This window comes from Furipterus horrens, unplaced genomic scaffold, assembly GCF_987537825.1.
Source record: "Furipterus horrens unplaced genomic scaffold, mFurHor1.1.pri manual_scaffold_2, whole genome shotgun sequence".
NCBI classification, from domain to species: Eukaryota; Metazoa; Chordata; class Mammalia; order Chiroptera; family Furipteridae; genus Furipterus; species Furipterus horrens.
The window spans coordinates 10,866,052-10,938,140 of record NW_028327172.1 but is presented as its reverse complement, the minus strand read 5'-3'; the positions used below and the strand labels follow the sequence as shown (position 1 = coordinate 10,938,140).

At 37.2% G+C, this 72,089-nt stretch overlaps 7 protein-coding genes and 2 pseudogenes across 7 annotated transcripts; 6 read left to right on the top strand and 3 right to left on the bottom strand.

Moving 5' to 3' along the window:
- Positions 1 to 1,194: 1,194 nt before the first annotated feature.
- Positions 1,195 to 2,169, top strand: LOC150017851 (olfactory receptor 4C15-like). The gene has a single exon (XM_090267258.1). It carries the CDS (start codon positions 1,198 to 1,200, stop codon positions 2,167 to 2,169), a length of 972 nt encoding a protein of 323 aa, XP_090123384.1. The 5' UTR covers positions 1,195 to 1,197.
- A 10,567-nt stretch (positions 2,170 to 12,736) lies between these two features.
- Positions 12,737 to 13,654, top strand: LOC150017850 (olfactory receptor 4C11-like). The gene has a single exon (XM_090267561.1). The coding sequence runs from the start codon at positions 12,740 to 12,742 to the stop codon at positions 13,652 to 13,654; it is 915 nt and encodes a 304-aa protein (XP_090123687.1). The 5' UTR covers positions 12,737 to 12,739.
- An 11,026-nt stretch (positions 13,655 to 24,680) lies between these two features.
- On the top strand, positions 24,681 to 25,612 carry LOC150017849 (olfactory receptor 4C16-like). Its single transcript, XM_090267560.1, is given in 2 exon segments — positions 24,681 to 24,759; positions 24,762 to 25,612. Coding segments are annotated over 2 exon segments (930 nt in total).
- Positions 25,613 to 30,884: 5,272 nt separating this feature from the next.
- On the bottom strand, positions 30,885 to 31,841 carry LOC150017848 (olfactory receptor 4S2). The gene has a single exon (XM_090267257.1). It carries the CDS (start codon positions 31,824 to 31,826, stop codon positions 30,885 to 30,887), a length of 942 nt encoding a protein of 313 aa, XP_090123383.1. The 5' UTR covers positions 31,827 to 31,841.
- Positions 31,842 to 41,715: 9,874 nt separating this feature from the next.
- LOC150017847 (interferon-inducible double-stranded RNA-dependent protein kinase activator A pseudogene) lies at positions 41,716 to 42,582 on the bottom strand (annotated as a pseudogene).
- Positions 42,583 to 45,998: 3,416 nt separating this feature from the next.
- OR4P4 (olfactory receptor family 4 subfamily P member 4) lies at positions 45,999 to 46,937 on the top strand. The gene has a single exon (XM_090267256.1). The coding sequence runs from the start codon at positions 45,999 to 46,001 to the stop codon at positions 46,935 to 46,937; it is 939 nt and encodes a 312-aa protein (XP_090123382.1).
- Positions 46,938 to 51,354: 4,417 nt separating this feature from the next.
- Positions 51,355 to 57,585, bottom strand: LOC150017845 (olfactory receptor 4P4-like; annotated as a pseudogene).
- A 5,879-nt stretch (positions 57,586 to 63,464) lies between these two features.
- LOC150017844 (olfactory receptor 5D3-like) lies at positions 63,465 to 64,508 on the top strand. Its single transcript, XM_090267255.1, has one exon. The coding sequence runs from the start codon at positions 63,465 to 63,467 to the stop codon at positions 64,506 to 64,508; it is 1,044 nt and encodes a 347-aa protein (XP_090123381.1).
- Positions 64,509 to 67,253: 2,745 nt separating this feature from the next.
- On the top strand, positions 67,254 to 68,192 carry OR5D14 (olfactory receptor family 5 subfamily D member 14). Its single transcript, XM_090267559.1, has one exon. It carries the CDS (start codon positions 67,254 to 67,256, stop codon positions 68,190 to 68,192), a length of 939 nt encoding a protein of 312 aa, XP_090123685.1.
- The last annotated feature ends 3,897 nt before the right edge of the window (positions 68,193 to 72,089 follow it).

Sequence of the window (72,089 nt, the reverse complement as noted above, 5' to 3'; positions counted from 1 at the left end):
GACAGGAGAAAGCCAGCTCTGCTCCTTTCTCTGAGCTCATTAGGAATACTTAAGTGTTGGAGCCAGGGATTCTGTGTTTAAATTCCAGATCCAGCATGTTATATGACTTTTTTTCCTTAAGCATGGATTGTCTTCCAGTAAAACAGGAATAATAAGATACAACATGGACTGTTTTTTAGGGCTAGTTCTTAAACAGTTGCTTTGTTTACATTATTTAATGCAGTCATTCTGGCAATACTCCTAAGTAGGCATTATCATTTTCATAAATACCTGTTCTTATTTTTTAAGACAAGTCTTCTTTGTAAAGATTTTATTTATTTATTTTTAGAGAGAGGGGAAGGGAGGGAGAAAGAGAGGGAAAGAACACCTGTGTGTGGTTGCCTCTCATGAGCCCCCAGCTGAGAACCTGATCCATAACCCAGGCATGTGCCCTGACTGGGAATTGAACCAGCAACCCTCTGGTTTGCAGAACAACACTCAATCCACTGAGCCACACCAGCCAAGGCCATCTGTTCTTCTTTTAAATGAATGTAGAAAGAACCCAACTCAGCATGTGTATACTTGTCACCTGCTAATATAGAGCTAGGCACTTTTCCATAGAGCTTTCTTTTTTGTAGGGAATGGATTAATTCATCTTAAAGGCCCAATTCAGTTCAGAGTTAAAAACAATTGGTTAAGTAGCTATGATTTTCAAGAGACTCTTAAACTAGGGATTATTTCTTCTTCTCTTTCTAGATAAGGTAGTCTCCTGATCAGTGGTGACATGTAAGTCACTCCACTCCTATTCCATATTAATGGCAGGAATGACCAATAAATTACAGTTCTCTGTCGTCAGTGCAGATGTGGCTTCCAAATCCTCCTCAACAATTCACTCCGGGAAATCACTACTAAATGATCAGAGCTAGCAGTTGAGATAAAAAACTATGTCTCATCCCTACCATATGTGAATATTTCTCCTATATATGAGGCTCTGGCCATTTAAAGTATTTTATAATTTATCTTCTCCTGAATTCTGCCTGACCTCCCACTACCACCTTCAACAAATTTCTAATTTTGTGCTCTCACTTACGACAGAAGCACAGGATCAGCTTTTCACATGGATGCACCAACTTGTTGATGACTGTGATATGATGGTGTCATAAACTGGTCCAGGTGACTTTTTCTTTTTCTCATAATTGCAGGTTTTATGTGCTCGCTATGGTAGCATTTAGCTTCTCCTTGGAAATCATGCAAAACCAAAGCTTTGTAACCGAGTTCATCCTCTTGGGGCTTTCAGAGAATCCAAACGTTCAGAAAACAGTATTTGTTATATTTTTGTTCAGCTACATTGCAACTGTCGGGGGCAACTTGCTAATTGTGGTGACCATCAGCAGCAGCCCAGCACTCCTGGGCTCCCCCATGTACTTCTTCTTGGCTTTCCTGTCTTTCCTGGATGCCTGCTACTCCACTGTCATCACCCCGAAGGTGATTGCGGACTCTCTCTATGACAGGAAGACCATATCTTTTGAAGGCTGCATGACCCAGCTCTTTGCTGGACACTTCTTTGCTGGGGTGGAGGTGTTTATCCTCACAGTCATGGCCTATGACCGCTATGTGGCTATCTGCAAGCCCTTGCATTATTCTTCTATCATGAACTGGAGGCTCTGCGGCATTCTGATGGGGGTGGCCTGGACGGGGGGCTTCCTGCATTCCACAATACAAATTCTCTTTACTTTCCAGCTGCCCTTCTGTGGCCCCAATGTCATTGATCACTTCATATGTGACTTGAACCCATTACTAGAGCTGGCCTGCACTGACACTCACATCTTTGGCTTTTTGGTGGTGGCCAACAGTGGGTTTATCTGCATCATAATCTTCTGTTTGTTGCTTGTCTCTTATGGTTTCATCTTGTTCTCACTGAGAACCCACAGTACGGAAGGGCAGAGGAAAGCTCTCTCCACTTGCGGATCTCACATCGCTGTTGTGGTGTTGTTCTTTGTCCCGTGCATATTTGTGTATGCCCGACCTCCATCCACCTTCTCCTTTGACAAAATGGTGGCAATATTTTACACCATCCTCACACCATTGCTCAACCCTTTGATTTACACCATCAGGAATAAGGAAGTGAAAAATGCCATGAGGAAAGTGTGGAACAGAATAATGGTGGTTTTTAATGAAAGACGAGACTGATCTGATGGGATCTACACTCAGGATGTGTTCTAAGACACATTGGAGCTGCTGAACGTATTTCCAGCAATGAAGAATTTGAGTGCTCCAGGGTCCCTAAGTCTTCCCTGGCTTCGGCACTCTCAAAAGTACCTCTGCTCACCGAAGGGCCAATAAACTGTACGTGGCATTGAAGCCAGCTTGGCAGAAGTTTCTGTCTTGGAGGAGCCCTCCCTTGAAGAGATTTCAGATGAGCAGAAGATAGGGCTGCTCTTTCTCCACACCTAGATTTTCAAGACCCTTGGGAACCTTTGCTTATGACCCACAACTGCATCCCTTCTCTGGGTTTGGGGCAGTGATATTGCAGTGGGTCATGGAGACAGAAGATGACTTCTGTGATGAAATCTTGGATCAAACTATCCTCCCGAATATTTTTTTTTGCTCTTCCCCCCTCTCTGTCTTTCTGTTTCATAGCCTCTGACTCTTTTTTCCTTGGGTCTGCTCACTCTCACTCTCCTCTCTCCTGCTCTGACTTCAATTATTCTCTACTCTTTCCTCTTCTTCACTATTATTAATTTAGGTATCTTTTTATTGCTTTGATATTTGCCTCACCATGCAATATACAGAACTTGATTTTGGAGTCAGAACAGAAAATTAAGGCATCAATTGGTATCCTTCTTGGAGGGCTCAGGATTTCTCTTTCCTGGGATTCAATCCACATGAAATGGGTTTGCTGTTTTATGTGACATGGATGGTGAATACTAGAGAGAGAGGCTATCTAGTAGCATCCCACTCTAATTTTATCCTAACTGTACTTGGAAAGACTTTCTGTATCACAGGTCAAACTTTGCACATTGAAAGAACAAGACAAATGGCCACACTTACCTTGTAAAATAGTGTACAGGCCAAATGAAATAACGAAAGTAAAAATAATATACAACAAGAATAATACATAATCTAGGATCATGCTATTCAGTTAAATATATAGTTAATAACACACAGTAATATATGCAAATAAGAGAGAGAGGCATTTGCCTATCTGGGAAAAAAGTGGAGACTTTTAGTATCAAATATATTTGAACTGGTTTAAAATTTCAACACGTAAAAGTAAGAATTAAAGAAGGGAAAATTACATTTTCCACTCCTGTGATGTTCTGCAAGATCAGAATGTTAGGAAAGTGCAGGAGTATAAGGAAGTAATGACTGGGTTCCATGGTAAAACCCTGAGGAAGTGTTGTTCTGATCTAATGAGTACATCTTGTCAGTAGCTGCTTCCCTGTCTTATGTCCCCAACTCTTCTCTTTGCTTATTCAGAATAAAACAAAATATGACATGGCTCTCATGGTTGTCCAACATCTGTCCATAATGTTATCTCTTACAACTTTTTGATTTAATGATAGCAGTTTTTATGGAAATCATTTCTATGTTTACCTGAACCAATGCATGTTTCTCCTCTTAGGATATTTTGCTTATTCTCCTCATCTAATGCTGCCTGTCTTCACAGTCAAAAGCTTCCTCCCTTTGGTATTAGTATTTTATTAGGAACTAATATATTAAAATTAAGTAATAATAAATTAATTATTCATTTTATAGTCATCAGAGATTATTGGAACTGCCAACCAGAGTGTATAATTATTATAATATCTCTAATGTATCATGCTGAACTAATATTATTTTCATGGGACTGCAGGCAAACAAAGTTTTAATTAGATGTGTAACTTCATTAGAGGTAAATGACAATTTTATTTACTAATATTTAAATACTTAGGCAAACTCAGTATAAGCTTATTGAGTACTTGAGTTTCAGAGAACCTTGTTGGAAAATTTAACGCACAAAGTGAGAACTACAGTATTCCCTCACTTATTGCGGGTATTACATTCTAGACCCCACCGCGAAGTAGGAACCTTACATTTATTCTACATTCTTAAACCCCCGTAACTTTAACAACACACGTATACAGTACCGCAAAATCCCACGATATAGCGAAAAATCCGCAATAAATAATTAAATATAATGTTTTTAAAAATTCCGTGATAGAGTGATGCCACAATAACTGAACCACGATTCAGAGAGGGACGACTGTATACTTCTTTCTTGTTTTTTGAACTTTCACTGACCAATCAATTCAGTCTCCAGGGATATTTCTACTTTTGGAACCAATATTCACTTGGTATTATTGCATACACTTCTGTGTAGTTCTTATGCAATTAATTATCTTATCTAGAGGTATTTTATTTTACCAACTTGATTGTAAAGAAGTTGAGGATATCTTTGATTTATTTTTTTAAAGGATTTTTAAATAATTTCTTCCATTACATTGACTGCAGATATGTAGGTTCTTAGTACTCATATGATGACTGATTTGAAGGTGTTATTGATTCATTGAAGGATTGATGATCAGTTAGAAAGAAGAAAAGTATCTCAAGACTTATACTAAAGTAAATTTGACAATATTAAAAGGCATAGAAATATTATGAGATAATAAATATGGTAACTCACAAATGAAGTAACAGATTAACTTGGAAAGGGGGAAAATGGATAAATTTGACTGTATGAAATAAAGAAGAGCTAGAGTTAAAAACTTAAAGATATAAAAAGCAAACTGACAAGTGGTATACATAATTTAAATAGATGAAGTAAAAATTACATAAATATTGTACCAAATCAGTAATAGAAAGAAATATATATCATAATTTTATATCTGTTAACCAAATAAATCAGATTATGCTCCAATTTTATTAGAAATCTATGCTATATTGTTGTAATTTTAAAAATGATGTAAAATGATCCAGTTTTTTACATAAAAAAGAATTTTAAACCCTGAAAAACTGGGAATAATTTGCAAACAATTAACAGTTACTTCTGGAGTGTGGCATTGGAAAATTATGAATTTTTGAAGAGTACTTTTTAAAACCTATAATCTATGTAAATTTTTGTGGAGATTTTATTATAAATATATTTGTTCTACAATAAAAATGTTTCTAATAAATATTAAAACAATCAAATTGGAAGGCTCTTTGACAATTGTCAATAATTATGAAAATATTCTTATTTTATGTTGATTAATCTCCTGGTAATTCATTTTGATGAAATTATTAAAAATAAGCAAAAGGGTATAAATGAGAAGAGGTTTATTCAAAAGTAGGTCATTAGGGTAAAAATTTGTAAGCAATTAAAAATAAATGTTCGAATTCATGGTATGAAATTTTGATATGTTAATTTACAACAACCATCTTATCCTTTAATCTATCTCAGCTGCTCACCCCCATGCTCATACTCTAGACCTAGTTATTACCTATGATTCAAACCCTTCTAAAATCTCTCAATTTCGTACCCACTACCTTTCAACTGCACCGCCATCATTTCCAGCTTATTTCTATTCCTGCTCCATTCTCACAATTGTTTGATCCCAATGTGACATACAAATCATGGTCCCTGACAACTTTTTACATGACATTGGGCATGCGCCTGCCTAAGGAGCTTCACACGGGCTGTTTTCTGTGTCTTCATTATATGTATGGCTTATCTCCTCATAGTTTTCAGTTTATTATTAAAATGTGTCTTCTTAATAATGAGTTTTATGACTTACTCATAGAAGTGCGACTCCCACCCACCATCATTCTGTATCTTCTATTCTTCCATCTCTGCTTAATTTTTCTTCTTAGCACGTATCATTCCCTAACAAGTCAAATAATTTGTATTCATTTTTTGTACGTATACTAGAATACAGTTTATATGAGGGTGGGGATTTGTGTTTCCTTTTTTTTTTAAAAAAAAGATCTACCATTAGACCCTCAGTGCCTAGAATAGCATCTGGTCCATCGTACGTGGTCAATATTTATTGAATATGTAAATAATAAAAGTACATAAATGAATTTCTGCTCCTGGGTGAGGTTCAATAACTTGTGGGCAAAAATGCTCTTGTTATGAACAACTAGAAAGCCAAATACAATAGAGAAATAATCTGTTATGAGCTTCTGAAGACAATCTAAATGAAAGGCATAAGGCTCCAGAGAGAAGACCTTAAAAATGTTGAATTCTGTGGCTGCTTTTACCCTGGGAGCGTTAGTTGAATCTGGGCATAGACAGAACATGAGAATCTGGGCTTCACAGGTGGAGATTTGCTAAGTGAGGGCATGCAGTATTTTTTCCCTCAGAACATTTCTCCAATCCTAGGGTTTGCTGTGGGTTGAATTGCATCCCCCCAAAATATGTTGAAGTCCTAACCCCCAGCGGCTGTGAGTGTAACCATCATATTACGGTAAGGTCATTGGGGTGAGCCCTAATCCAATATCAGTGGTGTCTTTATAAAAAGGGGAAATTTGGACACAGAAACACATGCACACATGCCATTGGAAGATGAATATAGAGATCAGGGTGATGCATCTACAAGCCACGGAGCTCCAAAGATTGCCAGCATACCACCGGAAGCTGGGGCGAGGCTTGGAACAGCCTGCTGTCGTGTCCTCTGAAGGAACAGTATAATAAAATCAAATGAAAAGATGAAATACTGTCATTTTGTGACAACATGGATGGACCTTGAGAATAGCATGCTAAATGGAATAAATCAGACAGAAAAAGTCAAGAATCGTACGATTTCACTCATTTGTGGGATATAAAACTGATAGTAACAAATGAACAAACAAGAAAATCAAATACTCATGGACGCAGACCACAGTATGGTGGTTACCAGAGGGAGGGGGTTTGGGAGTGAGTGAAGGGTAAAGAGGGTCAAATATATGATGTAAGAAGACTTGGCTTTGTGTGGTGGACACACAATGCAAAATACAGATGATGTATCATAGAAATGTACTCTTGAAACCAATATAATTTTATTAACTAATGTCACCCCAATAAAGTTAATTAATAGAAAAAAGAAAGATAGCAACTACTAGCATTGTGCTAAATGAAAACATTGTCTAATAAAAAATAAAAATAAAACCAACTAATAAAGAGCAGAACAAAAATATATGAATATGGAGAGAACACAAAAATGTTAAAATCTGGTTCTTTGAATAGAAGAATAAAGTTGATAAACCCCTAACACGTGGTGACAGTTACATGTGTGTGTACATTTGTCAAAACTCCTATATATTTAAAAGTGGCATACTTCCTTTACCTACTGATTTACTGACTTCACATTATTTTAGAAATTATAGAGACTAAGTTTCATTGTAATTATATTATATTTTATCAATATTATTATGATTTGTAATAGTTATTATATCTAATGATAACATTTCCTAGAATAGGAAAATAGGAGAAAAAACTTGCCTAAAGTCACAGAAACAAAATGATGGAGCAAGAATTCAATTACATCCCCTCTGAACCTTCACCTGGGCTCTGACCTTTGTCTGGCATTAGAAAAGATTTGACTTAAAGGACAGAGCCTTTGGTAACTTTTGGAAGTCTGTGCCTCAGTACAACTTAGAAAGCATGTTTTTTTCCTCAGAGCAGGGTGCATGGGTGGAGCACTTGGTAACTGAAACGGGAGGTGTCCCTTAGGGCAGACTAGGAGGGAAGAAGGGCTCTGAGGACAGACTCGGCCCATTGACAACCTTGTCTGGGATAAATTAACCCCATGGTTTGCTGTGATCCTGGATTAGCTGAGTGAGCTAAGTAACTCGCTGAGCAAATTGGTCAGGCTTGGGTGGGAAGGGTGGAGTCCTCGTCCCTCCTTAGGCTGGACTTTGTGAACTTTTATGAAATCTCTATAAATATCTGATGGAGGAAAAAGAGTTATTTAATTCAGATGCTCTGTAGGGGGATGTTTTGGGGTAATAGACTTGGTTTTAGAGATGTTTCTACCACAGAATAGTGGGGATGCTAGTGGGGATACTTCCTTTTTACTTTAGAAAGCTCTCTGAAACTTGCTGCTGGTATTCCAGATCCTTTTGGTGAGTTTTGTTCATATTTTCTAGGACAGCTTGGCCATTGATAGAGTATCTCTCCTCCCATAGATCCTGCAATAGATAGCCAAGTGGACACACTTTAACTTTGGAAGGCCATTAGCAAGAAAATGGTTTGATGGGTAAAACCAGAAAGCCTTTGCCGAGGAGACGGCATTTCAACTAGGTACTCTGTATCCAGGTAGCCATGGAGAGGGAGGTTGTATCTGAGTGTGGAAGGTTATCCAGCCCCTGTGAGACACGGGAAATTCAGGGGCGAGATGCTCTGGGCAGTGTCAGGCTTGGTTGGAACATGCATAAGCAGAGACACGGAGAAGAAATAGTGGAAAGCCAGGTGATGGACAGAGTTAGAGGGCTCTGGAAGCCACAGTGAGTATTTCAGTCATTCCATTTGAAAATCACAGAAACTATTTTATTATATTTGTGATTCATTATATTTTTAAGATTTTTTCTTTTCAAGGGGAGATGAGAGTAAAAGGAGAGAGAGAGAGGACAGGAAGAGTGAGAAGAAGGCATATTTGAAATTGGGTCTTTTCTCTCTGTTTAGAAACATAGAGGATCCACGCGAGGGTTCACTTAAAGGATTCTAGGATTGGCCATTTGTAATACTGTACTGACATTTATGAAATCCCAGTCTGGCTGTCTGATATGTATGAGCTAATAATTCTCAACTTAAACACTCATGTAGACATCTCACTCAGTGTTATTTTCTTCTAAATTGTGCAAGACGTTTATTGACTGAGTATTAGTGTGTGAAAGGAAATACGTTCTATGTGTCGTGAATATAAAATTGACCCTGTTTTAGGGCAGGGAAAATACTCTGTAGGTTTTCATAATGATGCCATGTCATTCCACATTTATCCAGACCTGTCAACTATATCACCATGAGGGAGCCCTAAGGTAAACTATGGATTTTGGATAACTATGATGTGTCATTGTAGGTTCATCAGTTATAGCAGATGCACCACTCTGGTGGCGGATGCTGTTAATGGTGCGTGGGGTGTCATGCATGTGCGGAGGCGGGGACTCTATGGACAATCTCTGGAGCTTCTGCTCAGTTTTGCTGTGAACCTAAAACTGCTCTGGAATAAAAAGTCTTAACAACAGTGACATTGACAACAGATGATCCCCTTGAAGCTGATAGGAGAGTTTAATTTTGCTCTGCCCCATGGAAGCCGATTGAAAGCGAGCACCCTGATCCTTCTTTCAGAAAGGAAGCGATGGGTCAGAGCCACTATCCAATCATATTTGGGATGCCAGCAGGCCAGTCCGTATTTTGTTGGGGCCGCCTGTATGGTTCCCACTGAGTTTCTAAGGGTAAGGACAAGAAAGGCAGATGTCTTCAGAGGAACTCTGACACCTTGAAGGAGGTAGGCACTTCATTACAGATCAGCTCAAAGTCGAGTTGGACTAAGTTTAGAAACAAACGATGACTCACTTTTGTTAAATAAACTGGAGCAGTAGTTTTTCCTTTGGTGCTGGATAAATCTTAATAAAATCTATGCTCATGTTTCGTATGCTTCCAAAATTTTAATATGCAAACCTCATAACCTGGCCTTCTTGGCTTTCGGCGAGGAGGAAAACTTACTTTTCCAGACTTTCCTCCTGCAGCTTGAGAATCTGACGACACTAGTGGTTTTATATCGATCTTTTCTCTATTTGCCGACACAACATTTGCTTTATCACCATTCAAACTTTGATTCATATCTTCCATTCCAAATGCTCACACTTTTCTGATTTTCATATCTCTGCACCACAAACTTCTTCCCAACCAAGGGACTATTTTATTTCTCCTTTCCTCTCCTCAGGGCCCCATGTACTGAAGGCATTGCACACTTTAAATTTATTTTTAAACTTTTATTGAAGGTGTTTGGAATTGTCATTCCTAGCTTCTGAACACCCCAAGAGAACGAGCATGACCCACAGTTCAGCCACTCAGACAAGCAACTCAATGTTCAAAACAGCAGTACAGTTGTATGCTGGGTAAATGAACAATTTGGATTAACAATTTTGAAAAGTGGAAAGTACCTCTTGGAGAGCCAATAGTAATAATCACAATGCAAGTCAGCGCTCCGACTGCTCAGGCTGTGTACATGCACCCCTATATGCTTTCCTCATATTGCATATCTAACCTTCATAGCAGCCCCAAAAAGGTAGGTGATTTTATTATTTGTGTTTACAGGTGAAGAAAAAGTGGCACAGAGGTATCAGCGGACATGTTAACTATCACACCATAATGGTGGTTGCATGGGACGTGAGGCAGGCAGTGTGGCTAGAGACCCTATGCATGGATCACGGTGCAAACTAACCTTCCTCTCAGCTCTGCTTTAGAATATTTGCATCTCAGGGAACCTGGTTTAGATCCTGACTCTCTTCACTTGATGTTACAGTCCATCTCTTAATACAATTCTAAAATTTTAACTGGCCAATCTGTCCTTAGGAATTTATACTCTTCTCTCTGTAGATGGTTTCTACTCATCTAGTACAAACCACATAGAGCCTTACCTCATTAATGATTTTACCTACAATTATCTCAAAACTCATATTAAATTGTTCATAACTCATCCAGAAAATTTTTATTTAATATCTGAAATGAAACATAAGTATGCAATTATTGAAGGAAATAAATACTATATTTTAAAAATATTTTAATATGAAATTAAAATGGGGAAACTGACAGCTCGAACTATACAAAAAGGAAAAATTCACAGAAAAAGAGAAATAATAACAGAGAAAAATCAAAATCACAATAGTGGAAGTAGCAGAGGCTGAGACTTACATGGTTTTTATTCTGAGCAAGATAGTTTTCTTATTTTATCTGCAGAGTAACCATGATTATTTCTAAAGTGATTTTCCCAAGATCACGCAGTACATAGTGGAGCTGGGATTTGAACTGAGGCCATCGGATTTCAGCAACTGTACTCTTAACTGAGAAATAAAATGATTTTGCTAGAATAGCCATCCAAGGTAAAATATCAAGAGGACAAAAAGTAAGATAGCAAAAGATAAGAAATCCTCCAAAAGACAATATTTTTAGGAAAATGTACTAAAATATAAATATGGTTAGTAATAAAAATTTATATCAACATAATAAAGGTGCAATTTTATTCCTATTAACTAACTTAGATACAAGATAATATTTTTTGCTTGTCTACCAGCTTTTCTGCAAGCTCATCAACATTAAAATATTGTCCATACTTGTACATGAAAAAGGATATAGAAATATAGACATATGTAAATAAATATACCTATAAAAATTTTCTGGAAAAACTTACAAGAAACCAAATGTAGTTATTTGTGGAGAGTAGAATTGTAGAGTCAAATAATTTGGAGAGATATTTTAATATTTCCTTCTTAAATTCAGCTTTGAATATTTTATCATGATCATGGATTATTCTAGAATAAAATACAGTTAATAAAAGGGTACAAAATATAAAAAATTAGTTCTTATTAAAGCAATGATAGTCTCTAGCATTTGTGGAAGCAATATCATACTTGGGGAATTATTCTAAAGTTGTTTGTGGAATTGTAATTTATGAGAGTGACAACTGGAAGCAACATAAATATTTCAAAGGACAAAATTTATACATCATCACACAATTAAGTTGATAATTAAACTATGGAAAATATAATAGTACGGAAAGAACTAGTAAAACAACTCAAAGCCAAAACCAAAACACAAAATGATGTTATATGATTATTTCAATCACACAAACTATATATGCAATGAACAAGGACTTAAAATATAAAAATTGGGATTATGGGATTTCTTTTAAATAATGTTTTTAGAAGAAGTATACTGGGGAATTCAAGGTAAAGAGGGACATATATGAGTAAAAATACCACATAGATAAAGTCATATTAGAAATTTTTATCAGGTCAAATTTATAGGCAGAAGCTCAATATTCTAATGGGATAAGTTCAAGAGTAAAGAGTAGTTTCCCTAATTATGTGAACCTCAAAATATTATACAGACATTTGTTATATCAAGACTGCCAATGAAGCTGATATCTTATACACAAGAGGCATTGGTAAAAGACTGTTGAAATAAACCACATTTCATCTAGTATCCTGAAGGGGTCAGGGATAATGGACACAAAAATGATGGACAGAACTGAAAACATTTTCTTCAGGAGGGATTCTCTAACAATACTGGTACTTAATTATATTGGAATAGTGTTGATCAGATTTCAAAGCTCACAGATAAGGTATATAAAACATGAAATATATGTGTGTATGTGTGCATATATGTGGGTATAAAATATTTTTTTAATTCTTAGGAAAACTTAGAGTAAGGTAGGGCAAGTATTTGCCCTCCATTTTTCACAAGAAGGCTAAATATCAATGAGGCGAAGTTACTTGTCTAAGCAAAGTACAAGTTCTGCAGTTTCTCAGTCTTCGTAGGAATCAAACCTTTAAAAGGACATTTATTTTTTTAATTCTCCAAATGCAAAAGCTTTGGTCCAATGCAGTGAGTTTCCGAACAACAGCTAGATCTGGGAGGCCCTTGGACATCTGCAGATTTACAAAGATGCATAGGGGTTTAAAGGCAGTTTGGTGGTAACAGGATGGACCAGAAACAAGGAATTTAGAGTTCAGTCACTGATCTTCTCCAGATGACTCTTCTTTTCTTCTCTCTGCAGATTAAATCATTGTCAACTGCATCTTACCTGCAGCCATCAGCATGGTGAAGAATAACAGTGTGATTGAATTTATTTTGTTTGGGTTAACACAAGATGCAGGAAAGCAGAAAGTGATATTTGGCATCTTCTTGATTCTTTACCTTGTGACACTTATGGGGAACTTTCTCATTGTAGTGACTATTAAAACAAGCAGGACCCTTGGGAGTCCCATGTACTTTTTCCTGTTCTATCTGTCCTTTGCTGATGCCTGCTTCTCTACAACGACAGCCCCCAGATTGATTGTGAATGCCATTTCTCAGAAGAAGAGCATTTCCTACAATGAGTGTATGACCCAGGTCTTTGCAGCCCATTTCTTTGGGTGCATGGAGATTTTTGTGCTCATCCTCATGGCTTTTGATCGCTATGTCGCCATTTGTAAGCCCTTGCAGTACCCAGTCATCATGAGCCAGCGAGTCTGTGGTGTGTTGGTGATCCTGGCCTGGGCGGGATCTTGTATCCATTCTACAGCACAAATTTTCCTAGCTTTGCAACTGCCCTTCTGTGGCCCCAATGTGATTGACCACTATTTTTGTGACTTGCAGCCCTTGTTGAAACTTGCCTGCATGGACACGTATGTGATAAATTTGCTAGTTGTTTCTAATAGTGGGGCCATTTGCATGGTGAGTTTCATAATCCTGCTTATCTCCTATGTTGTCATCCTGTACTCTTTGAGAAACCACAGCACAGAAGGAAGGCGAAAAGCCCTTTCCACATGCACGTCCCACTTTATTGTGGTTTTCATATTTTTTGGTCCATGTATATTCATATACACACGCCCACCAACCACATATCCAATAGACAAGATGGTGGCTGTATTTTATACAATTGGGACACCCTTGTTCAACCCTCTGATCTATACACTGAGAAATGCAGAGGTGAAAGATGCCATGAAAAAGTTATGGTGTAACAAAGTATGACTTCAGTTGATAAATAAAATATGAGGATTCCAAAGTATACTTCCTTAATAGCTTAGTTTTGTTTCATGGGCAGGAAAAATAAAATATTTGGGGATTGACTGTGGGAGAAATGGTGGGTGGGGTGGGGGGAGCAATGGGGGAAAAGTTGGAGAACTGTAATAGAAAAACAATAAATCAAAATAAAAAAATTATTTGGGGGGAATAATCAAGAAATCTGAGAAGATTGCATTAGAATATGGCTATTACTTAAAGTCCATAACCATTTTGCATAAGCTATGATGACCCTTACTTGAATTCTACCAACATTTGCTCAAACTCATTAGGTAATTTAGCTTCCTATACAAATTTTACTTTTTATTACTATCATTATTATTTTTTAAAGTATATTTTATTGATTATGTTGTTACAGTAGTTTCAATTTTTTCCCCTTTGCTCCCCTCTGCACAGTACACCCTTCCCTCCAGCAGTCTCAACCCCCTTAGTTCATGTCAATGGATCGTGCATATACGTTCTTTGGCTTCACCCTTTCCTATACTGTTCTTTTTTTCTTTTTCTTTTTATAATATATTTACTTATTTGTTTGTTTATTTATTTTATTTTTAGAGAGAGGGGAAAGGAGAAAGAGAGGGAGAGAAACATCACTGTGTGGTTGCCTCTCACTCATGCCCCCAACTGGGGACCTGATGTGCAACCTAGTCATGTGCCCTGACTGGGAATCAAACCAGCGACACTTGGCTCACAGGCCGATGCTCAATCCACTGAGCCACAGCAACCAGGGCTTATCCTGTTCTTAACTTTCCCCATCTATTTTGTATTTACCAATTATGCTTCTTAATCCCTGCACCATTTCCCCATTTCTCCCCCTTCCCCCTCCCAGCTGATAACCCTCCAAATGAACACCATACCTATGAGTCTGTTCCTATTCTGGGTTGCTTAGTTGGATTTTGTTCTTATTTTTTAGATTCAGTTGTTGATAGTTGTGAGTTTGTTGTAATTTTAATGTTCATAATTTTGATCTTCTTTTTCTTAAGTAACTCCCTTTGACATTTCATATAATAATAGCTTGGTGATGATGAACTCCTTTAGCTTTCTGGGAAGCACTTTATCTGCCCTTCCATTCTAAATGATAGCTTTGCTGGATAGAGTAATCTTGGTTGTGAGTCCTTGCTTTTCATCACCTTGGATACTTCTTGCATGAAAAATTTCTTTTGAGAAATCAGCTGATAGTCTTATAGGCACCCCATTGTAGGTAACTCTGCTTTTCTCTTGCTACCTCTAAGATCCTCTCTTTATTTTTAACCTTTGGCATTTTAATTATGTGTCTTGGTGTGGTCCTCTTTGGGTCTAGCTTGTTTGGGACTCTGTGCTTGCTGGACTTTTATGTCTATTTCCTTCACCAGATATGGAGAGTTTTTCTTCATTGTTTTCTCATATAAGCTTTCAATTTCTTGCTCTTCCTTTTCTCCTTCTGGTGCCCCTATTGTTTGGATGTTAGCATGTATAAAGTTGTCCCAGATGTTCCTAAGCTTCTCCTCATTTTTTTCAATTCTTGTTTTCTCATTCTGTACTGGTTGACTGTTGTTTTCCTCCTTATGTTCCAAATCATTGATTTGAATCCCAGTTTCCTTTCCTTCACCATTGGTTTTGTGTGGATTTTCCTTCACTTCATTTAGCATAGCCTTCACTTCTTTCCTTATGCATTTGCCATACTTAAGCATATCTGTCAAGACTGTGATCATCTTTATCACCAGCATTTTAAACTCGTTGTCTGTTAGGTTGGCTATCTCCTCGTTTGTTAGGTTGGCTATCTCCTTGTCGCTTAGTCCTCCCACTGGAACCGTGATCTGTTCCCACCTTTGGGCCATACTTCTCTGTCATCTCATCTTGACAGGCTTCTGTGTTTTTTTGCCTCTGTGTCTTAGGTAGGGCTGTCGCTCCTGTTATGTTGTAAGGGGTGGAGCCTTAGGCTTTCTCGTCAGTAGAGGGCAACCTGTTTCATCACGTTGTAGTGCTGTATGTGGTGGAGGCATATGAGAGGGAACAATGTCGCTTGCTCAGCACTCACCCCTTTTCCAGGCACTTCTCCCACTTTGTATGGGACTGGTGCCTTTCTAGTTGTTGCCCAGGACGTTGTTTAGAGAGTGGGTGGGACTGTGGATGTTCTAGGACCATGGGGTCCCTTTAAACAAGCAGACTCTGCTGAGAGACGGGCAGTTTCTTCTTTTGCCCCAACCCCCACTGGTCTACACAGTCAGAAGCAATGAAGCTTGATTTTCTTTGGTGCTGGGACCGTGAGCTGAGTGGTCTGGTGAGGAGCTGGGAATGCTCCTCAGGTGTCCCTCCCACTTTTTAAAATGTGTGACTGTGCTTTCTGTCAGCCTGCTGCTGCTGCAGCTGCTGCTACCACCACATCGTGTCCTCTCTGCCCCGGACCCACCCCTCCTACGTGTCTGGATAAGTATTTCTTCTTTATATCTTTGTTGGACTTCCATGCAGCTAGATTTCCTGGAACTTCTGGTTGTCTCTAGTTTTGAGGTAGTTGTATTCCTTCTTAGTTGTGGAGAAAGATGCAGTGTGTCTGTCTAGGCCTCCATCTTGGCTGGAAGTTCTACGAATTTTTCTTCAGAAAAAATTTTCTGACAAATGACAGAATAAGTGTGGGTGAGTGCATGGGTGTATATGCACTATTTTTTTTTTCTATATTACGTTCTTGTTGTTATGAATGTAGTCACCAGAGCTAATCCATGGGGCCTGGACACTTACAGAGTCAAGGTTGCCATCTTAGCCCAATGATTAGAGAAGGTGTTCTGAGAAATTGCTACTCTGGAAATCTGTGCCTAAGCCTGCTTCACTGGGGATATCTACTTTGATGAACCCTCTAACTCCAATAGAAGCTAGAAACATCAGTGAAAACATGGGCTGTCTCTGGAAAACCTCTCAAAATTAATTCTGTGAGTGGTCGGGGAGGGAGGAGAGTTAGATTTGGATGAGGCAGCACTATCAGTCAGTCAGTTGCTCTTTGGAGTCTTTCCACTGCTCCTCACAGAGGAGAGGAAGAGGCAGTAGAGGGTTTGGCAGTGGGGATATGCATAAGGGAGGGTCAGGGAAGAAGGAAGGACAGAAAAACATGCTTGGTGAAGAGGGAGAATGGGAGAAAAGAAAGTGCAAATATTGTCCGATTGGGGGAGAAGGAGCTTTATCTTCCTTACTTCTTGAGCATCACTTTTGGGTGTGTGAACATTTGCAGGAATAAAGTGAAGTCTCAGGATATTCCTCTATCACTAACTTTCCTCGGCTCTTATGCTTATTTGGGAGTCAGGAGAGAATACTTGTTGTTGTAGCTTGCTTCTGTGGTATTCAAAGCTCAAAATTCAGAATTTTGGGGAAGAATCTGGGACTAAAAGTGAGGTCTAGCCCTTCTCAACTTTGGCCTTTGAGTTTTATAGGAGAATATTTTTAAATGTGTATTTTCATCTTTGAAGAGAACCTAATCTACGTGTATAATTCACACTCACCATCAACTCCAGCTCAACCTCATAATCAAGTACTCTCATGCCACTTTAGTACTTTAGTACCTGAGTTTATAATTACCATCAAATTGGCACCAGGAAGTATAACTTTTAGTCATATGGGCTAATGAGAAAGGAACACAATACATTCGTAAGTATGTGAAGAATTTCCATCAACTGAAGACAAAATGTTATGTTGCACCAAAGATTCCCAATAGTTATGGTTTAGGCAAATGGTGGCAGAATAAATATTTGAATCCAAAATGGGACATTTGTCAGAGCTCTCAATACCATATTCACAAATAGTTATTTAGTTTCATACTTCTCCTCAATAAACAATTTTCCTAATTTTATGTCTTCAGTGTTGAGAGCATTTGAATCTGGCCCTATAAAGATTATATTTAAATGCAATTATTTCATAAGTAAGCAAGACATGCTCAAAATAAAACCTCAGTTACTATCTTTTGTTATTTCTTCACATTTATTATAGTGTGAGAAAATGTTTATTTGCGACTAGATAAAACTCAGAAAGCTTCAGGAATTTTCTTCTTATTTGATAACAGAGAGCCCAGATCCCCTTTGATTTTAGATAAGGACTCAGAGAAGGTGGGAGAAACAGAAGAAATGGGCTGGAATCACAGGATGGAGTGCAACTTGGTTAAAGATTCACACAACCCATTAATATTTTCTGAAGACAAGCAAATCTACAAAATTCCTCTAGGATGGGGTGAAAGTTCGAACTGTGACTGGTTTGTTATTCGCCTCGAGCACCACCTTGTGGGAAGACCGCGTAAGGGCTAAATTAATACAAGCTACGGAAATGACCATGAACCAGGATGCCCCACTTGGGCAGGGGTAAGGTTGTGTGGCTGTTCCTCTGCCTGACTTGGAAACCATGAAAGAATAGAATGAATGGGAGGAAAAAATACTGAAAGAAATAATAGCCAATCCCCCGCCCCCGACAATTTAATAAAAACTGTAAATGCATAGGCCCCAGAATCTAACAAACCCCAAGCACAAAAAGCATGGAGAAAATTACAATAAAAGATAAATTATAATAAATTGGTCAAAGACAGTGACAAAGAGAAAAATATTAAAAGCAGCTAAACAGAAAAGTCACTACACAGAGAAACAAATATTACAACAGACTTCTCATCAGAAAAGGAAACTAGAAGACAGAAGAGTGATAGCTTTAACATAGTCGAGCTTACATTCCAGATAGCTGGTTGGTTTTGTCACCTTTGACAACTGGGATGGCAGCAGAAGTGCCCAAATACCTGATAAATTGCATTTGCTTCCGTTCCAAGAACCCACCTGCCCTGAGGTTAGAGTTTGCCAATGCCAAGCCAAAATGACCAAGGGCAAACTCATGATGACTCCCAATGCAGGCAAAGTCTACTCCAATCCGAGCACATTTCATGATGGATTCCTGTGACCTCAGGGGCAGCTTTAATCCCATGCTTCCAGAAGTTCCCTACAACCTGATGCCCGCTATCGCCCAGGATGAGTTAACTTTATCTCACACCACTGACGTGACAGTGACACAGTGACCTTCCTACATACTCAGGTGTGCTAGCACCTTTCTCTGGTGTCACTCAGCAAGAATAGAAATTTGCCAGTCATTAGTTCTTCAGTCTTATCCCAGTAGCTGGGAACACTAGGCTACTTCTGTTGTGACATGCTCTGGGGAATGTAATTGAGAGAGAGAATTTTGAAAATCTTTGTGGGTAACAGAAGTGGTACCTGGAGCATCCACCATCCCCAGGTGGTCCCAGGAGGAGCTTATTTTCCTTCTCTCCAAAGACTATGCATTTTTTAACTTGGCCCAGTATCCTGCACTTAACTTTGTTTTCTCCTCTTCACCCTCTCTGCCCTATCCTGGAAACGTTCTTCAACATCTTACTGGAAGACCTCACCAAAACCCCTTCCAATGGTCATTATTTTCTTTTTTTTTTTAATGTTTTTTATTGATTATATTGTTACAACAGTTCCAATTTTCTCCCCCTTGCTCCCCTCCCCCCAGCACCCCCCTCCCCCAGCAATCCCCCCCAAGTCCATACCCCTGGTTCGTAAAAATTAACTATCCCCCTCCTCTCAAATATTAGGACCCTTTGTAATCTTGTAAAGGACAATGGGCGAAGGTCTCGTGCTCCTCTAGCTGCTTCAAGCTGGACATGGTCGTCGTCCTACCTACCCTTGGTCATTATTTTCTACAACTGTCAAACCAAAGAAAAAAGTAAAACTATTAAAATTTAAAAATATACTTTTAGGGATTATGTGTGTATGTGTGTGTGTATTCACACCCACAATTACTGTTTCAGAGCCGGGCAAGCCCTATTCATGCAATTAATTAGCTGGAGGCAAGCAAAAGAGCTAGCATTCCATTCTTTATCAATAATGGGTGTTAGGTTAAACTTGTTCCCGGGGTGATTTACTGTCATTTGCCGCTGTGGCTGCTCCTTCTGTGCTCACATTTTGGAGAAGAAGTTGGTCAGTAGGACAGTGATTGATATAAGAATATTGATCTGCTTCATGTTTCATATGCAAAAGAAAACCAAAGTGAAAACAATAAAACAAATGAGATATTCTAAGTCATGCCCAAGTTGTTCACCAATATTTGAGAGCAAATATTCATATACTAGCAATGAATCTGAAGGCCATGACTGGTTTGTAAACAGAAATATTATGCGGATTGGACATGACAGTAACCTGTGCTGTCATATCCCTAATGGGAAGAAATGTCAGAAATGATACTGAAACGGCATTGAGCTCTTCAGCCTTTCAAATGCTGAAGTTTAGGCTGATAAGCAATTTGGGCTGAATATCAAGGCTGAAGCTGAGCTTCCCAGCATTTTTATTAAAATCTTCTGCAAGATAGTCATAGTTGAGGAACAGCTGTTCACACACTAGAAAGGTACCCTTAGATGCCATGTATATAAACAACGGGAACTTCAAAGGGACACACAGGTCCTGAATGTGAAGATGGTGGTGTGCCAGTGCTCCGAATGACAGGAAGGCATGGAGAGGGATCTCAGGGAGGTATTCTGTGTAAAAGCAGATTTGTCACGAACTCAGTGATGGGGAGAAAGGAAAGAGGCCTCAGCCAGAGTTCGTGACTGGGCGGGGCACGGGACACAAAGATGCCATTCAAGGTGGCTGATGTAATATCTTGAGACAATTCAATGTGTTGGGGGAATGTGTCTGCTACTAGGAGCCTATTTCAGTAGCTCAGACTAAGAGTCATCACCAGAGCATCTTGCCAAGAAACCATGGGTTGTTAAAAGGAGTTATCACTGGAGAGTTGATAAAAAAAAAATAAGTGCCTGTTAGCATGGAAGTAGTTTTGGCACCGAGTGTTCTGAATAATTAAAGCATTGCATCAGCCTTGGAGATCAAGAGACCACGTTGGAAGGAGAAATTGACCACAGTTTGCCACATACATCAGGGAATACGCTTTTCCCCTCCCTGCTTCATGAGCTAAAGGCAGGGCTGGAGTCCAAGGCATCTGTAACTGAGGCTGATGTAAAGCACACACTATTGCCATTGCCTCAGTGTAGCTCATGAGCCCAAGAAATCACACCTTAGAGCGACCCTAGGCATATGTGCGTAAAAGTCTATACATCAGCTAATAAGTCACATGGGATTATTTTTTAATTGAAGACTTATTTTCAGAGCGTGTTTGAGTTTAGCAGCGACATTGAGTGGAAGGTACAGAGAATTCCCACATACCCTGTGTCTATGTATCCTCGTATACACATACAGAGCCCTTCCCCGTTATCAATACCCCTGACCAGAGTGGTACATTTGTTACCCTCGGTAAACCTACATTGGCACATCATAATCACCCAAGTCCATAATTTACCTTATGGTTCTCTCTTGGTGTTATACATTCTATGAGTTTGAACAAATGTATAATGACATGAATCTATCATTATAGTATTCTACAGAATAGTTTCACCGCCTTAATAATCCTCTGTGCTCACCTATTCCTCTACCCCCCCATCTTCATATTGAATTATTAAATTACAAAATAGGATTAAGGCAAATCTATCTTTAATTAGGCCATCTTTTTGAGTTCTTCACTTTTAAGGAATTTCTTACAAGCTAAAGTACCTGCAGACTCAAGATACTGGAGGTTCATCTATTTATAGAGCTCTGTAACAAATCGATGAAGAGAGTAAAGGTGATAACCTCTCATGATCATTTTCCAAAGAGAAAATCTTGTTTTACCTGGCTAGGCTTTTGAGCCCAGGCTAAATTCTGGTGCACAAAGGACTTTGTGATACCATGCAATACTCTAAGCTCCTTTATTGTCATGCCTCTCTGAACATCTGCAAGTCACCTTTAATTAATACAGGTATGCAGATGTAGATGGAAACTCAGGCGCTGTTACTGGAAGGAGAGTCTAGAGACCGGGAGTAAGGTATAAGCAATTTATTGAGCAGGCGGGGACTGGGTGAGAGGGAATCTACTTCTGGACCATGTCGAGGGCCCACAAGAGTAGAGGGTGAGGGGGACTCGGGGACCTCCACGAGGGCCCGTAGGAGTCCCACTCAGCCTCTGCTGAGACACACCCTTTAGGCCCACAAACCGTGACAGCTGTGGCTCCAGATGCTCTGGGAAAGTTCCTGATTAGGGAGCTGGAACCGCCACATTAGTTATTCTGGCCATGGGCTCAGCAATTTTTCATTCTGGCTGACTCTGGATTCTACCATTTAGATCCTGACAGAAACATTTTGATAAATACGTTTCTTATTAACAGAGGCATATGCATATACCTCAGATCCAACTTTCTAAATCACATACTTTAATAATAGTTAATAAATAAGGGAAAGTCTTTCTCCTTCAGAGACTCTCTTCCTTTCACAGGACACCAGTCTATGTTAGTGTTCAAATATTTTTTCTCCAAATGTGATACAGATAAATTTGAGTAAGAATTGAACCTCTGGTTTCAGGCGCCACACTGCCTTCCCTGGATTTTATTTGCAAATAAATGGGAGAGCTAGAAAAGCTTTTGTCTCCTAATGCTGGAGGGTCAGTTTAGGGCCCTGGATGGGAGCAGAGTAGTTTACCGATCCACTTCCTCTTTCAGGAAAGACACTGCTACTTTCTCTTCCTGTTTGTTCCTTATCACCCTCAATCCTCCATCATATTGTGCTCTTAATGCCTGATATCTGGTTCTCCCCAGGCACCTAATACCTCCAAACCCTTGTTTGTGTTTGGTTACTGAGGACGAGGAGGGTTGACTTACTCTTCGGTGGGCTAAATGGATAAACCCAAGTTAAGTTTACTACAAGTGGGATGTTTCTGATTAGTGAAGGAAGGAGAACATTAGGGACTACTACTCTCCAGAATACTAAATGTTTTATGTCAGTCTTAGAATATTCCCTTGGGAATACAGAAAGGGATTTCCCCCCCGAATTTTATGAAATGCTGCTTTTAAAAAGGGACAAAAATGCTTAACATCAATTTAAAGTGTCTTAACAGGTAAGTGACAGATTATTTATATCTTTGTCCTCAGAAGTGTATCATTACAAAATAATCCAACATGATTTTAAAATATATTTCTGAATGTCTTATGTTGCACCAATTTCCTCTGAGAAAGGAACAGAAAAAAAAAAAACAGTGTTTTTTAAAATTTACTGTTAATGTAGTAAATAAGTAGAATGAAAATGAGCTTTGGAATAAAACAATCCTTTGAATTCAACAAACCATTTGTGAGCATCAGATACATAAAAAGCCATCCCTGTGTGGGGAGAGAGGAAATAATTCCATGCCCTAAGGTTTATTAAAGTTTCTCAAGGTGGCAGAGTGCAGAAAGTTCTCCAATGCTTTTCATGTATGGTAGCTGAGCAAGATGGGTTTTGAAAGCTGAAGAAAATATGTCTAGTTAGAAGTTAGAGAAACTGTTAATGGAGGAGCGACAGCCTTCAGTAGAATGTCGGATATCACCATCTTGAATTATTACTCTTTGCTTGTTGCTAGAATGATATCATAAGAACATAATTTGCAGTCGATACACATCTGAGACTAAATTTGAAAGGCTGAATAATGACTTCCCATGGATAGTTTAGAGAAACCATGACAATGTGAAGGCTAAAAATTACAGGGAAGAGGCAAGGTAATGATGTGTGATATGCATGGGAGGGAATTTTTATGATTCTTTAATTTGGGCTTTTGAGGGATAAAGAATTTTTATGTAATCTATTACCTTTCCCACAGAGAATGGTAAGTTTTGCATAGAAGTAAAATAAGTATAGGGAGCCTCCCAGAGGTGGAAGTGTAGTAGAACTGAGTCAGGGAGGGTTGGGTAGTTTAAGAGGAAAATACTGATTCTCACTGTGGCCTCTGCAATAAAACTGTCTTTTAGGATGGAAAGATTTACCTAATTCTCCATATTCCACCTTCATCTATTCTCTCATCTGTTCTCCACTGTCTGCTCTCCCTTCAGCTCATCCCTGTTACCTCCCATCCCAACATGCCATCTGTTTACTATAGTTTTGTCAAATTCAACTCTTCTAAGGTTGGCTAAGCTTGCTCGGGAAGTTGAGGTAAGTTATTAGAAGGTGCACTATTTTCCTAGTGTGATTTCTTCTCAGATCATTGTTACCCATTTTTGTGACAAATTGCTTTCAGAACCCAATGATGAAAAGTGTTAATGCACCTCTGGAAAAGATGAACGTGGTCCTTCACAAAGACATGCACTAAAGCCTGTATCAGTATCAGAGGGCATGAACAATGTCAAAGCTCCCCTTGCATTTTTCTGTAAAGGCCAAGGACTTACGTGCAAAACATCAGATGCTTGAGGTAATGATTTCTCTGGGTGTAGGAGTTCCCCAATCTCAAGTTTTTTCCCCTGGATTTATAAATTGGGAGCATGTTTATCTGTCTACCATACATAATAGATAGAAGGCCACAGTAGATTAATGATATGAATGTGTTTTGTGATCGGAATAGTGCTAAAATATCAAATAAATGTGATATTTTAAGAGGTACTTGAGAAAGTTCATTTTAAAAAACACTTGAAGTACCTACAGTGTACAAGGCATTGGGTTTGAAACTATGAAGAATAAAATCCTGAGACTATATAGTTTCCAAAGATTCCTACTTTAAAAAGCAAGCTAAAGGAATCACACATATAATTGAATTTTAGTATGTAATATTATAAGAAAACCTACAAAAGGAGCCTTTAGAGAACTGGAGAGAGAAGTTCCCTTTTCACAAAAATATCACCAAACACTGCTAGAGGAGAACTGTATTTGAAGAGTGCTGTAGGAAAGTATAAAATTCACAAGCTTGTCTGAGACTCATAAGGACCCTATGAAGTAGTCATTACAAGTTCAGGGATAAAAGTTGAAATGATGTATTGAGAAACCACAACTAAAATGTTCATGATGAGAAATATTTATTTTTCTTAGGATATTTCATAAAGTCACATATCACACCATGAATTAATTCCTTAATTTTTTTACAGATGAGTAATTTCACTCTCATCCCTGGTCCTCATCCATGAAATCATGCAGCTGAATAATAATGTAACTGAGTTCATTCTGCTTGGGTTGACCCAGGATCCTGTTAGGAAGAAGATAGTGTCTGTCACTTTCTTACTTTCTATTTGGGGACATTGCTGGGTAACTTTCTGATTATTACTACTATCAAGACCAACCAGACACTTGGGAGTCCAATGTACTTCTTCCTTTTCCACTTATCCTTATCTGACACCTGCTTCTCTACTTCCATAGCCCCTAGAATGATTGTGGACACCCTTTTGAAGAATGCCACTATCTCTTTTAATGAGTGCCTAGTAAAAGTCTTTTCATTCCATTTCTTTGGCTGCCTGGAGATCTTCATTTTGATACTCATGGCCCTTGACCGCTATGTGGCCATCTGTAAGCCCCTGCATTACATGACCATCATGAGTCGACGAGGCTGCAGTGTGTTGGTGGCTGTGACCTAGGTCGGGTCCTGTGTGCACTCTTTAGCTCAGATTTTTCTGGCCTTGAGTTTACCTTTCTGTGGTCCCAATGTGATCGATCACTATTTATGTGACTTGCAGCCCTTGTTGCAGCTTGCTTGTGCAGACACCTACATGATCAATCTGCTCCTGGTGTCCAACAGTTCGGCCATTTGTACTGTGAGTTTTGTCATGCTGATGTTCTCCTACATCATCATCCTGCATTCTCTGAGAAACCACTGCACTGAAGGGAGGAGAAAAGCCCTCTCCCCCTGTGTCTCCCACATCATCGTGGTCATCTTGTCCTTCGGTCCTTGCATATTTATATATACCCACCCTGCAACCACTTTCTCTGTGGATAAGTTGGTGGCTGTGTTTTATACACTTGGAACACATTTGCTCAACCCTTTGATTTATACACTGCACAATGCAGATGTGAAAAATGCTATGAGGAAGTTCTGGAGCAAGATGCTGGTCTCAGATGACAAACGATGAGTAGAACTTTCTCATTTTTTCTTCGTAGTTTGGACTGATCTAGAAGAAGCCCATTAAGGATATTATCTTATTATTGTGGAGTTAATTTAATCCTAACGCGGGGCATGAGAATTAGCTTCTTCAGGAAAATAGGCAATGTGAACACATGTACTGAGTGGTGTCCAGTCAATTTTAGCACGCTATATTTTTTTTATTTATTGCTTATTAGAGAGAGAGAGGGAGAGAGAGAGAGAGATTGATTTGTTGTTCCAGCCATTTATGCATTCATTGGTTGAATATTGTATGTGCCCTGACTGGGAATCAAACCCACAATCTTGGCATATCAGGCAATGCTCTAACTAACTGAGCTACCCAGCCAAGGCCACAGTCAATTTTAAATAGAAGATATAGCCCAGGTATAAACAGCTATTGATGTTCACTGCTGTGTCTCAGCTTCTCTTGCCTGCCTGCTAGCACTGTGATTTTGATCTGGTGTTTTCCCTCCTGCCTCATGTTGACTCATAGTGTTCTCTGTTTATACTTAGACTTTATGTGCTTATATCAACAGTCTGGCAGGTTTGCCTTCTTTATGGCTCATTTATTAGGCAATATGTTCTCTTAATGTCTGATCACGGACCTTCAATCTGGTTTTTCTTCCTCACTCAGAAGAAAGCGCCAGATTAAAATAATGATAAGATCTTTATGTTTTAAGGGACAATGTATATAATCTAGATAACTTCCCTTCTATTTCTTGGAATTATACTTTGAATTTTTCTCATGTTTACCTAGATCCTTCTAGAACAGTAACAGAACACAGTGAAAAAATTCACATTTCTGAAGGAGTTAAAAATAAAATTTTTTTAGAGACAGAGACATCAATTTTTTGGTTCCATTTATTTATGCATTCATTGATTGATTCCTGTATGTGCTCTGACCAGGGGTTGAACCCCAAACTTTGGTGTATTGAGAGGATGCTCCAACCAACTGAACTACCCAGAGGGGCTGAAGGAATCTTTTTCTCTTAGACAGCTTTTGAATATTGAGACTGAACTCATTATTCTTTTAGAAAAACTACTTTTTTCTTCTAAAATGATCCCTTTGAATTTTGGGGAGATATTTTCTCTTGGTCATACCAATTATAATAATTTGCTTATAACATTGAGTTCTTATGATTGTCACATAGATAGCCTAAATTAAGGTAGATATACTTATGTGGGCTAGAAGTAAAGGGTACAGTAGTTAATGATAGGGAATTTAAAAATAATAACCAATTTTTAAAATATGAAAATAGTCACCCTCTGGTAATCACCATACTCTTGTGTCTATGAGCTGTTTTTTCTTTGCTTACTTCATTTACCTCTAAAAAGGTAAAAATGTTCTAAAAGTACTTTCTGAAATTGTCACCAAGAGGTCCAGTATTCAAAATTATGAGCTCATTGAAGTCTAATGACATTACTGAACTTTTGGGATTTAGCACAAATTTAGTCACTGGAAAGAACTGAGGATTATAGTGATTTCACTGCCTTTGAAGAACAAATGACTTCAGTGCTATTATGTGTGTGTGTGTGTGTGTGTGTGTGAAAGATTTAAAAATCACTCTTAAGGTGTAATTCTGAAATTGCATCTTAAAATATCCCGAAAAAAAATGTTCCATCTTTTATTTATTTATTACAGTTGTCTTACTTTCCCCCCTATTGCTCCGCCCCCCAGCCCACCCCTTCTCCCACAGTCAATCCCCACCCTGTTGTCCAGGTCCATGGGTCATTTATATTTCATCTTTTAAGTATTTATTCTGTTGTTCATGGTATGTGTGAGACTTTGAGATTTATCATTATTGCAATTAATTGATTACTTGTGTTATTACTGTTATAGTCTGTCCTGATGAACTGTACTTGTGGGTAGAGATTGTATGCATTTTGTGCACTGCTTACCCTTAGCACTGATTATCATGATTATATTAATATCATGATAAGCAATCAATGTATATTTATTGGATAAATAAGTGATTTTTAAAATAAAGTAATAATTTCAAAAAGCTGAGTGTTTCAGGTACATTAACTTCCCCCTCTCAATGATCAAGCCCACAGAAACCAAAGGACATGACAACATCATAGAATTTATTCTCTTGAAATCGTGTAGTGATGAGGATGCAAGATTGCCTGCTTTGTGCTCTTCTCCCTGTGCTATCTTATAATTCTCTCAGGGATCCTGCTCGTTCTTCCCACCGTCAGGGGCAGCTGCCTCTGTGAAAAGCCCCTTGTACAGTACTTTTTCCTCAGCTACCCATCCTTCATGGATGTCTGCTTCACCTCCGCGGTGGCCCTCACACTGATCACAGACTAACTGGGCCTGTGGAAGACTACCTCCTACAACAGCTGCACGGCCCAGATGTTTTATGGTACTTCTTGGGCGCCACTGAGACCTTCACTTTGGTCGTACGTATGACCACTATTCAGACATCTGCAGACCCCTTCACTATATGGTCATTATGAGCAGACAGGTGTGCCATGTCCTTGTGATGGCCTCAATTATCTAGGCATTTGTCCATTCAGTCCTGCATGCACTGATTATCAGTGAACTTCCTTTCGGTGGTCCCAATTGGATAGACCACCATTTCTGTGAAGTGCTCTCCCTGCCGAAGCCGGCCTGCACTGGCACAAGCCTGTTGGTTATCACGAGGTCATCCCCGCCATATGGGGGTGCTGTCTATTCCGACCCTAGAGCACAAGAGGCCTATGAGTCAATGAAATACAAAGAGCTCTACTTTGGATATACAAGGACTGTCCAGAAGGTATCCAGCCATGTAATATAAAAAACAGAGACATATCGAAGAAGATATAAGATACAAGATACAAGAAACATTGAGCATATGATAATGATGCCACAGTCCCCTTCAAAGTAGGCACCTTGGAACCTCACACAGTTCTCTCAGTCTCCATCAGCTCCCCTGTCGTAGTTTCCTGAATCTCATCGATGGTCTGAAGTCTTTTCCCTTTCAAAAGTGAATTTAGTTTTGGGAAAAGCCAGAAGTTGTAGGGCACCAAATCTGGGCTGTAGGGTGGCTAAGTCATCTGGGTGATTTCATGTTTTGCCAAAACACTCTGCAGGAGACGTGATGCATGAGTGGGCACATTGTCATGATGAAGCTGCCAATCACCAGTTGCCCACAGCTATGGCCTTCTGAATCAGCCAAATAGTTCAAGCTTAATGCAAAATTTGATGCAGATTCATTGCTCTACTCACTCAGTCATTTTGAATGCGACGGGCACACAGTACACATGCTCATTCAACAGCGTCTACTGCCCCTACTGGCTAGTACAGTGAAGTCATCATTGTTCATGCACATGCATTCCAGTCCACCATCCTTGGCTGCCAGATTATACTGATGTCATGCAAATTATTCTCATTATATTAACAATGGCTGGACTTTTTCCAGACAGACCTCTTCATATACCCCCATATGTTTTGCCAATCAACACAAAGGAAGCTAAACTTGAACTGAATTTAGAAAACTATGGAAAAAATAAATGTTATCCATCTGATAAATTTTCTCCACAATGCTCTTGCTTTTATGTCTTTGCATTAAAGTCTGGACTATCAAGATATATTAGTGATATTGAAGATCTGAAGTTCCTAAGAAGGGAAAAACCAAGAGACTCATTACTCTCAAAGACCAAGAAGTGTAACATGTGGAATAGTATTCAAGTTACTACTAGCAACTTTATAAACTTGTTCCCAAAAGTTCCTCAGAGTTAATGCCAATCAGAGGAGCTCATACCTTTCCTTGGAAAGGTTTAACCAAGATTTTTGTATACGCTTTAACCCAGGCTTACTGGATTGAAAACTTTTAGAATACACACCATTATCTGTTCAAAAATATCTCAAAATGATTCTAATAATGATCTAAGGTTGAGAAGCATTGATCTAGTTATCATTTTAAAACTGAGCAAGTGGAGTCCCATGGAGACCCAGTGAGTATATAACTAAACTGGAGCAATAAACATAAACTTGTATGGTTCCAGGACAAGAGTTTCTTAATTATAATTTTTAATCAAGGTATCTTTCTGCCTTTGATCTTTCCTATCTTTAATTTTATGAATGCATCAACATCAGAGATACATTTTTAAAGCACAATGCACAGCCCTTTACATAAAGCTCATGAATGCACACATACAGACACACACACACACTCCACAACCGTAAACACATACCCAGATATAGGTAGTTACTTAAATAATCAGATTTGTGGTGAAGGCAATGAATTACAGAGGTAATTAGTGATGTATTCATTTGTTATAGATAAATAAAGTTTGGGTTGTGTGAAGGAGAAATGTAGCACCAGGGCAGGTATCAGATCACATCAGAAAGATGTGTTTGTCCAGAATGAGTTCTTCTGGAATCCATAGCTGGAATCAGATAATAGTAGATCTGCTTGTTCAAACGTTGGAGAAAATACAGTTCCCAACTACACATTTCAGCAAATTCTATTTACCCCATCAATTGAGTCACAGTCACCTATTCATCAATGGCTTAATTTCTATTCAGTTTCTTTAGTTTTTCCTATTAGTCACTTTATGTTAATAGGGATGGCAGACTACAGACTATAAGTAAATATCAGTCAGCAGAAACATATTAATGGGATATTACAATTAAAAGGAAGACCTTAGAGTAATTTCTTCCAATTTCCTTATTGTTTGGGTAAAGAAAATGAGTATTAGAGAAAGGAAAAGCTTTTTCCCAAGATCAGAGGATGAAAACAAGACTTTCATTTTTAAGCTTATGTTTTCTCTCTTTTACATTCTGCAGACATGCCCCCCACCCCACTCCAATTTTACTAGGTTTTATTTTCATTCTGGGTGGGATTATATAAAAATGCTTTAGTTCAGATTTCTGTTATTTTTTCATGTGTCCTTTCATTCATACAACATATACATAATGAGTGCTTAGTATGTACGATTATAGTTCTAAACACCAGAAAACAACCTTAAGAACTTCACAATAATCTCTTCATTCTTTAAAGAAAATTGCAAAAAGGCAAAAATGGGGAGAAAATAATAATGTTGCGTATAATCATGGTGAGTTTCTGAGATTAAATAAGATTTCTCTGGTCTAAATATTTCAGAAAATTATCTGATTATAAAATACTAGAACAAATATAATGATAGTAATAATAAATAATACTTTACTTTTGTAGAATGTGTTACTCTCTCATTTTCCTCCACAAAACCCATGAATTGTTATTATTGTCTTTATTATACAGATGAAGATATTTAAGATTATCCAGCTTAAATTGTTACTTCCATCTATCATTAGCTTCCAAGAAAACCTTCCTGCCCCATAGTTTCTTCATTACATTCTTTACTTCTGCATTTCTCATTGTATAAATCAGTGGATTTAACATGGGGGTGATAATGGTGTAAAATACAGCCACCATCTTATCTTCTGAAAAGGTAATATCAGGGCGCATATACATAAAGGTACAGGGACCGAAAAAGATGATGACCACAGCAATATGAGAACCACAGGTGGAGAGAGCTTTGTGCCTGCCATCTGGTGACTGCTTTCTCAGGGACACCAGGATGACAGTATAGGAGATTAGCAAGATAATGAAGCTCCCCAGAGCGATGGTACCACTGTTGGCTGTGACAACAACACTAACAACATATGTATCTGTGCAGGCAAGTTTCAGCACGGGGTGGACATCACAAAAGTAGTGATCAATTTCATTGGGTCCACAAAAGGGTAGTTGGACTACCAGAGTCACTTGAATAATGGAGTGCAGGAACCCACCTAACCAAGTCCCCAGTAACATTTTATTGCATCTGTCCTTGTCCATGATGGCCATGTAGTGTAGGGGTTTACAAATAGCCACATAACGATCATAGGCCATGACAGTAAGGATGAAGATCTCTGTGCAACCAAAGAAATGTACCCCGAAGAGTTGCAACATGCACCCTTCGTAGGAGATGGTTTTGCTCTTGGCTAAGAGGTCAACTATCATCTTAGGAGCTGTGACTGAAGAGTAGCAAATGTCCACAAAAGACAAGTAGTTGAGAAAGAAATACATAGGAGACTTGAAAAGATTGCCCATGTGAACTGTCAGCATGATGAGGAGGTTTCCCAGAAGAATGACCATGTAGAAGAAAGAAAACACCACGGAACAAACTTCTTCAACATCTATGTCTTGAGAAAGACCCAAGAAAACAAATTCAGTTACATTGTTTATTTTTTCCATAGAATCAGTTTAGTAGGCCAAGTTCCCAAGAGACAATTAAGTTATCTGAAAGAAAAACATAACAAAGACCAATAACACTTATTTCTAACTAAAAAAAAAAAATTAAAGTAGTCGAAAATAGAAAAATGGGTACCTACAGCTGCTTGGCAGGCATACATGAAGAAGTTGGCATGTGCACATTCTGATCATCCTACCTGAGTATGACAATCCATTTCTTCACTTGAGACTAGAAAACAAAAATTCAGGGAGATAATGCAAATCCTCTAAGTCACACGTCTAGCCAAGAGTCTTACCTGCCTCACCTTTTATTAAGGTTTATTTTTTTTTATCTCTTTCTGAAAATTTTCTTACTTCTTATTTTGTAGAAGACACTCAACCTAATTTTGAAACAACTTTTGTGTTGGGGGTTATGGTCCCCACATTTATCTATCTGGAAATGTTTGTCTTACTTTTGACACAGAAACAAAAACACATGCCCACATTTCCCCTCCAGAGTATGGTCATGAATGTTTTAAATAGTTCAGAAAGGTTGACCTCTTGCAGGTTGGTCTTATAAAATACCTATCTTTGTGTATGTGAACTTATGGCCCCTATTTGATATCAAGCTCTTATGGTCAAGAATTGGTGTGGTGTAGTAGATTCTGAGATAATACTGCTGTAACTCCAGATAAAGCATGTAGCTTCACAGGGCTTCTGTTAACCCATTAATGGAATGAGAAGGTTTTAGCTTCACTATCATCTGTCATCTTCGGTTATTTCTACCATGAAGTTAAGTCTTTTGTGTCAGTCTGGAACAATGTTAAATCCCTGATAAAAAGGCAGAGATAAGAGAAGACAGAGCAATAAAAGAAACTGCTGGAGATACATTAGGACCTGTCTGATTTGAAAGGAAGTGAAGTCTCAGGTGATTCCTCCAGGAGTTACTTTGACTTCGTATTTTAAACATTTATCTGTTAACTGAAAAAACCAAAAAGACAGCAACAACAACAAAGAAGGACTCTGCCCTTAATCTCAGCATTCCCTCATGCATCTTTTTTAAATTACTTAAAAAAAAATTAAATTTATTGGGGTGACATTGGTTACTAAGCTTATACAGATTTCAAGTGTACATTCCTATGAGATACGATCTGTATATTGCATTGTGTGCCCACCACACAAAGTCAAATCTTCTCTTGTCACCGTATATTTGACCCCCTTTATGCTTTACTACCCCACCCCCTCTTCCCTCTGGTAACCACCATGCTGATGTTTCAGTCTCTTCATGAATCCCTTTTAAACTTTCGATTTTATGCTGGTTTATATTGGGCCTCCCACTGTAATGATGTACTTATACATAATTATAAATTATACATTATAATTATAAACATGAATTAAGTATTTTTGGAAGAGGTCATCATTGAAAGATGCTTTAAATGGGTTTAGGAAGAGGACAATATTTAAATACATGAACCTTCAGTGGTAGAATTTTTGGTACTCTACTGAGGTCACTGAAATGGGGTAGTTGTGGAATGGGGTATGTGAAAGAGTTTTGGTTAAAGGGGCTTGCAATTTATTTATCAAACCAAGCCAGGGATGGACACAATTCCTTTAGTTATAGGATAGGATAGGATTGCGCAGTGTCTGAGGTATTCATTAGAAGTTTCGTCCATTTGAGGCCACATCCTCAAAAGGTCTGTCAAGTTCAGTGCTCTCAGCTCTCCCTTTGCAGCAATATTGTACTTGGCATGTCCAGCTCTTGGGAAACTACAGGGCTGGCTTTCCTCGGGCATGTATATTAGAGTTGGTAGGGTAGTCATTATAGTTGTGCCTTCTCTTACACAGCACAAAGTCATGATAATAATAATGGCAATAATAGCAATAATAGCAATTCAAATTCAGACTCAAACATATACCTCTGCTTTTACATGCTCATTCTCCTTTGGATTTTCCTTCTGAATTAAAAAAAAAAAATGTCCATTTTTTTTTCCACTGAGAAAGTCCTTCAATTTGAGAGCTCAAACAGCAGTTTTTAACAATTGTTAATTATGTTGCTTGGTTCTCATCTAGAGGAACTGGGCATTTAAACACAAGCCCGGGAATTGTGCCTCCATTGTCCATACTATAAGGTCCTAGAAGAATTCTTTTCCTTCAAATCAAGACTCATCTCAAAGAATTTCTTCCTCCTCTTTCTGAGCATTTCAAACATGTTGATGCCTCAAGTTCCTTTGAAATTATTGATATTTTCTTATTCACAATCATGCTACCCTATCTTATAGACATGTCTAGATGCACCTTATTATCTTATCATTATCTTGATAACTCTATTTTCTCCTTATTTCTGAGAATAAGGATCTTGCAATTATATTACAGGTTTTCAACATTTAACAATTTGATCAAATTTCCCTTTTTCACAAACCTTTTACATTAGTTTTAAAAGAAAAAAAGTCTCACCAGTATTGCCTAGAGGTAGAGTTTTGCTTTAGTTTCCTCTCTCTTCTGAGATAATTTGGTGTAGTTGTCCAAAACAAAGTGAGAATGATGCCGTAGAAATTGTTTTGTAAATAATTGCTACCAGGGAATTCCTGACCCTCAAAAGGCAAAGGCTGATAGAAATCACGTCTTGGTTACAGGTTCTGTCTTTCACCTACTGAAACCTGCCATTTCACAGTATCTTTGGCAACAAATGTTCTTTTCTTTACTTTTATAAGGTCTGTTTAAAAGGAATGATGCAAAACGTTAATGACCTTGGGGAAAGCCTTTCCTCTAGTCTCTCTTCATAAGCAGAACCACATCAGAGAACTTAGAACGAACTTTAATTTCCAGATACCTTTTTGACTTGTTAAAAATATTTAAAACTATTTTTTATTTGATAAACTTAAAACCCAATCAATTCCTGCATTTAGGCTTATAATACCAATTGAAAGCATAACAACCCAACAAAATGAGAAGTCAACCTATCAAATGGGAGAAAATGTTTGGAAACCATCTATCTGATAAGAGGTTAATAACCAAAATCTATAAAGAATATATATGATTCAATACCAAAGAGCAAATAACATCTTTCTAAAGACATACAAATGGCCAACAGGTACTTAAAAATGTGCTCAAACTCACTAATCATTATGGAAATGCAAATCAAAATTGTAATAAGATGTCACTTCACACCCGTTAGAATGACTGTCATAAAAAATACAAGAGATAAGAAGAGTTGGTGAGGATGCAGAGAAGAGGGAACGCTTGTGCTCTGTTGGTGGGGATATAAATTGCTGCAGCCACGTGGAAAACAGTGTGGAGTTTCCTCAAAAAATAGAACTACCATCCAGCAATCTCACTTCTGGCTATTTATTCAAAAGGAATAAAAACAGGATCTCAAAGAGATTTTTGCACTTCCAAGTTTATTGCAACATGACTCAAAATAGCCAAGATATGGCAACAACATAAGTCTCTGTCAAAAGATGACCAGGTTAAAAAATAATGTATATATAACAATGAAATATTATTTGGCCATGAAAAAGAATGAAATTCTGCCACTTGTGACAATGTGGATAGTCCTTGAGGGTGTTATGATAGTGAAATAAGTCAAAGAAAAACATAACTGCATATCGCTTATATGTGACATCTAAAATAACTGAACTCATGAAACAGAGTAGAATGATGGTTTACACTGGGTCAGTGTGGGGGATGGAAGGGACTCTATTCCAGGGCAGTACAAACTCCCAGTTAAAAGACAAATAAACTCTGAGGATCCAATGTACAGAATGGTGATTATAGTGCATTAATAAACTTGAAATACTGTTAATACTACTGAGTCATATGCTTGAAAGTTGTTAAAAGAGTAGATCTTAAATGTTCCACCTCAAAAAAGAAATGGTAATTATTTGACATGATATAGGTATGAGCTAATGCTATGGTGGTAATCACTTTGCAATATATATTATAAGTGTAGCAAATCACCAGGCTGTATAACTTCAATATATTAGTTATATCTCAATAAAGCTTAAAAAAAGAAATAACACCTTACATCAGTCAGAGTACTGGTGGGTTTTATTAAAAAGACTTAAGATAACAAGTGTTGATGAGGGTGTGGAGTAAAGGGAACCCTGTACCTTCTGGAAGAAATGTAAGTTAGTGCAGTCATTATGGAAAGGACTATGGTGTTTCCTCAAAAAATTTAAAATAGAACTACCATATGATCCATCAGTCCTACTGTTTGGTATATATTCAAAGGATCTGAAATGATGACCATGAAGGGAAACCTACACTCTTAAGTTTATTGAAGTATTATTCACAATAGGCGAGGTATAGATGTGACCTCATTGTACTTGACTAATGAATGGATATAGAAAATGTGATACATACACACAGACTGTAAAAAGAGGGAAATTCTACTATTTACAAGAATGTGGTTGGAGCTGGAGGCCATTAGATTAAGTGAAATAAGCAAGACACAGAAAAGGAAATGCTAGATGAGCTCACTTATATGTGGAAGTGATAAAGAAGCAGTGAATCAAGAAGTGGTTACTAGGGGCTAGGGTTGTAGGAAATGGAGAGGTGTTGGCAAAAGGGTACAGGCTTTCAGTTATGTGGAATGAATAAGTTCTAGAGATCTAATATATAGCAAGGTGATGGTAGTTAACAATATCACACTGTGTACTTGAAGTTGCAAAGAGGATAGAACTTAAATCTTCTCCAAGCACACACACACACAACTATGTAAAAACAATGGATATGTTAAGTAGTTTGTGATCTTTTCACATTATACATATGTCAAAACATAGACCTGTACGCACTAAATATATGTGATTTAAAAAAAAATTTGGGGTGACCTTGGTTAATAAAGTTATGTAGGTTTCAAGTGCAATTCTATAAATACATCTGTATATTTCATTGTCCACTACCCAAAGTCAAGTCTTCTGTCACCACAAATATATGCAATTTTTGTATGTAAAAAATACTTCATTAAAGCTGTTAAAAAGGTGGCAAAGCTACCACTTGGCTTCAGGAAGACCACTTCCAAGGGTCGCACATGTAATCATTATATTCTACCACCTCTCCTTCAGCTAAAGTGTGGTTTGTGATCCCCGCATCAACTTCTTAGTGTTTCCGGTTTCCAGCCATTTACAAAGATGTTTAAAATAGATGTTTGTTATTGACTTGAGAGACATGTAGAACTGGTTTAAAACCTTGCTTCTGGTACATCTTAGCAGAACAACTTCAAAGTATCAGTTTATTTCTCTGACCAACTTCATACTATTTTTGTGAGACACAAGTACTATATGATAACAAAAAGCTTTGGACACATACCAGACTTGTTCCTACAACGAAAAGGTAATTAAAAGTTATGGTTTCTCTTTTAGGTAAATCTCTTTTGAGAGTGGGCAGTCACTTGAAAATTAACCATTGGATGGATATGGTATCCCAGAAATTTTAAAACTTTTGCTTCATTTTCCCAGTTTTAATTTGACTAAAAGTGCTTTTGAACCACACAAAGCCTTCTGATTTTCTTTCCTGTGTAGCTTCTGCTAATTCTGTTTTCCAGCCTTGAGTTTTCCATTTACATGCTAGCTTATTTCTTTCTCTATAGCTCCTATCTTCTATTATTGGTCTGAAATGCAGATCACCATGAAGGCTTTTGTAGTGTGTGTGCATGTGTGCGTGTGTGTGCTGGTGTTATAGATAAATTTATGATGGATCATGACATTCCCCTTCTGTGCTAATTATATGACCCTCCCCACACACAACATACCAACATTGAGACACCAGGGGAGACACTGAACTTCATAATATCCCAGAAAACAAAGAGAAGTGTAAAATTGAAAACTTGTGTCCTTTGGTTGAACTTATCCTACAATAATCTTTGATAAGAGGGTATTATTGAAATTGGTAAGGCATTCCAGTTAAATAATGAGAAACACTACTAAAAAATTGAATGAAATCTTTTAACAGTTACTAAGAAAGCGGTACACTTTACTTTGCTGAAATTGATGAATATTACAAGTCCATGATATAACTCCTGTCTGCACATCCAAGGTACAGGTATTAAACTGTTCTTGTCACTCTTGGCATCAAAATTCTATTGGCAGTTCTAACTTGTGAATCTCTACTACCTTTTCCTAGGAAAGCACAAATAGAGAAATGAAGTGACTTCCTGTTCTATTCAGTGCATTCTCTTTAACTCTATTCACCAGACACAAGTGTAGTGAGAATGTTCTGAATGCCTGTGGTAACTTATTTTGTTTTCATTGACATAATCCAGCTTTAAATAAGAGAGCATACGTATTTTTCCTTCATACCAAGTTTTGCCCTCCTGTATTTCAATCTCAGAAAATATGTTGTTTCTCTGAAATATTTTTAATTTTTATTTAATCTTAACAACATACATTATTTTACTTCCTTACTGCTTAGAGTTATAGAATTCTATTGTAGTTTCTACATACCAATCACACAAATAGCTGGCTATCTGAAGGCCTTTGCAACACTACAGTTTAAAAAACCATGCATAATGTCTCAGGTATCTTAAGAAAAATTACTTTAGAATATCATTATGTAAAAAAGCCTTTGATTCAATAGTATGGGACTTTTCAAAGATAAACTAATGATATGATGAAATGAACATCTTAATATACAAACTTAGTTCCTTGGCACTGGGAGTGTTCAAAAGAAAGCAAGATATCCTATTTGAAATGCGCTATAGGGGGAATTACAAATCATTGACCTAGCTGCCCTTTATTTGTAAATGCTTACATGTTTGAACAGTCATGATTGTGTAAATGTCTTTCTTCTTATCAAACCAGAGTGTATTCTGTATTGGGAGGTGTGTTTCACAGTCAGCAATGCCAGAAGTGAGCTCTCATGATTATGTAAATCATAATGTTTTTTCAATCTAATCATCAGATTGCATACCATATTATGAAATATATAAATAATGAAAAATTAAATAATTTCTTTTAGGCATAATAAACATTAAGAAATTTTAGTATGAGAAGATAACTGAGCCAAATGTCTTTCTTTAGTTTTTAGTTAGTACCTATTAGGGTTGTATGCTGCAAAAATACAGAAAACTTATGCATGATTTACCTTAATATGCTTTTACATTACTTGAACTTGGTAGTCACTTATAAAATATAGTCTCATAGATATTTTGAGCATTCAAGAAATGATCTGGAAACATTTTATAGTGTCTTCCTTAGTAAAACCTAAACACACACACACACACACACACACACACACACACACACTCAACATATCAGAGAGAGGGAGAGGGAGAAGGAGAGGGAGAGGGGGAGGCAGAGGGAGAGAGAATGCAATTCTACAGAGGCCATTGCTGTTTGAATACTATTTATAATTCAGACTCTATCCTAGCAGCAGCAGGTCTGATAATTTGGATCTGAAGGAAATCCACCTGGTGTGCTTATTATTTTGGAAGGTAAATCAGAACAACTTGCAAGGACTAATTAATGCCCCAGAATAAAAAAAAATCAGCTTTAGAATGCATTCTTTATTAAGTATTTAGTTTATCATGTGAGCCTGGACATCTCTAAGAATAATTTTAGTGCTAAAAATATAGATTGTGATTTGACTTGTTTAGATATTAAAATTATTCCATTTTTTCTTTAAAATGGTTCTCTGAGCGTCTGACCTCTTATTGTTCATGTGAACATTGGTTGAGTAACAGGTGTCCATTATCTCTGAAATGATAGAAGGTTTTCTTCCCTTTGAATGGCTAATGACCTATTCTGAGGTAAGTGTGAATTCGAGAAGCTGCAATGATAGACTCTGAGCAGCAGTTCAACGGCCAGAATTTTAATGAGGAAGGATAGACAACCCTGAAAGGAAGGAATAGGAATAAACTGGCAAGAATCAAAATAGAAGAGCACTTGGGTGAATTATTTCTCCTTCCTTTCCATGGTCCTGCCTGGGTGTGTGATATCAGTTGAATATATGTTTATCTTTATTGTACAGATGGCAGATTAGCTGCAGTTGAAGTTGAATATGGGCATCTTTTGCGAATTTAATAGACTATGTTTTGAGATTACGGTAATGATAAATTCAAACATTTGTCCACTGAGAGTGTAATAGAATGTTCTAAAGGGACAGGAAGACAGTGACAGGTAATTGATGCTTAGCTGGATAGCAAATTTCTCATATGAAGAAATTATTACCCAAACTTTTGGTAAAAAATTAACAAAGCACTGATTAAGAATAAAGTGATTTAAAGGTTACCAAGAAAGTGAGAAAACCCAAAATTAAAGGAAAAATAAGCTCCCTTCAGTAACCACTACCATGATCACTATTCCCTTCTCCTCCAAAACAAAAGTCGGCCCAAGGATTAACCAAAGACTCTATGCAGGTCACTGTAAAATCAAATAGAAGTATTTCAAAACTTCAGTCTCTAGTTACCTTATCTCTCTCTACTTTGTTGCCTGCAAAAATTGTGACGATAATTTATATTATTAAATATTTTACTTATATACTCTTTAAGTCATTGGAGTTATTCATTCTAATAATTTAAACATTTGGTAATTATTGGCTAAATGAACGGTAGCCTACTGGTTATTGGTTAAATGAATAATAGCCTATATTTGACAAGATATAGAACAAAGACAAAATAATTGAAAATATTTATTGATCTCCTGCCATTTACTGGGTGACATACACTTTATCTAGTTAATTCTCACAACAGTGTTGGGAGATAGATGGATTCATCAGCAATATCATGATCTGAGAAAAAACAGTACTTGCCAGAACTCACACAGAGAAGGAAGGGTGACTAGAATTGAAAATTTAATTTGTGTAAGTGCCTCTTAACATTTCAAAGCAGAACATAAGACAGCCTCTCTGTTGTTGAGGAATTTAGAATCATGCAAATTAAGGATGTATCTAGCTTACTTTGGCATAGATTAAAGATTGCAATATTGGGGTCAGTGAGACCCTCTGTTTTACATGTATCACATGTTTATTGAGTATTGTTAAGTAAGTTATGTGGTTTTAAATCTTGACTCTATTACTTCTTAGGTCAATGGTCTTGGCCTAATTAATATCTCTATACTCACCATCTTCTTCTGTGCAATAGATTTATTATTAATATTTACTACTTAGATTTATTGTGAGGATTTAAAATGTTTATGGTTATAAAGTGTTTAGAAGTGTGTTAGGCACACGGGAATGCTCTAATTGTAAGCTAATATGGGAATCATTAGACCTACTGATAGTGTAGTTAAATAATGTACTGAGGCCATGGGATCATTCATAAAGAAGTCAGAATATAAACTCAAAGGTTTTTCAAATATTAAAACAATTGTAGAGTCCAAGGGTTAGGCAAAATCTTAACTGAAACATGTCTTATAACTTCTAGACTGATCATTTTTTGTCAAGCCAGTACCACTTTAATAAAATGAGTAGAAGCCATTATGACAATAGCTCTTTATTACACAGATTCAAATACACAGCAGACCAATCATGCTCCCTGACATTTAACAATCGCATTCAGCAAAAGCCTGTTAATGCAGTCCTCAACACTCTCATCCTAAGGGGCTTCCTTGGGATTCCCTTTGCAAAGCTTCTTGCACAAAGAGGTGAAGCACCAGTAAGAAAAACTTGTTAACAGTAGTTCTATTTTATCATCAATAAGCAGTTTCTTTTCTCTATGTACACTGCATTGTCAAACGGGTGCTACACGCCGCCTATGGAACAAAGTTTATAAATACAATATAACAACACACAGCTGAAGCCGTTAAAAAGAGTTTAATAACAACTAGGCGATAATGAAATCTGGAGTGTTGACGGAATCTATGAAAGAGATTTAGAAACAGGACACACACTCAGACATTGCAGTAAACTTTTTAGTTGGGAAGGGATGAAAGGCGAACTTTTTATGTGATGCTGAAAGGTTTTGCAAGTCGCTCCAAGTTTACTCTCCTTTTGCTACTATCTTTAAATACTGCAAAGCGTTGTGAGCGGCATCCCTCTGTGCATCGCCGCAGGAGATCCCAGAACCGTGACAGGCTATGCTGGGCCTGGTGGACAGCTCCGCGACACAGTGATACTGTCGTTTGGCGCTCGGTTCTTCTATATCTGAGTATGTGACATTAAAACCTTGTTCCCTGGCGATTTCACCAAGCAGCTGGATGTAATCTGTAGTTGGATTACTGAGGAGGCTTCTTTTCAGTCGGTTGATCTTTTCACCGGGAGAATTCCTCAAGGCGTGCCAGGTACACCCTGAAGAATGTCCTACCACGTTTGCTAAGGAAATGTGGTTCTCTGGAGAAATGTAACTGAATCTGTCAACGAATTTCTCAGCAGCGTTTTTCTTGGCTTGTTTTTTGGTTGCCCCCATTCCGGTTTCCATAAATGACCCTAGCCTGCAAATCGTGGTATATTCCTTCTGCTGCGCAGGCCCTCCCTCCTGGGAGAGCATATACTCAGGAAGTCTCCAGCCATGATGAACAGCCAGCTCCTGTGAGGAACCAACAGGATTAAGCTGGCACTTCGGTTGCTTGAAAGGGTCAGACATTAAGCGGCCAGGACCTACAAAGCAAATACTTGCATTGGTTTTCAAAATGTTTATGGCAGCCGCCGCGGCCCTGTGTTTTGCCAGCTTCTTAGTGGTACCTTGACCTGTGCAGGTTATGTCACCAACGGTTACCCTGGAGGTGAAAGTGGGCATGTGTGTGCGCACATCGGATCCTTCACATTCATAAACCGGGACGATCTTGGTCTTCCTGCTGTAATCGTTCAATACCTGAATCGGAGTTTTCTCTGGTTTAGCCGCTATCATCTTCCCCAAACTGAAGGTCCTCTTGTCTTCGCGCTCCAACGGCGGGGTCAGGGTGCGAGGCTGGCTCTGGCACGTGGCTAGCAGAGAGGTCTCGGTGATGGTGACGGTGACGGGAGGAAGAGGAGGATGGATTGACGCCCTCTCTCCACAGGTCGGCCAGTCCCTAAGAGTAGGATTCCAGCTCCGCCCTCTACTCTCCTACCCTCCTGCGAAGGGGACAGGTGGGGAGCGGAGGGAGGGCCTTGGTGCGCTGGATTCATACTTTTAAAGATAGAAACCCTAGTGTAAGTGCATACAGCCCCTAAAGTGAACGAAAGAGCTACCTATACCAGAGAATAAATTCCAGTCTCTCTCTCTCTTTCTCCCCCTCTAACAGTTCTCACAGAGGAAGTATTTGCGACTGAAGTGCATCCCTGGTGCCTGCGAGCAGGAGGAGACTAAGGGCATCTTATTCGTGTATGTGAGCATAATGATTTTACTTTTTATAAATGAGCTACAGAGGTAGCAGAGAGGAACAGACTGAGTCTGTAGTTTTGTCAGAGTATGCGCTATATTTTTATAGATTTAGCGAGTTTGGCTTAATTTATTATCCCATTTTATCATCTGTATCAAAATTAGAATGCCTGGAATGGGTCAAGGACCATAACTTTAGAGGTTATCTAGTTTTACATGAAATAATTAGGTAAAAAAATTAGGTAATAATTAAGTGAAAAAGTGGGATTGTTAACATAAACTTATTCTGTTGCTTTTACTTTTTTTTTTTTTTTAATATAAGAACCCAGGCTCTAGATTCAGAAAACTCTGGTTTCAAGTTCTGATTTGCTAAATACCAGTTAGATGTTCTCTAAATATTTTATCAGAAGAGCCTCACCTAATTTTTATCTTTCTAAGGTATCATTACTCTTGTATGTGTTTCAAACTCAATTTAATACCGTATTCATTTGCATAATATTTTATTTTTTAAAAATTCTTCATCTAATTTTAAGTTTGAATCTCATAACTCTGATTTATTTAGGGGAAGAGTTATTTCTCTACATTTTAGATAAAGAAAAGTGTGGAAGGATATAAAGTTAGGAGTTCACACTTAAAATTGATGACTGCATGAAGAATAGAAATGAGACCTTTTCAGACTCTAAAACTGAGAAGCCAGAAATATAGGTAGCAGCTTATACATGGTAAAGCGCATGGGTATGGGGAAGTTGAAATGAAAAGAGAAGATTGCCAAGAAGGGAAAAAAAGCATCATCAGTGGCCTTGAGAACAGAGAAAATGAAAGAGTTAATAAATGTTTAGCAAAATTGTTTGGTTAGGAGATTGAACTATATTTAACTAGCAGGAAAATTAATTTTGTGTCAAGTGAATATAGAATGATTGGCTTTGCCTGAACATTCTAACAACCACAGTTTCTTCATAAGCCTAATTTTATGTATGAACCAATATTTTCTTGTTTAGTTGAGTGGCGGAGGAGGGGAAAGAAATTCAAGTAATTGTTATTTCCATGCACATACTTAAAATAATTGTTCAAATGAACAATTACTTTAAAGTAAATTTTAAACCAGTATTTTCAATATTATTTTAAAAATAGCATTTATTTATTTATTTACAAGTAAGGAAATCTTTACATGGTGTATTTGGGGTCATGAAACCTTACTTTTCAATGACTTCTCTATAAGCTAATTCTAAATCTTAAAATTGTACCATAGGAATAATTTCATTTGTTTTAAAGCTTCATGGCAGACAAAGTTTTTAATTGGAAGGTGACATAATTTACTTAATCCATAAAAGTGAGGAGAATTAAAAAATTAATTAATAAGAAAATATGGCTACAAGATTAGGGCCAAAGGTATAACACAAATTTTAAGAGAAGGTGATAAGAATTAATGATACAATTTGGCCTCAAAATTTATAGTAAAGAGCATTGCACCATGTGGTTACCAGTTCTGTTAATTTTTTATCAGCATTGACTGAAACTAAGTTAGCAGCAGCTATGGTCAACCCTTACTGAACTGCCTACATTTCCATATGTAAAATCAGGTTAGTTTAATATAATTGCTAAATAATGAAGAAATTCAAGCTACTCTTATTATACCATATATTTACTATATACTCTTTGTTAAAGTACCTTCTTTTTAGGACTAAGTGATTTGGCTACTCGATCTCAATGTTTCCTTCCTATTCAAAATAATTTTATAATTTTAAAATATTTTTTTATATGGGAGTCATATTTATTGGACTTTATTATTGATGACTTTAGATTATTGATTTAGTAACACTAACATTAAGATAATAAAATCAGCAATGAATACTTCTATGGTTAATAAATTAATGATCATTTATCAATTTTTTTGTGTTTCATTTTTATGACCAAGTCCAGGTAGACTTCCTCATTTCACAAAGAAGATAACTTAAATTCAAAGAAATAAAGTGAGTGGGACCGAAATTCACATACTAGTATAATTAGTAATAGAACCTAGGTCCTAACTATTTGTCTTTATATAACCATTTCCCACAAACTTCCCAAAAACCTTTTTAAAAATGAATTATTCAGTGTCAAGATTCTTTATGGGTTTTGGCAAAAGGCATCAATTGGACTAATATAGAACAGAAATTTGTACTTCCATTCAAACCACTGGGAAATTGACCTGCAAAATTTGATACACTGAGTCAAGAGCAAAAACATGAAGGGTTAATTGCTATCTGCTCCTCTTTGAAAATATTAACTGTTGCTTTGTTCTGTGGTTCTTTTACTTGACATCCCTATAGAAATAAGTATGCTTCTATTATGAAATATCAGCATTTTAACTTCAGAAATCACTAAGAAAAAAGTAAGCAAGCAATCAAACATTACTTGAACTAGTTGCATGGGCCTCTTGCAGAGAATTTTTATCTTCCACTATGTAAATATATATGGGTCACTATATAAATCTTTAATTTCATTTTCTACATACTTTGAGGTAGCATGTATTCCACTAATGACCATGGTTAGGCTTTGCATTTGCTTCTATACCATTAAGCAAAAACTTTGTACAACTTATCCTTGCATCTTTAACAAATCTGAATTTGGAAGGATCTAGAGTAAGCCCTTTCCAAGGACTTAGATGTGTATTACTTTAGAACTGGAAAATATTTGGCAACTTATAATATTTTAAAAACACTTTAAATTGATTGAATGCATTCATTTTTATTAATATCAAGACAACATAATGTTCTGAAAGACTGACCTATGGAAATCATCATAAGACTAATTAGGAAAAATACTATCAGATTTTTATTTTCTAAAACACTGGGATCATGTCCATTAAACATAACTTCACAATACTAGTGCTATCATCAACCTTATCCATGAACATTTCTGACATTGACTTATGCATCATGTCTTTTCAGGGACCTCTTAATGCAGTTTTACTGCACTGGACCATGGAACATGGAAATAATGTCACTGTGTTTATTCTCTTAGGGCTATCTCAAAACGAGAACATTGAAATCCTCTGCTTTGTATTGTTTTTATTTTGCTACATTGCTATTTGGGTGGGAAATTTGCTCATAATGATTTCTGTCACATGTAGTCCCTTAGTTGACCAACCCATGTATTTCTTCCTTTATTACCTCTCCCTCTCTGATCTTTGTTATACATCAACAGTGACGCCCAAACTAATGACTGATTTACTGGCTGAAAGGAAAATCATTTCCTATAATAGCTGCATGATGCAGCTTTTCATCCTTCACTTCCTGGGAGGCATCGAGATCTTCATCCTCACAGGGATGGCCTATGACCGCTACGTGGCCATCTGCAGGCCCCTGCACTACACCATCATCATGAGCAGGCAAAAGTGTAACACGATCATCGTAGCTTGTTGCACTGGGGGATTCGTGCACTCTGCCAGTCAGTTTCTTCTCACCATCTTTCTACCCTTCTGTGGCCCCAATGAGATAGATCACTACTTCTGTGATGTGTATCCTTTGCTGAAGCTGGCTTGCACCGACACCTACAGAATTGGTCTCTTGGTAATTGTCAATTCGGGTCTGATTGCTTTGGTTACATTTGTGATTCTGATGGTGTCTTATTTTCTGATACTGTATACCATCAGGGCTTCCCCTGCAGAGAGCCGTGCCAAAGCTCTTTCCACGTGCGGTTCTCACATCACAGTTGTGGTCCTGTTCTTTGCGCCCGTCCTCTTCAATTACATTAGACCAGCCACGACTTTTCCAGAAGATAAAGTGCTTGCTCTTTTCTACACCATCATTGCTCCCATGTTCAACCCTCTGATCTACACACTCAGAAACAAGGAGATGAAGAATGCTTTGAGGAAAGTGTGGTGCCAGAAACCATTTTTGATTGGAAGGAAAATCATCTGAAAGGCATTTTCCTTCCCCATTACAGACCCTGTTCAAGTGATATTTGTTCCACTGAAGTTTATTAAACCAGGAACTTTACTGTAAGAAAAATAACTATGACATTGGTGTCATTTCATTAATATTATAATTTACTATAATATACTTTTTTCTTTATTTATTGGTCTGTTTCTTATTTACATGTTCCCCTATTAATTTGAGTCATCATTTCCTTGTTTTAAGTTCTGTTATGTTTTTCTTTGATTTTTTTTTTTTCTTTAAGTTTCTGTAAATTGCTAACTGGGGTCACTGTTTTAATCTCTCTGCACTTTGGTCCCACAAATGAATCTCCAAATGTACATAAGCATTACTCATATTGACCATCTTAGACCCAGAGAGTTTATATGACCTTGTTATACTCCCTGTATTCTCATCAAAAAGGACCATCAGAAATTTAGAACCATTTTTTCCTTCTCTTCCTCCTCCTTCTTTTTTATAGCTGAATAGTATTCCATTATGCAAATGTACCATAGCTGTTTTATCCACTCATATACTGATGCACACTTGGGCCATTTCCAAATGTTGGATATTGTAAGTAATGTTGCAATGAACATAAGGGTGCATATAGCATTATGCTAGGTGAACAGAGCCAGTCAGAGAAAGACAAGTACCATGTGATTTCACTCTTATGTGGAATCTAGTGAACAAAATGAACTAAAGAGCAAAATAGAGACACACTCATGGGTAGAGAGAAGGCTGACAGCTCAGGGGAAGGTTGGGGGAGTGGAAGGATTGAACAAAAAAGGAAAATCAAGAGAACTCATGGATATGGAAAACAGTGTGGTAATTGCAAGAGGGTGAAGATGGGTGGAAGCAGAAGAGGGCATGGGGGAGTAAAAGGTGATAGAAAAAAAACTGAAGAAGTTCTAGAAAAAATATCATTTATATAAAATATGGTTATATAAAAACTGGAAGAGTTTTTCTAAAACTTTTAAAAAATTAGAAAATTTTAATAATTATGGAAAAAACTTGCTATAAAACTCTCCTTTATATGGTAATGAAATGGTGGCATTGGTTGTAAATGAAGTAGCCATATAATTTATTGTCCAAACTAAGTCACAATGTCACTGCCACTAACCTTTTCAATAGGGTGTTCATTCTTCTCAGACATTTAAAACTAGCCAGACATCCTACTGTTTTGACACAATCCCATTCATGTCTATTATTTTGGTATAATTATAAGTAGGCCCCCCTTTTGCACTCAAATGTGGCTTAGTTTAGACATAGTGTCTAATGAAAAATTATAGAGAAATTCAGATAGAGAAATATAATTGGAGACATCCTTAAACAGTTCATGTTTGTAGATATATTAAAAATTTAAGAGAATTGTTATTAGAGGAGTTGATAACTGAATTTTTAATGAAATTATTATGCAGATTACACCATGATAAATGTCAGTTTGCATTAGTTTGTTAAAGGTAATTTTTAAGCAATGGATAAATTATTAACAAACATTTTAGTTTTAAATGCTTTGATTAAACCCTTAAATTTATTGCCCAATACAATAATTTTTTATTCAAAATTACTGAGTTATTTTAAAGTTAAAGTAATAACAGATGACAGTTATAGTCAAGTGATTTCTCATTTTTCTCAAAATAAAAAAAATATGAAGTTGATACAGTTGAACACTAAACATGCAGATGAATAATATCCTAGCAGGAAGGACCTAGAAAGGCAATTTTGTTTTCCTCTTCTTTTTCTTCCTCTATAAAAAAGAGATAATAGTAACTATCTCATCAGGTAATTTTGAGAATAAGTGGAAAAGAGTATTGTTCTTCAAATAGAAACAGCTCAAAATAATTCTATTACTGTTATTTTTAATATGTGTAAATTAATTTTGCAAAACAGTTGAACTAAAAATTTTAACAAATATACTTCATTTTATACTTTAAATTTTTTCATCATATTAGAAATATAAGCATAAGGTTTTTGTGACATATTCACACATATTTAAGTAACATTATAATAAAATATGATTTTAGTCAGCACTCAATATTTGTGAAAATATTTTTCTTAAAAAGCTCTATAACTTCTAGTTCTGAAGTAATGATCTCATTATCTGCTTTATTGTACAAATGAGTAAACTGAAACTCACAGTTAAAATTTGTCTACTCATCAAACTACAACCTAGAGAAAAAGTTAAAGGGGTAAAAATAAATCACAAATAAGTTGATGCTAGCTGTCAAAGTTTTATTTCAAGCTTGCCAACAGGGGCAAGTCTTCATACAAAGCATATCAAAGATTTTACTCTTGATAGTGACACATATACAGAAGAAGTAGAAGGAAGAGTTGGATGAGACTTTTAGACTAGATATGAAGGAGGAATGTCTGGTTAAAATTTTTAAGCAAAACATAGTTGGATGAGTGAATTCCACTCCCCAAAGATGTTCTTCATTGCATTAAATTCCATCAAAGGATTGCTTGTTTTTTTTTTCTCCCCAGAAGAGTCTTTAACGATTGTCAAATGTTTTTCCTCAAAAAAAAGGAATTTTTCCTTCTTAGGAAACTCCTTTGACTGATGGAACACTTGAAGATGCTTCACCAAGAAAATTCTTTTTCTTATATTCTGATTTTGTGCTAAACAATTATTTAAGTATGTTACTTAGTTAAATCTTTTACATCTGGAGTTGGAGTTTTAAATTTGCAGTTGAGCTTATATATATTGCACGTGCAATTCCACTCATTCATTCTCTCTCTCTTTCTCTCTCTCTCTAGCCAATGTATGTTATTAGAGATGCCATTTACAGACAGATCCCATGGACACTTCCTTTCCAGAGCAACATGTGGCACAGACTCTGGAAGTGGGCTTCACATTGTGATGTTCTGCTTAGATCTGTGTGTTCTGTCCACTTCGGTACAATAATTGTAGTTCTCAAACACACAAAGACTTTGAGTATTTGATAAAGAAATCAGGAACTATAGGATGCAAGGCCAGGAAATTAGTTTCTGAATGGAGTTGGAATAGGTGATTGCTTCTATTTTTCCGTGACTTTTTCAATTGTCCTTGTTATCTTTTATACCTTGAGGGCAAGTCAGGAGGGCTGGCTCAGATTGTTTAGGTTAGCCTTCAGTACCTGGGGGATCACAGTTCCTTCAAGATCTTTCAGTGTGTTTAAAGCTTTTGGCCTGCCCTTAAATAAGTAAAAGTTTTACTACCTCATAGGCTGGGACTCAGTGAACTCTAATTTTTCTGAGAGGGTGTGTAAGCATTCTTTCACATATGAAGAGAAGTATGTATTCTTCAGTAATGGGCTTGTCATAGCTAATTAAGTCAAATGTACCTTTAAATGAGGTAGCTCTGACTTGGTCAAGGTAAAAGCTTGGGCTGTCCAGTTATGCTCAGACAGGAAGGACACTGACTGATGTTATCCCTATACAAAGAACTATTTGCCGTCCAAACTAAGGGGGCTCATCATATTACTTACAGAATCAAGATAGATTCAACTATTAATACTACTACCTTCAGATATGTTTTTGTTTACAAATGCATTTTTTCTAAAATAGAAAATTTAACATAAAGTCTCTTGTTAGAGGATTTTGTGATGCTTAACTCATTATAAAAATATTCCTTCTAATTTATGTAATTAAATTTATCAGTTTCCCCTAATGATTTATAAATTGGCTTGGATTCACTGAAAAACACAACCCGAGTCAATATTTATGTGCTAATACTTTATTCACAAATGTAACTCCAGGGAAACAGGTGTGAGGGAAAGGACAGTCAGGAAGAGAAGGAACGCGATCCAGTCCAAAGGGAGGCGTGATGGAGCAGGCTACAGCTTCACAGCCAACACTGCCTTTTGAGTGTGTCTCAAAAGCGAGCATGTCTCAAAAGGCCAGGTAAGAAAATCCTGCACCTTCAATGGATTGAGCATCGGCCTGCGAACCAAGTGTCGCTGGTTCGATTCCCAGTCAGGGCACATGACTAGGTTGCACGTCAGGTCCCCAGTTAGGGGCTCAGAAGAGGCAACCACACAGTGATGTTTCTCTACCTTTCTTTCTCCTTTCCCCTCTCTCTAAAAATAAATAAACAAACAAACAAACAAATAAATTATATATATATAAAGAAAATCCTGCACCTTGAACCCAGGATTAAAATGAAAAGGAATGTACAATATCTGCCTGAGTCTGTCAGTAGGAAATTAGCACTGAGATAAAAATGACATGACCCTCACTTTCATAGAACTTAAAATTTAGTGAAGAATGAAATGAGAGAAGCATATCAGTGTAGAAATACGAAATGGAAACCAGAGTGTGGGCTGCTCTTTGAGGCTCGTCTTTGCACCTTCTGACTGATTTTCCCACTGGTTGGGTGTTGAATAAAGAAAAGGGGAGGGATGAGAAGATATTCATTTGCATCAGACGATGAATAGCCCTCAAATCATTGGCTTCTGTTCCCCAAAACTTTCATGGCACCAAACTCCTCATTGCGGTTTTTCATCTCCATGCTTTTAAGTGTGTAGATAAGAGGGCTGAGCATGGGGATAGTTACTGTGTGCAAGAGTGTAAATACTTCATCTCTGATCAAATTGTGGCTGGTCTCACATAAACACAGATGATGTTGCAAAGAACAGAATCACAATTGTGATTCTGCAAGTGGAAAGCGTTTTGCGGTGGCCTTCTGCAGAATAGGCTATCAAGACCGTGAAGATCACCGGTCCCATGAGGCTGGAGTTGGCAATGACCAAGAAACCCGTTTTGTGTGTATCGGTGCAGGCCAGTTTCGACAAAGGAGAGATGGCACAGAAATAGCGGTCCGTTTCAGAGGGGCCACAGAAAGGTAAAGCAATTAGGAGAAGAAGCAGGCTCAGGGAATGCAGAGACCCCTGTGCTATGAGGAGGGACCTACACCTTTGCTGGCTCATGGTGATGGCACAGCGGAGGGGTCGGCAGACGGCCACATCGCAGTCACAGGCCATGGCAGTGAGAATGGCAATCTCAATCCGCCCAAAGGAGTGTGTGGTGAAAGGCTGTGGCCTGCAGCCTTTCTGGGAAATGACTTTCCTCTCGGTCAGGAAGTTGGTCATTAGTAAGTTGGTCATTAGTCTGCGTGTCACAGTGGGGGTGTTAAAGAGTTCTGAGAGTGCAAGGTAGTTAAGGAGGAAGGGCAGGGGCTGGTCAGTTAGCTGACTACAGGTAATAGAAATCGTGATAATCGAATTCGCGAACTACATAGCGAGGTAAGAGTAAGAAAAATAGAAAGCGGAAGATCTGAACTTTTTTTGTTCTTCATTCCAAGAGACTAAATTCAGTGACATTATTTCCATTTTCCACGCTCTGATGCTCCAAAAAGTTTTCTGAAATGAAGTAAGTAGTAAAACAAATAACAGAGGAGAAAATGGGAATTGAGTATCTAATTAAAATGGCAATAATGCATTTTAAGCCATATTGAGATCCGTGAAAATCAGTCATTCATCTAGCAGAATTCTTTTGAATGCCCAGTGCTAATCCTCTTCTAAGAGCCAAGGACACCATGCTGAGTTAGACAAAACCCCAGCTTTTCTGGAATTTAAATTCTTCTGTGAGGAAACAGGAAATGATGCTAGTCAAGAATAAAGCGATTAAATATTTCAAACAGTTTTGAGTATGGTGAACATGTAATGTGCCATGTAAAGGGGAGAATCTTGAGTGAAACTGAGCACTGTCAGTAATGACACTAGAACAGGTGTGAACCAGAGCATTCCAGGGAGAACCACGATGTAGGTTTCACACTGATGATGAGTCCTCCTCACCTCTGTGTGGCTCATGGGAAACTGCTTTGTGTCTTTTGCAGGAACATTTAGCACAACTAATTAGATAAATGAATTAAAGGCAACTTCACAATTGATGAAGAATTATTTGAATATGTTATTTTGATGATCCAAACATGTGTGTATTTGTAAAACTTAAATTTTTTAGTCTTCTGCGTTTTTATTTATTTTATTAATTTGTTTTTCAATTACAGTTGGCCTTCAATGTTATATTAATTTCAGATGCACAGCAGAGTGGTTAGACACATACAAGTTACCAAGTGATGTCCCTGGATAAGTCTAGCACCCGCCTGGCACCATGCATGCTGATTATAATATTGTTGATTATATTCCCTGTGCTGTACCTTACATGCCCTTGACTGTTTTGTAACTGCCTGTTTAATCTCTTCACCTTTTTCACTCAGCTCCCCAAACCCTTTCCTGTCTCGGTAACCATTAGTTTTTTCTCTGTACATAAGTAAACTTAAGTTTAGAGTCATGGAAGAAATATTTAAAAAACCCAGCTCAGCATTAGAAAGTACATGGCAGTGCATTAACAACAACAGCAACAATAATAATTTAAAAAAACAGCAAATAATAGTGATTAACTTTTCAGTGAGGGTTCAGGTTTTTTTAAGTTTATTTTTCAATTATAGTTGACATAAAATATTATATTAGTTTCAGATGTACAACACAGTGATTAGACATTTATATACCTTATAAAGTGATACTCTAGTGAGTCTAGTACCCATCTGTCACTATGCACAGTTATTAAAATAATATCGACTATATTTCCTATGCTTGTACTTTACATCCCTGTGATTATTTGTATAACTGGCAATTTGTACTTCATAATCTCTTTCATCTTTTTCACCCATTCCCCCCGAACCCCTTCCTATGTGGGAGACAGCAATTTATTCTTTGTGTCTGAGTTTGTTTTGCCTGTTCCTTTGTTTTTTAGATCATATATATATATATATATATATATACAACCCTGGCTCCGCCCTGGCTGGTTTGGCTCAGTGGATTGAGCGTCGGCCTGCGAGCTAAGTGTCGCTGGTTCGATCTTCCAGTCAGGGCACATCAGAGAAGGAAAACTCTGATTCCAAAAAACCTCCGCTGCCTTGCGGCATACCTCTTCAGGGGAAAGGCTAAGGGAGTAAACCCCGACAGAAAATCCGGAGCCGGAGTCCCTAAGGCTGTTTGACGTTGTAGTCAACACCGGCAGCTCCTGCGGCGCACCTGAAGCCAAGCTGTATTGACTCCGTCTTTCCCTTGGATCCTTCAGCTGCGAAGAGAGGGGGGGTCTGCTGCATGGGCAACAGCAGACCCTCCATATCACCCTGCCCAGGCTCTGTAGCTTCAGCTCCACTGGAGAGGACACTCCAGCGTCATCACAAGATGTTGATTCAACACGGGAGGAGACAGATACCGTGTCACTCCCGAGTCGGACTGCACAACCATTCTCGGCGGTGCAGATAGACTCTTAAGAAGCTACACCATTGTCTCTCGAGATGGACGGCTGCCGACGACGATTTTATATATATATATATATATATATATATATATATATATATATATATATATGGGTGTAAGTGAAGTCATATAGTATTTGTCTCTTTTGACTTATTTTACTTAGCATAATACTGTCTAGGTCTATCTGTGTTGGAAATGGCAAGCTTTCATTCTTTTTTATGGCTGTGTAATATTCCACTTTATTTATGTACATCTTTAGCCATTCATTTATCAATGGACACCTAGCTTGAGTTAAGCTACTTTTGAAGAGAACATAATCGTTTAAGATTAAATTCTTATTAAGGAAGCATTGTTATACTTTTTACACTTATTAACATTATATTCTCAGTAAATCTCACTAAATTTGTATTATTTTCCCTATTTTCATATGAGGAGAGTAAAGCACTGGGTGGATAAGAAATGAATTTGAGATCACACCTCTAGAGGCAAACTGTACTGTTTTAAAAATCTTGTAGACTGGATTTTGAACCAGTGTTCTTAAGTACTATGCTATGTTAATTTTTGGAATTATGACAATCTTCAGAGTATTTTAATTAATAAACTATTTGTGGGAATTTTGGGGGAAGTGTTTACTAAGTGAATGTTTGTGGCATTTATACCAGCAGAAAACCAGAAGAAGTGATTTTAGATCATCCTTCATTCAATTGTTTTAAGTGAATTAAAATGTTTAAACATCATTAATGCCTCTGCCTTTTATATTAAATCATATGCATTTTACTTATTATATGCAAAATTAAACTTACTGCTAACTAAGAGACACTCTGTAATTTTTAAACTTTGGCTTCATGTCTGATTGTGTAAATACAATGTCTAAGGACATAGAAGTTTTAAATAACATATTTAATATATTTGACCTAGTTAAGGCTTATAGAATGTGACTCTCAAGAAAACCAGTATATGTTTGTTTTTCAGTGCACATAGAAAATTTACCACAATTGATCATTTGTTGGATTATAAAGCAAGCCGCAACAAATCTCAATGGACTCAAATTATTCAGAACATTTCTGTGACAGCAATAAAATTAATTTAGAAATTACTAACTTATTCTTCAATTTTAACTTTACTAAATCTCTTTGTGAGTTTTCATATATATAGGACAATGTTGGATTTAACTTGGTCACTAAATTTATTAATTAATATTTTCTGTTTGAATTCTGTAATATTTTGTTATATATATTTTATATCCTATACATGCTTACATATATATGTATATATGACATGTAAGTGTGTATCATATAAATAAATGGCTTTTCACCATTTTGTTTGTTTCATTTGTGTTTTTCTTTTAGAAACATTTGCATTTTTGCAAAAATTTTTACTTTTGTACTTATATCTGTAATATCTGTATGATTATTTCCCTTTTATTTGTGCATTTTATTATAAGTAAATTGAAATAAACTGTTAATACCCTTAATTCCAAAACTTGTGTGATTGTGTAAGTGCCCGAGAGCCAACACAACTACACAACGTTACTCCTAGCTCAAAATTAATAAATAAAAAAAGACAAAGATTAAAAATTTAAGGTGAGTCGATGCTTGAATGGGGTCAAGTAATTTACTGCCTTTGAACACCTTTTCCCTTATCCTTGAAAGAAAGGGATGTGGAATGAGTATATTCAAACTATGAACATCTCGTTTTCCATTTATTTCTGTTACTCTCTCTAGAGAATTAATATTCTGAGGTTTTAGTGTCTTACTTTAAATTATGGTATCACCCTGCCATCTAGTGGATACTTTATTTGTATTGCTTGTAAGGGAAAGACACATTCACACTGCTACCATTTTCGTAGGGAAATTTTGTACTGGGCGTGACTCTATGAGAAAATCTACTAATTACTTTGCAACTAAGAGTAAGTCCATAAATACATAAGAACCTAAGTTGCAATATTGGGTAATTAAAACCAACATTTTTTTCTCAGTATGTCAAAATGGAGGAAATTAAAACAAATGAACAAACAAGAAGTTGTCTCTTTTGTAATAAGAAATAATACTAGACTGGAAATTAAGAGATCCATATCAGGTTTATCTTAACTCTTTAATATTTTTTGAAATATGTGTAATATAAGAGGCCATTCTGAGATCAGAGAGAAGTTAAGAAAATTGTCTGAAATCACATTAATTGAGAGTTATCCATAGAGCACTAGTCATGGGCATACACTTTATACTTTCTATTCTCAAAGGTATTGCATCTCTATCTCTCTCTGTCCTTGTACCTGTCCCTCTCTCTCTCTATTCTATCTATCTGTCTATCTATCTATCTATCTATCTATCTATCATCTATTAATCCATCTATCTAGCAATTCATCATCTATCATACTGGATTTGGGAGGCTTTTTTGAATTGCATTTCCTATTTCTCATAATATGCTATATTTACATACGTGTATATGCTTGCATGAATGGTCTCCTCATTTACAGACAAGAATTAATAAAGCTTGAATTAAACCAAATCCTTATTGGTTAGGAAGGTTAGAGCACGCTTATTTAATTACTAAAATAATTAGTTTTATTGGGTAGGAAGTTCAACCAACCTATTAGATATGAATATGTTCTGGGTGTTGAGAGGCATGAAGATGATTTTTTAAAAATAGAGTATTTTGAGAAGACCAAAAGTGAACCTCATTGAGAGTTCTATGCAAATATGAAGATTTGTCATAGGCTATGGGAAATGCAGAGAAACACTGTGAAGCTTCATCATCTCTGTGTTCTTTCTCAGGAGTCACCCCCTTGTTTTTACGTCCATTGAAGTTCATATCTGTATAACCCTTTCTAATATCCTATTAGTGAAATTGAGCAACCAAGGGACTGGAAGAGCCATTTATATTATTATTTTTTGATGCTATGGAGAGAAAGTTCTTTTTTATTTGGTCTGAAATTGGTTTTTCTGCAGTTTTTAAAACAATAGAACAAAATTTTTCTCTTGAAGACATACAACAAGGCCAGCCTTTCGCATTTTAGCCTTGAAATATTTGAAGACATAATTCAGTTCCCTTTTGTTTTTCTTGTGTATTACAGACATCTTCAGGTCCTTGATTAGGTTATTAGATGCTAGAGGCTGTATTTCCCATATATAATATCACTATTGATTATTTGACATTGCAAGGTACTGATGCAATTATAATTAGTTACTGGAACCATGGCTTATCTGCAATGAAATGTTGTCAGGGATATGATGCTCCCTTTCAAACTAAAATGAGAATTGGAATTACTTCTTGCTGTTTACATCAACTATTAATGCAGCTAAGTTATGGATAAATGCCACTTTAGAACTAAATAAATTTCATTCACAATACCTATACTATTTTACAATCACAGCCTCTTCATTATTTGACACCTGTACTTTTGGCATGGACCCGACTACAGGGTCCAACATCTGACAAATTCCAACTGCATCCCTTACACAATTTGGCCCCTCTGATTCTCCAACCTTGTCTTACTGCTACGTGCATAAGCTCTACTTCTAATGGACAGAAATATGAACATCCAAATTCTTACCTTGGTTCACGCTATATTATCTGTTTAAAAAAGTCTCATTTAAAAATCATTTAAAAATTGTTATTCTATTACATTTACCCCAATTTTTCCCCCTCAGCCCTCCTCTGCTCATCCTCTCTCATTCTTGTAATCTACCTTAAAATTACAGTTTGGCCCCAAGTTCAAAAACATGCTATGATTTTGCCAGTCAGGAAAAATCTTCAACATTTTCCAATAATCTCAAATTCTAAAGAGTACCCCTAATAAGCTTGATAAAAGCTTAAAGTAAAACACCAAACAAAACAAACAAAATAACTTATGCATAGTGACAATTCAGAATAGTGCAGTATCTTTTAAAGCAAATTATTGTTTCTCCCACTGTATTATAATTACATTAAAATAAGCACATTATTATAACCTGGGTTTCTGTATTACTACTCAAAGGACATCTGCCTACCAATCTGGAAATAATTTTGGACCTGCAGAATCAAGAAGTAAATTTGCATTGCATAGGTTGACAAATTATGAGTCACAAATCAAATCTGGTTTACTGTCTTTTTGTAAACAAAATGCTAATGACAGCTATGCCCATTGATTTATGTGTTACCTGGGACTGTATTCATGCTACAATGTGCAGAACTAGAGTTAAGATTGAGACTATGTGCTCCACAAATTAAAAATATCTACTATATTAATTTTTACAATAAAAGTTTGCTGACACCTTTCTTTTTTGTTCACTTTTTTAAATTGTTTTTTTTCTACGACAGTTGTCCCAATTTTCCCCCTCTTGCTCTGCATTGCCCTGCCCAACCCTCCTGCTCGCACAGTCAATCCCCACCCTGTTGTTCAGTCCATGGGTCATTGATACATGTTCCTTGACTAGACCCTTCCTCTTCTTTCACCCTTTTACTCCTCACCCTTTCTCTCTGGTCACTGTCATTCTGTTCCTTGCTTCCATGCTTCTGATTGTGTTGTACTTATTTGTTTGTTTTGTTCATTAGGTTCCTGTTATAAGTGAGATCATATGGTGTTTGTCTTTCACTGTCTGTCTTATTTCTCTAAGCATAATTCTCTCCAGTTCCATCCATGTTGTCATAAATGGTAAGAGCTCCTTCTTTCTCCCTGCTGGGTAGTACTCCATTGTGCAAATGTACCATACTTTATGAATCCACTCACTTACTGATGAACACTTAGGCTGTTTCCAGCACTTGGCTATTGTAAATAGCGCTGCTATGAACATAGGTGTGCATATCTGATGTCAAACTATAATACAAAGCCACTGTAATAAAAAAAGTCTGGTACTGGCATAAGAACAGATGCATAGGTGAATAGAACAGAATAGAGAGCCCAGAAATAAACCCAGGTCTCCAGGGTCAATTAATATTTGACAAAGGGGGCAGGAGCATACAGTGGAGTGAAAATAACCTCTTCAATAAATGGCGCTGGGAGATCTGGTCAGGGACATATAAAAAAGTGAAACTCGACTGCCAGCTTACACCATACACCAGAATAAACTCAAGTTGACACCTTTCTAATAAATCAAGTAATTGATATTGAGATGATTTTTTGTTAAGATATGGCAGTTTCTTAAATAAATACATATGTTGTTTTCCAATTTTAATAATAAATGTCGTCGTCGTCGGCAGCCGTCCGTCTCGAGAGACGATGGTGTAGCTTCTTAAAAGTCTATCTGCACCGCCGAGAATGGCTGTGCAGTCCGACTCGGGAGTGACACGGTATCTGTCTCCTCCCGTGTTGAATCGACATCTTGCGATGACGCTGGAGTGTCCTCTCCAGTGAAGCTGAAGCTACAGAGCCTGGGCGGGGTGATATGGAGGGTCTGCTGTTGCCCATGCAGCAGACCCCCCCTCTCTTCGCAGCTGAAGGGTCCAAGGGAAAGACGGAGTCAATACAGCTTGGCTTCAGGTGCGCCGCAGGAGTTGCCGGTGTTGACTACAACGTCAAACCGCCTTAGGGACTCGGCTCCGGATTTTCTGTCGGGGTTTACTCCCTTAGCCTTTCCCCTGAAGAGGTATGCCGCAAGGCAGCGGAGGTTTTTTGGAGTCAGAGTTTTCCTTCTCTAATAATAAATGTAAGCATTGAGTAATATGCCCAAATTTGAAAAAGTAAAACAAAATGTACTATTGTAAGAAAATCAATTGTTTTCATAAAAATGAAATCTATAATACAATGTTAAATTTAAAAAGGATAGTGATATAACTATATAATACTTATTGTATAAGTTTTATATCAAGATACACAGTAATAAATATATATGTATGCAGAGTGGGAAAACCAGAAATACAACCAGAATTAAGAGTAGTTTTCTTTGAATTGTTGCCCAATAGCTGATTTTTCTTTTGCACATTTCTGTATTTTACAGGTATTTAAAGACAAAATATTTTAAACATGGTTTAATGCTTTGAAAAGATTGATAGGTCAAAGTTAATGATGAAATTATTCTCCAATCTTTAGAAGAAATTATATACAACCAAAATATCACATGAGACATTACTTCACCTAATTGTTCTACCTGTGGCCTCCAAGGCAATACTTCAATGATATTCTCCAGGGCTAATGTCCCTAAGGTCTTGGTAGCATATATGTGTAACACAGTTTGGTGTTAGGATTCAGCTTTTTGGTCTCTCTTTCTCTTATCTGTAAGTTTATTTATAATAGATTAGAGAAAAAAGTCATTTTTCTTAAATATTGCAATATATTGTATACTCCTATTAATATTTTTACAGGTTTATTACTATATATTCTTTTGAAAGTTGAAATTTCAGTGGAAACTTTTTTGGAGTCCATTCATTTTAGCAAAGACGCTTTAGTAAATGAGTAAGTCAAACTGTTCCGCATTCAGGTGAGTTGATGCAATCTTATTTTATTTCACTTTAGAAGGAAAATAATATATACCAGTAATCTTTGCAGGAGGCAAACATGTCAGTCTAACTGCCTGGATGCTTACTTAGTCAATTGCAAGTATTTGAATATTCACTGACTTATATCACTAGGAACGTTTCAGTTCTTGTTGACCACAATATTCTTATCCTTCTCTTTATATAGACAAACTTTAATTTTAATAATAAAAAGAATGATATGTTATAGTATGTCATTTGTCATTGTATATATTGTTCCTCAAAATAATTCTCCAGAGGGAAAAAGTTGAAGGCGAGGCCCATATTTTATAATTTCATAGTTTCCAAAATGCTTATTATGGTGCAGAGCAAAGGGTGGCGTGCGATGAGAAAGCCACTCCTGGGGAGACATCACCGGACAGGAGGGACGGAGCGTGCACAACACCTGGAGCTCTCAGTCGGCTGGACATGGTTGGCACTTTGTGCACCTAAACAGGGGCCCGTGAACTTTGGCTCCAAGTCAGAAGGCAAGGGGTAGCATGAAAAGCTCCACATTTGGAAATGATATGTGTGTAGGTAAGAATGAAATGAATATATATCAGAAATTACATTTATATTCTTTAAATTTATTGAGGTAATGTTGATTAATAAAATGACATAGGTTTCAAGTGTACAATTCTATGAAACATCGTCTGTATATTGCATTGTGTGCCCACCACCCAAAGTCAAGTCATTTTCCTTCATTATATATTTGACCACCTTTGTCCTTTGTTGTCCCCACCCCCTTCTCCTTAGGTAATTACCATACTGCTGTCTGTGTCTGTGAGTTTTTTATTTGTTTGTTTGTTTTTGTTTGTTCGTTCCTTTATTGCTTTCAGCTTTATACCCCACATATGAGTGAAATCATATGGTTCTTGACTTTTTCTATCTGACTTATTTTGCTTAGCGTGATATTCTCAAGGCCCATCGATTTTGTCTCAAATGGCAGTATTTCATCTTTTCTGATGTCTGAGTAGTATTCTACTGTGTATATGCACCACATCTTCTTTATCCAACCATCCACCAAAGGACATTTTGGTATATTTATCTTTGATGTTGATCATTTTCCTTTCAACCAGGGATGCTCAGACATTGTTAAAACAGCCATAAAGAACAAATACAGATTTTGAAAAGTAAGCAAAAATGTGATCAGTTATGAAATTTGCATTCAATGAGTTTTATGTGAAGTTGAAAAACACATTCAGGAAATTATAATAAATGTGGTGGAAGATAAAACCACAAGGATAAAATCAAAGGAATTTAAAGAAACAATTGAAGAAAAAAAGGTACAGAGAGAGGTGAACGGTATTGCTATATATTCAGAAAACCTTTAACTGCTATGTATGATCGTGGAGGATAAAGGCATAACAACTGGGTGAAGATGATGAAATGTTTAACTTCAGCTCATAACAAGACCTAGAATTTTAAATTTTATGTGGAATGAGTTTCCCTTTATGCCTAGTGCTATTTTATGTTTTAGTAAGTAGTCAGGAAGTGGCTTTGAGGATAATTGTTTATAATAGTAGAAAAAGACACTTGAGGCATTTTGGAGCAGCCCAAGACATTAAAAAATAAATAAGTGCATCCTTTTTTCCCCCTACACATCCTTAAGATTAGGTCCCATGGGATTTCTCTATGATGATTTGTTTTGTAGGACTCCAGATATGTGTCTCAGTGCATTGTGAGTTTACAGAGTGGTCCCGATTTAATAGGCAAGTCTAACTTCTTTAGTATTTTTGTAAGCTTTTAACCCAGTACAAGTGTATTATATTCCCAGAGTTTACTCACTCACATAATCACATATTCATTTCTTTAGTAAATGTGATTGAGTACCTACTCTATCTTATTGTCCCATCTTTGGTTTTGAGAATTTTGTTTTATTGTGAAACAGACAATAATAACATAGTAAATGAGAAAAATAAGTACAAATATGTATTAAGTTACAGATGTGAATAAATTTGGTATTTCTGAGGCTTATGGTTATCGATAAAGACATAAGAGTATGACAATGGTTATGATGAATGAGTCAAGTGGAGGTAAAATTATTGGAAGAGTTCATGAAACTTAACGAAGACAAAATTGTAAGGATTATCTTTATGACTATCAAAACTTCTCAATGACTAACCCAATAAAAACCACACTGTAATACCTAAGGGACAGTGTCCCATGTTTAAAGAGTTTGAGGTAGACTAAGTAGATCATCTGATGGTGATGTCGTAGAAAGATCTCCAGCATAATACAAATAAGATAAAAATATGTTTCTATACAAGTCCCTATAAATATCAGATAGTACAGTACACCAAAAAACAGTAACAGATTTTTACAATTTTCAATAATTAGGTAAGTATGGCTGATCAACTGCATTATTCTTCTTCAGGAAATATCTAAAATGTGGGGAGATAAAAGTGTGGCCGACTATAAGAAGGTTTCTAGAAAGAGAAATTCAAAAATAGCTATAGCCACAATAGTAAAAAAGAAAATAAAATGAAAAATTGTAACTTGACCGTGTTGCTGGGTCATTAATTTCCTGTTGAGTTCTAATTTCTCTTTGTTAAACCAGTTAGGTAGGAAAGAGATGATTGAAACTTATGATATGTATTTCCTCCAAGACAAGCATTTCTACTAAATTTGTATTTGCAAAAACCTAGACTGGTCCTTTTCATGATGTTAACTGTCTCTGAGGATACTGAGTCTTAATCATTTAGAATATAATGGAACCAACTCTATTTTTGTTTTTCCTTCTTTTATTATTCTATCTACACAAATTTTAAATTTACTCTAGAATATTGGTATTAGTAAATTCCAGCTTTTGAAATATCATAACAAATAAATTAAAGCTAGTGCTTTCCACAACACTATGTATGCCCATTATGTCTTTCAACATTTGCTCCTTTTAACCTGCCTTATCCAAATTTTGCTTCTCATTTCTCTGAAGAGAGTTTCCTCTTTTGTCCACAGGAACCAAGAAAATCAGAGTGATGAAATCACCTTCATCCTCTTGGGTTTCTCAGAGTATCCAGAACTCCAGGTGCCTCTGTTCCTATTGTTCTTTACCATCTACACAGTCACTGTGCTGGGGAACCTGGGTATGATCATGACCATTAAGATCAACCCCAAACTCCACACCCCCATGTACTTTTTTCTCAGCCACTTGTCCTTTGTTGACTTCTGTTACTCTACGGTAGTTACACCCAAACTATTAGAAAACTTGGTTGTGGAAGACAGGACCATCTCCTTCACAGGATGCATCATGCAGTTCTTCTTGGCCTGCATATTTGTGGTGACAGAAACTTTCATGTTGGCAGTGATGGCCTATGACCGATTTGTGGCAGTGTGTAACCCTCTTCTCTATACGGTAGTCATGTCTCCGAAACTTTGTTCCCTGTTGGTGGGTGCATCTTACTCTTGGGGTATTGCTTGTTCCCTGACCCTTACCTATATTCTATTGGAATTATCCTTCAGAGGAAACAATATCATAAATAATTTTGTCTGTGAGTATGCTGCCATTGCCTCTGTGTCTTGTTCTGACCTTTACATTAGCCAGAAGGCCATATTAGGCTCTGCCACATTCAATGAAATAAGCAGCCTGGTGATCATTCTTACTTCCTATGTTTTTATTTTTATCACTGTCATGAAGATGCCTTCAACTGGGGGGCGCCACAAAGCCTTCTCCACGTGTGCCTCCCACTTGTCTGCCATTACTATCTTCCATGGGACCATTCTTTTTCTCTACTGTGTTCCTAACTCCAAAAGCTCGTGGCTCATGGTCAAGGTGGCCTCTGTCTTTTACACAGTGGTCATCCCCATGCTGAACCCACTGATCTACAGCCTCAGGAACAAAGATGTGAAGGAGACGATCAAGAAATTAATCAATACTAAATTGTTCTGTGATAAAATATAAAGCTAGAGTATTGTTTCTTTTTGAGAGTATTGGTAGGAGCTATTCGCTAGCAAATCAATACATGAATCTGTGGTAACCTTGCAATTGATAGTTCAATATTTGTTCACTCTAATGTTTAGTAAAATAATTAAAAAATTATAGATTCAAAATTGGAATATAAAGTTTTTGATAATATTTATGACCAAGTGATTGCCCAGGTCAAATTCCAGTTCAGTTTAAGGCATGTGAAGTGTAAGATTTTTGAGGTGATTTGGAGTCATAGCCTAAAATGTAATAATTTTATAATTTATAGATTATTTTGGATGTCAACATGCATATTGCATGATCTCTGATTAAATATATTATGATTTTTTTGTTTCCAATATTATTTCTTTTAATTTTTCTTTTTGCTTTGGTTAACTTCAGTGGTAGGAACCTCACTGTAGTGTTGAATAAACAGTAAAAATGGGCATCCTTGACTTCCTGATATCACAAAAAATTGAATATTTTATATTTGAAATGTTGTTTCCTGTACATCTTTATAGATTGCTTTATCCCAAGCTTAGAAAAGTTATCTTCTTGATTTTTTTTTTTTGGTAAGTGTTAAATTAAGCTACCCCTTTTTCATTTTACTCTTTAACATTTTAATGTGACAACTTAAATTTTTTAGATTCTCTAATATCAAACCAATTTTTTTGTGAGGAAAGTAACTTAAATGTCATGTTATAGAACTTTTCATTAGTTGATTAGATTAGTGTGGCAATGTTTTATTTGGAATTTTAAGCTCTAAGTTTGTAAGTGAAATGCTTCTGTAATTTTATGTTATTGTACCGTGTTACTGTGTTTGTTAATTCTTGGCATCAGAATTAGACTAGCCATTACTCCATCATGCTAAAGAGATTTGAAAGGCTATTCCAATGTTCCAGGCACACTATTTGAATTTCTGAACCCTAGATGAGTTTTTCTTCACCACTGTCTTTCAAGAGACACCCCAGGGCAGAACTGTAGTGTGACAACTGTCCACTTAATGTGTAGTGACAGCATATCATGCTGAATAATCTGAAAATAAGGCCCAATGCTTTTTTCCATATTCAGGTTGTCATAAAAAAAGCCTCATGTGGCCAAAAATTCCAAATTTTGAAGGACAAAGCCATACAACAAGAGCATGACCCATGGGCACCTGACCCACTTACTCATTCAATTTATTTGTGTCTTCAGAAACAGGAGTGCTGTTGACAGCTGTGCATGCCTACTGTTATGGGTTGGTGGGACAGACAGCACCCAGCTCAGGAAGTGGAGGTTGCATAGTAACATGGTAGTATATGGTCACTCATTCAGTCTCGTTTAAGGTCCATTAAAAAGTCGGAAGCTGTTTCTCAAAAGGCGAAGAGTTATCTGCAGAAGAAGTTAGTGCTTTCTTTTAAAATCTGGTGGTCTAATCTGTAATTTCCTAGAGGGACTCATCCAAAGTTCTGAACAATCCTCATCTGTGAATACACTTCCAAGACAATCATATATGCAGGGTTGCTTGTCCCAAATAACACAGCAGCTGGCATGGCAGACTGGACTGGGCTTGTTGGAATTTTCTCTTGTTTGAGGACCCCACAAAAAAATGGACAATATTTTGAGTAACTTTGTAAAGAGGTTGGAGTATCTTACCTAAAATTGGTGTGTGCTGGCAACCAAATCAAAAGGGGCCCACTGAGTTTTGGTGTAGAGGAGACATTAGTTTCATTAATTCCAGAGGGCACTTAGGTTGTGCACCAACAAAGGCTGGTAGTCCATTGCAAGTTGTAATTTTTCTATGTCATTTTGAAGAAATTTAAGTCATTAAAATGCATTTGCCTTAATTATCCATTTTGATGTTTGTGAGAAATAAATTGTTAATGAGTCTCCAGAGTTTGAGTCCCCAGGGCTACAGAGTTAGATGTAAGAACCTTGGGGCCCCCATTGCACTCAGCTTACAAGAAACAGGGTGGTGGTGAACTGTTTCTCCGTAGCAGGTAAGCTTATTTAGGTTTTTATGAAACCGAACATATTTTCTAAATGTGATAACTAGGCTTTTCCTTTATTTTTCTTTTGAAATTAGATCACTGTAAATGTTATCCAATTCTGAGTCCAATTATATTAAAGAGAAAGTTAACGCTCATGGAAATATTTGGCTTCAAGTCCATTGACAACCGTTTCACAACGAACAGAATAAACTTTCCATCTGGAAAAAGATACTCATTCATATCCTCTTTATATGCACCTTATACTGGTATATAAACTTTAACAAGCAAGGGTGTTACTTCGTTCTGAGAGAACTCCGCATGATAAATCTGGAGACCCTAAAGATTTTAATTGATTTATATATACAGGCAAAATATAGTAGTAATATATGCTCTTTTTTGAGGCAAATATTTTACATTTTTTCACAGACCCATTATGCATATATATATGCAAACATATCAGTTATGTGCATATTATTCTACTAGCTAGTGTGAATATACACACTATAATATGATAAATATTTTTTATGGAAACACAAGTTGCGATGGAAATGCAAAGATGTTTTAGAGGCTCAGCTTCGTTGGTTTGTTACAATCCATGGCAGCGATCTGAATGAGACATATTCTGGATGGAAGAAACTAGGACCCAAACTCTTCTTCTCCTTTTGTTTGGTCTACCATAGAAATTCATGACATGTTTGTTGCTTATCACCATAAACTTCTTTGACAGAAACAACTCTCTTTCCCCATCCCTCCCTTTGAATATATTACAGTGATGGTGGCAAGAAATATGAGTGTGGAGGCAATGTTTATCCTCTTGGGTTTCACAGATTACCCAGAACTTCAGATCCCTCTCTTCCTCGTGTTTCTGATCATGTACGTTATCACTGTGGTAGGCAATCTGGGAATGATTGTAATCATCAAGATTAACCCCAGGCTTCACACCCCCATGTACTTCTTCCTTAGTCACCTTGCTTTTGTTGATTTTTGTTACTCTTCCATCGTTACTCCCAAGCTGCTAGAGAACTTGGTTGTGGCTGATAAAAGCATCTTCTACGCTAGCTGCATGTTGCAGTACTTCCTGTCCTGCACAGCGGTGGTGACCGAGTCCTTCTTGCTGGCGGTGATGGCCTATGACCGCTTTGTGGCCATCTGCAATCCTCTGCTCTACACAGTGGCCATGTCGCCGAGGCTCTGTGGCCTGCTGGTGGCTGGGTCATATCTCTGGGGTATGTTTGGCCCCTTGGTACTCCTTTGCTATGCTCTCCAGCTAAACTTTTTTGGATATAATGTGATTAACCACTTTTTCTGTGAATATACTGCTCTCATTGCTGTCTCGAGCTCCGATATACATATTCCCCACCTGCTGCTCTTTGGTTTTGCCACCTTCAATGAGGTGAGCACATTACTGATCATTCTCCCTTCATATGTTTTTATTTTTGTGACTGTACTAAACATCCGTTCTGCCAGTGGTCGCCGCAAAGTCTTTTCCACCTGTGCCTCCCACCTGACAGCCATCACCATCTTCCATGGGACCATCCTTTTCCTCTACTGTGTGCCCAACTCCAAAAACTCTCGGCAAACCGTCAAAGTGGCCTCTGTCTTTTACACAGTGGTCAACCCCATGCTGAACCCTCTGATCTACAGCCTGAGGAATAAAGACGTGAAGGATGTCTTCTGGAAATTCATAGACACAAAAGTCCCATCTCACTGAACCAACCTCCAAGGATATTTTCAATCCCAAAGAACAACAGGAGCAGAGCTTAAAATACTTCTAAAATCTATGGCGTATATTTGCATGAGATTTTTAGGGATGGCTGTGATGTTAGCATATTGTGACTTGGTTAGCTCAAATCCCTTGAAAATGCCAAAGAAGTTAATTCTGCGATAAAGTGCACAATTTTTTGAGCTGTAAAGCATTTATTTATTCAAATTCTGTAAAAAAAAAAAAACACATAAAAATACTACAAAACACAGCAGGTGGTTCATGTGGGGAACAAAATTACTGTGAGGATGATCTTTACTCACCTTAGTAAAGACCTTTCTATTTTGTTACTGAATGCGACCATGGATGCCTTGCCTTTAAATGTATTTATGCTGTGTGTCACTGAAGCATTGTGTCTTTTGTTGGGAGATACAGATGGATATGCTGTGTGATAAAAGGAGGAATAAGTCTTTGCTGACACCTTCCTTCTTTGGGGTCTGTGAATTCCATGAATGGACAGTCAGCTTATGTTGAGAAGGACATTGGCTAAGGATGCTTATACTTGTTGTGTATATGATAATGCAGAAGTCCATGAAATGATCTAAAATGACTGAACTAATTGATTTAAGACAGGAACTTACTGTTGACTCCAAATCTAGATTCCTTTTCACTATAATACCTCTGAAGCTATTAGTGTGAGATGTCACAGAAGTTAATTTTGTCATTTAGAAATGACAATCACTGGAGTCACTTCAATATTCCTAGATTAGGCTTGGATATGATTTCTCAAAAGGCTGCATGCCAAGTCTTAGCAGGTCTGGAAATTTCTATAAGCATTATCTAGTCTAGTTCATATATATTAGGATCAGGGTGAAAGTAATATACATTTTATCTGGGAATGTTGAGGAATCATTTCAAAATTGCTGTTCTAATGTTTTTATGAGTGACTAACAAGCACAAATATCCAGTAACAAACACCTTAAAAATCAAAGCAAATTATAGTAAGAAGTCTATCCCTATAGAATTTAAAATGAATTATAGACACTATTATATAACAGTGTCATATTGGAACAAATACATGGCCATGTGAGAAAAAGATAAACTTAAATCTCTTTTATTTCACATGCCAGAAGAGATTCCTAAAATCAGGTTTTAATTTTAGATTATATGACTATACAAAGCTTTTTGGAAAAACAACAGAAGAAATTAAAATGACAAATAAAAAGCACTGCTCATATCACACATAGTAAAGGAGAAAATGACAATTTTATAGAGAAATAGGTATAAGATATAATTAGTTTATAAAAAAGAATACAAACAATCCCTTAAACATATGAATAGTTATTCAACTTGACTCATAATAATAAACATACAAATGAAAACTGCCTTTAGCTATCATTTCTCACCTACGCAAATGCAATAAATCCAAAAGTTTAATCACATGTCCTGTAAATTAATCTTCAGGGAAACATATTTTTTATACATTGAGGCAGGAAGGTAACATATTACATGTGATTTGAAGTACTAGTAACATTACATATAAATTTACCCTCTTTCAAAGCACTCACAGTTCTAGAAATCTGCTCCAAAGATAGAGTATCAAAATATAAATAACATTCACAAGCATTGTTTATAATAAAGACAGACTGAATAAAATCCAATAGCAAGGTGATTCAATGAACTATTAGTCACAGTAAAGAAATATACAGCTGTGAAGATGGGAAGAAAGCTTCTGTATATTGCTATGTGATACCCTCCAGAATTTATTAATAAATGAATAAAAATAAAAAAGTAGAAAAAAAAATTTTTTTTTTTTTCATTTTCACCAGTAACTTTATTGATTTGGATATTTTGAGTATGTCGCCTATCTCCTGCTGGTATAATGTTGATTGTTCTCAGTTAATGTCTTGATTTGCTGCTAGCAACTTCAGCTGGTTTACCTGACTAGTGCATGTCCAGAGAGAAATCTCCAGCACGAAACTTCACAAACCACTTTTGATATGCTCAGTCACAGCACCTTCTCCATACACTGCACAAATCTTTTTTTGCATTTCAGTTGTATTTTTACCTTTCTTGAAATAAAAAGCATAATATGCTGAAAATTATATTTTCCTCCATCTTCAATATTAAAATGGCTGTCCAAAAATTCACCAATTTGGTAAGTTTTTAAAAAATGTACATTGATATGACAGCTGTCACAATACACTCCAACAAGATTGTTTTTTTTTTTCAGATTTAATGTGTTTTATTGATTAAATTATTACATTTGTGCCAATTTCCCTTCCCTCTGCTCCCCTCCACCCGGTGGCCCCCCTCCCTCCAGTTGTCCCCCCCTTTTAGATTATGTCCATTAGTTGTGCATACAGTTCCTCCCAACCTCTCTCCGTCTATTCCATTCCCTCCTACCATGATCCCCAATTCCTATATCATCTCCCTCCCTCTCCCCACTCCCCCTCCCTGTTGACCTCCCCCCAATATGCTTCCCATACCCACAGTTCCTTTTCCACTCTCGTTGCCTGTTTAGTTTGCCTTTGTTTCATCTCCCTAGCTTCTGTTTTTTAAACCAGTCCCTTTAACATCTCATATAACAGTGGTTTGGATCTAATGAACTCTTTCAGTTTTATTTTGTCCTGGAAACACTTTCTCTGTCCTTCTATTCTGAATGACAATTTCGCTGGATAGAGTATTCGTGGTTGTAGGTTTTGGATTTTCATTACTTTGAATATTTCTTGCCAATCCCTTCTTGCCTGTAGGGTTTCCCTTGAGAAGTCAGCTGATAGTCTAATTGGGACCCCTTTGTACATAATTATTTTCTTCTCTCTTGCTGCTTTTAAGATTCTCTCTTTATCTTTAATTTTTGACATTTTGATTATAATGTGTCTTGGAGTGGTTCTCCCTGGGTCCAGTCTCTTGGGAACTCTCCTTGCTTCCTGGACCTGCAAGTCTATTCCCTTCCCCAAGTCTGGGAAGTTCTCCTTTATTATATTTTCACTCAATTTTTCAAGTTCTAGTTCATCTTCCTCGCTCTCTGGCAAACCAATGATTCTTATGTTGGGCCTTTTATAGCTGTCCCAGAGGTTTCTGATCCTCTCATTGTTGCTTCCCATTTCCTCTCTCTGCACTGGTTGACTGCTTGTTCCTTCTCCATATTCCAGTTTGTTGAAATGAACTCTGGATTTTTTTTCCTCACCATCTGTCTCGTATGCGGTTTTGTTCCTTTCGTTATGAAAGTTTTTCGCTTCTTTCTTATCTTTTTCCCGCTCTTTTGTGAATTCTGTAAGCCACCTGTTAACAATGGCCCAGAACTGAGCCTCTGACAGGTTTCTTATCTGTTCATCTGTCAGGTTCTCCATCTGTTGCCTGGTGAGTTGTGTCACCGGGATTTCTATAGTTGTCTGCCTCATTTTGACAGATGCGTTTTGTTTTCTTGGGCCGGCTGTCGGGGGCAGTGCCTGTGTACGCGTCACAAGTCAGCGACCGGCGCCTGCCTGTCCGCGACCTATTTCTCAGCCCTGTGGTGCTTTCCTTGGGGGCGGGGGTCCAAGATGGATTCACACAGTTATTCAGCCAGGAGACCGGGATCCGTCCTCCCGCCCCCCTGGGCCTCACTTGCGGCGGCCGCTCTCCCCAGCGCCGGAGTCGCGCACCGCCAGGGGCTTGACCGCAGCGGGGATTCCTCGCCGCCCGCCGCCGGGTGCGACCGCAAACAGCACTGCCCTCTTTAACTCTTACCTGCCCAAATGGCACCGCTGGTTTATAACTTCATATGTTGGGCTTCCGTGTAGTTTTATTTTCTGGAATTTCTAGTTATCCTTTGTTTTGAAGTAGTTGTATTCCTCTCTAGTTGTAGAGGGAGACCTAGCGTGTCCGTCTAAGCCTCCATCTTGGCCGGAAGTATCGAAAAAA

Coding starts and splice junctions, on each gene's coding strand:
- LOC150017851 (XM_090267258.1), top strand. CDS start 1,198: ATGGTAGCATTTAGCTTCTCCTTGGAAATCATGCAAAACCAAAGCTTT.
- LOC150017850 (XM_090267561.1), top strand. CDS start 12,740: ATGGTGAAGAATAACAGTGTGATTGAATTTATTTTGTTTGGGTTAACA.
- LOC150017848 (XM_090267257.1), bottom strand. CDS start 31,826: ATGGAAAAAATAAACAATGTAACTGAATTTGTTTTCTTGGGTCTTTCT.
- OR4P4 (XM_090267256.1), top strand. CDS start 45,999: ATGGAACATGGAAATAATGTCACTGTGTTTATTCTCTTAGGGCTATCT.
- LOC150017844 (XM_090267255.1), top strand. CDS start 63,465: ATGTATGCCCATTATGTCTTTCAACATTTGCTCCTTTTAACCTGCCTT.
- OR5D14 (XM_090267559.1), top strand. CDS start 67,254: ATGGTGGCAAGAAATATGAGTGTGGAGGCAATGTTTATCCTCTTGGGT.